The sequence below is a fragment of the Ranitomeya variabilis genome, chromosome 1 (assembly GCF_051348905.1).
Source record: "Ranitomeya variabilis isolate aRanVar5 chromosome 1, aRanVar5.hap1, whole genome shotgun sequence".
Taxonomy (NCBI): domain Eukaryota; kingdom Metazoa; phylum Chordata; class Amphibia; order Anura; family Dendrobatidae; genus Ranitomeya; species Ranitomeya variabilis.
In genome coordinates, this window is record NC_135232.1 from 966,327,494 (window position 1) to 966,399,582 (window position 72,089).

Genomic DNA, 72,089 nt, shown 5'->3' on the forward strand with positions numbered 1-72,089 from the left:
AGCAGTCACAAATCATGCAGGTGCAGTGTTAGAAAACAAAATCTCCGAGCACGCCAAAATACTCGGAGACCATCCGAGCATGCTTGGGGAAACCCGATTAACCAGTATACTCGCTCAGCACTACTTCTAAGGTCTCTGAAAATGTAACATGTGGTCCAGAAGCCAAGTACAAGGGTGATTATAAAAGATTCATCAGTTTTGCATTTATGTTACTGCAAAGATATCAATTTCACCTGTTTGTAATATTAACATATCGAAAGATCACAGTTTGTAACTTTTGCATGCAAACTCGCTTGTGACTCACCAGGTGGCAGGGTGGCATCAGATCCCAAAATGGCGACTGTGCAAGAGAAAGCATTTTGCATTTAGAGTATGAGAAGTGTATACCAATTGTTATCGTGCAGCGAGCGTTCTGAAGACAGTATGAAACTTACCCATCTGGTCACCAGAATATTCTGCGATGGTATCGACAATTTAAGGACACAGGATGCTTGTGTAAACCTAAAATCCCCAGACAACCGAGTGTTACAGGTTCTAATGACCATCGACAGGGACATGCTGCAGCGTGTTTAGGTCGAACTGGATTACCGCATAAAGTAGTGGAAAGCTAGCACTCAATCAATGAAGTTCACGGTGCCAGTGAACGGGATATTGAATCCCACACGTCATCAAGTTCCAAAAAATCACTGCACTCGTATGGTTTTCAAATGCATAATTCCAAAAGTTTATTAAATTTATATCAGAGGAAAAAAGGTACTTGGCGAATTGACGTTTCGGCTAACCCGTAGCCTTGTTCACAAAATCGCTGTAACAAGTAGAAAATAAAACAATGTCACTCACAAGTAAGTATATACATATTTACAATTGTACATAAAAGAAAGAAATCCATATCACGGTAATTCAATAGCCGATAGTTTGACACAGTCTGTAAAGATTAACGACTAGGAATCATATATTTCAAAGAGCAAAATATAACAAGAATTACTAGATACTTGAGAGAGGGAGTTGAGGGAAGGAGTTCATGTTGGATCTGGAGCACACAATTATGGAGGAAGAACATACCCTATTGGAACTGTATTGTGCACAAAGAAAGGACCCTTTACGTTTGGTGAGTCAAATAGAACGATGAAGAAGCATAACCTGAAAAGAACAATATAGCATAAGGAGGCAGCAGTGACACTAGGCCCACGGCAGAAGGGGGCCTGCACCCGATACATATAAATATAGTATACAGTATAGTATTGACAATAATACCCTCTTCGTGGCCTGGTTGTTATTGTCTCCACCCCAAATAAAGTAGTACGTCATAGCGATACTGACCTAGCAAGAGTGCTAGCGAAAATAAGCCCATGCACAAAAACCGTATCAGCGGCTGGACCGAGACTTGTGGCTGCAATATATAGATATAAGAACAATGAGGCTCAATGGTGTGGACTGGCTGAAATAAGGGGTATACGGAACCATAGGAATACCTGTCCTGAGGGTGCAGTCAATACTGGATGTCAGCCTGTATCCGTTCTGTATGTTTTGCAGTGCCCCAGACGTAATTAGAGGGTATAGCGCTATGACGAGGAAAGAAGAGGGGGGAGCAATTATAAGTGGGACCATGTCTCATATGGGAAATGGTATGAAGGCCCCCTTAATCTATCCAAGGTATTACTAAGTACCTGTGTCACTATTTAATGCAGGGGACCACAGAAATTCTGGCCACTGGTGGTAAAGGTGTCTCCTCTGTATATTGGGAAATGCTGCCTATAGATTCAGGATTAATACACCTGTGTAAAAGGGATGATGGTGTAAGTTAAATGATTCATAAGGATGATGGTATACTTATCAGATAAATGTGCTGTAGTCTCACGTCCTAGTCCTGTGTGCAGGTGAGGGGCAAGCGTTGGTGGCGTAGTGGAGGAAGCCGACACAGTCCTGTGTCACGGCGGTGAGGCAGCTCAGTGTGCTGAATGGCGCCCGGCATTTTATCTGTATCCCCAGCCGGTCACATGACCAGAAGAGCAGGGGGACGCCGGCGCCTGCGCAAGAGGGTTCCCTTACTATGTGTGGGCAGGCAGGGCGGCGCCTGCGTATATCGTACATGTCAGAGTGCTGGTATACCGCGCCTGCGTCCTTCCCAGAGCCGGCGCCTGCGCACGAGCGATCTCTCCCTGTGTGTGGCCAGGCAAAACGGCGCCTGCGCATCACACCCGGCTGGGCGCTGGTTTACAGTGCCTGCGTTTGTAAGCTGATCGGGTTATGTATGTGTACAGGCCAGGCATCTGCGCACAGAATAGTGTGTGGAATGCTTGTGTCTGAATGTGGATGTATGATATTCGTGCATTATACCGTGTGGCACCTTTGTTCTGTGCTAACATGCATTATAAGGGCACATCAGCGCCTATTGTCCAGATGATTGGAAAAGGTGTCTAGGAAGAGTATGCTAAATGCAAATGGACCTTATATAGGGGTTCAGAGTAATGCCAACCTTAGAGGGCCCAAGGCTGCATGAGTGAACACATCACAGTCATAAACATACAGCAGATCATATGAGATACAGTACAATGACATGACGGTAGGAGTCCAAACCTTAATGAAGAAAATAAGAAAAGTCAAAGCAAAGAAATTAAATAAAAGTAATGAAATAAAAGTAATGAAATAAAGGAAATGAAATGAACTCATGAACTGAAAAAATGAATAAAATAAAAATAATAAAAATAAAAGATGAAAAATCCAAAATAAATGACCAAAGGCTGACAAGGAGGGACACACTTATCGTGCTTGAGGATGAAAAAATACTATGTAGTAAATTGGTAACAAAATGCAAACCAAAGAATATAAATGAAAAAAATGAAAAAAAGAAAAAAATGAAAACAATGAAAACAATAAATGAAAATTAAATGAAAAAAATGAAAAAAAATTATAAAATATGAAAAAATGAAAAGAAAAAAATGTAAGGAAGCTTATAAAAGGACTATTAGGGTATGCATCTTACCAGCCACAACGCGTTTGTAATTGAAGACGGTTGTGCAAGTGGTCAGTTGGCCTATATAGGAGAAAAATCAGATTAGCCAGTCCATCTCGCGGTTTAGGCCTCGTGGGTGCAAGGTGTCGAGCGTGTATATCCAAAAGGTTTCTCGCTGCTTTAATAATTTTATGTGATTCCCTCCTCGCCTAGGACGGGGAACTCGCTCCAAGACTTGAAACCTTAATTGTGCTACATTGTGGTTAGCTTCCTTGAAATGAAGAGGGAGGGGGAGCCATATTTTCCCACAGCGGATAGTTGATTTATGGTTAGAGATACGATCTCTAACCGCTTGGGTGGTCTCCCCCACATAAAGTAACCCGCAAGGGCACTTTATGATATATACCACAAAATTTGTTTCACAGGTGTAATAATCCTTAATTCTATACGATTTGCCTGTTCTTGGGTGTACTACTTCGCTGCCCTTAATTACGTTTGAGCAGCTCATGCAGCCCAAACACGGAAAAGTCCCCGTACGTTTTTGGCCGGAAAGTGTTCTATGTGTTACTGCTTTCTGTGTGCCCAAGTCTGCTCTGACGACCCTGTCCTTTATGTTCTTCGGCCTTCTAGTGCACATCAGGGGAGGTTCCTTAAACGTGGAAATGGTGGGATAAGCTCTATTTAAGAGTGGCCAATGTGCCCTGATCAGATTATGCACTCTACCCATTGTAGGGTGATGGCTATGCACGAATGGGAGTCTTGGGTTCTTTTTAGTTTTTATCCCATCCTCTATTTCATTAAGAACCCTGGTGGATTCGGTGTTAAGGAGGTCGGCTGGGTAGTTGCGTGCTCTGAACTTGTTGGACATTTCCTGTAATCTGGTGGCCTTCAGGTCAGGATCGGAGACAATCCTAGACACCCTCTTGAATTGAGATCTTGGGAGACTATTTTTCGTGGATTTGGGGTGACAGCTGTTGTAGAGCAACAGGCTATTACAATCAGTTGGTTTAGAATATAGATCCGTATTTAGATTGCCCTGGGCGTTCTTAAGGACTTTGGTATCCAAAAACGTGACTTCACTCTCATGGTATGTGAGTGTGAACGTCAGTTCCGGTCGGGTGGTATTGATAGTGTCATAGAATTCCTGAAGGCTGGTGCGGGTCCCCTGCCAGATACAGAATATATCATCGATATATCTGTACCAGATTAAAGCATTTTGTTGAAAAATAGGGTTAGCGTATACATGCTCCCTCTCAAAGTGGTCCATGTACAGATTAGCGTATGCAGGGGCCACATTGGACCCCATCGCAGTGCCGCATGTCTGCACATAGAAATCGTCTTCAAAGAGGAAGAAGTTTTCTCTGAGCACCAAGTTCAGAAGATCTATGCAGAGATCGTGTTAGTTCCTGTCTAGGCCCGCTTCCTGCAAAGTAAGTGAAACAGCTGTAATACCTCTATCGTGTACGATCGTTTGTTCATGACGACAATGGCTCCTTCCTTGTCTGCCGGTTTGATTATGATGTTCCTATTCTCACTCAATGTATCAAGTGCTTGTTTTTCTGAGGAGTTAAGATTATGTCTTACTGGGAGGAGACCAAGGCGTTGATCATGTATAGTTTCCCTGATGTCCCTGTCAAGGAGGTCTATGAAAGTTTCCACCGCATGATTGCATAATCTGATCAGGGCACATTGGCCACTCTTAAATAGAGCTTATCCCACCATTTCCATGTTTAAGGAACCTCCCCTGATGTGCACTAGAAGGCCGAAGAACATAAAGGACAGGGTCGTCAGAGCAGACTTGGGCACACAGAAAGCAGTAACACATAGAACACTTTCCGGCCAAAAACGTACGGGGACTTTTCCGTGTTTGGGCTGCATGAGCTGCTCAAACGTAATTAAGGGCAGCGAAGTAGTACACCCAAGAACAGGCAAATCGTATAGAATTAAGGATTATTACACCTGTGAAACAAATTTTGTGGTATATATCATAAAGTGCCCTTGCGGGTTACTTTATGTGGGGGAGACCACCCAAGTGGTTAGAGATCGTATCTCTAACCATAAATCAACTATCCGCTGTGGGAAAATATGGCTCCCCCTCCCTCTTCATTTCAAGGAAGCTAACCACAATGTAGCACAATTAAGGTTTCAAGTCTTGGAGCGAGTTCCCCGTCCTAGGCGAGGAGGGAATCACATAAAATTATTAAAGCAGCGAGAAACCTTTTGGATATACACGCTCGACACCTTGCACCCACGAGGCCTAAACCGCGAGATGGACTGGCTAATCTGATTTTTCTCCTATATAGGCCAACTGACCACTTGCACAACCGTCTTCAATTACAAACGCGTTGTGGCTGGTAAGATGCATACCCTAATAGTCCTTTTATAAGCTTCCTTACATTTTTTTCTTTTCATTTTTTCATATTTTATAATATTTTTTTCATTTTTTTCATTTATTGTTTTCATTGTTTTCATTTTTTTCTTTTTTTCATTTTTTTCATTTATATTCTTTGGTTTGCATTTTGTTACCAATTTACTACATAGTATTTTTTCATCCTCAAGCACGATAAGTGTGTCCCTCCTTGTCAGCCTTTGGTCATTTATTTTGGATTTTTCATCTTTTATTTTTATTATTTTTATTTTTATTTTATTCATTTTTTCATTTTTTCAGTTCATGAGTTCATTTCATTTCCTTTATTTCATTACTTTTATTTCATTACTTTTATTTCATTTCTTTGCTTTGACTTTTCTTATTTTCTTCATTAAGGTTTGGACTCCTACCGTCATGTCATTGTACTGTATCTCATATGATCTGCTGTATGTTTATGACTGTGATGTGTTCACTCATGCAGCCTTGGGCCCTCTAAGGTTGGCATTACTCTGAACCCCTATATAAGGTCCATTTGCATTTAGCATACTCTTCCTAGACACCTTTTCCAATCATCTGGACAATAGGCGCTGATGTGCCCTTATAATGCATGTTAGCACAGAACAAAGGTGCCACACGGTATAATGCACGAATATCATACATCCACATTCAGACACAAGCATTCCACACACTATTCTGTGCGCAGATGCCTGGCCTGTACACATACATAACCCGATCAGCTTACAAACGCAGGCACTGTAAACCAGCGCCCAGCCGGGTGTGATGCGCAGGCGCCGTTTTGCCTGGCCACACACAGGGAGAGATCGCTCGTGCGCAGGCGCCGGCTCTGGGAAGGACGCAGGCGCGGTATACCAGCACTCTGACATGTACGATATACGCAGGCGCCGCCCTGCCTGCCCACACATAGTAAGGGAACCCTCTTGCGCAGGCGCCGGCGTCCCCCTGCTCTTCTGGTCATGTGACCGGCTGGGGATACAGATAAAATGCCAGGCGCCATTCAGCACACTGAGCTGCCTCACCGCCGTGACACAGGACTGTGTCGGCTTCCTCCACTACGCCACCAACGCTTGCCCCTCACCTGCACACAGGACTAGGACGTGAGACTACAGCACATTTATCTGATAAGTATACCATCATCCTTATGAATCATTTAACTTACACCATCATCCCTTTTACACAGGTGTATTAATCCTGTATCTATAGGCAGCATTTCCCAATATACAGAGGAGACACCTTTACCACCAGTGGCCAGAATTTCTGTGGTCCCCTGCATTAAATAGTGACACAGGTACTTAGTAATACCTTGGATAGATTAAGGGGGCCTTCATACCATTTCCCATATGAGACATGGTCCCACTTATAATTGCTCCCCCCTCTTCTTTCCTCGTCATAGCGCTATACCCTCTAATTACGTCTGGGGCACTGCAAAACATACAGAACGGATACAGGCTGACATCCAGTATTGACTGCACCCTCAGGACAGGTATTCCTATGGTTCCGTATACCCCTTATTTCAGCCAGTCCACACCATTGAGCCTCATTGTTCTTATATCTATATATTGCAGCCACAAGTCTCGGTCCAGCCGCTGATACGGTTTTTGTGCATGGGCTTATTTTCGCTAGCACTCTTGCTAGGTCAGTATCGCTATGACGTACTACTTTATTTGGGGTGGAGACAATAACAACCAGGCCACGAAGAGGGTATTATTGTCAATACTATACTGTATACTATATTTATATGTATCGGGTGCAGGCCCCCTTCTGCCGTGGGCCTAGTGTCACTGCTGCCTCCTTATGCTATATTGTTCTTTTCAGGTTATGCTTCTTCATCGTTCTATTTGACTCACCAAACGTAAAGGGTCCTTTCTTTGTGCACAATACAGTTCCAATAGGGTATGTTCTTCCTCCATAATTGTGTGCTCCAGATCCAACATGAACTCCTTCCCTCAACTCCCTCTCTCAAGTATCTAGTAATTCTTGTTATATTTTGCTCTTTGAAATATATGATTCCTAGTCGTTAATCTTTACAGACTGTGTCAAACTATCGGCTATTGAATTACCGTGATATGGATTTCTTTCTTTTATGTACAATTGTAAATATGTATATACTTACTTGTGAGTGACATTGTTTTATTTTCTACTTGTTACAGCGATTTTGTGAACAAGGCTACGGGTTAGCCGAAACGTCAATTCGCCAAGTACCTTTTTTCCTCTGATATAAATTTAATAAACTTTTGGAATTATGCATTTGAAAACCATACGAGTGCAGTGATTTTTTGGAACTGGATTACCGCATAGATGTGTGTCGTGTGACAAAAGGAGTACACATAGAACATTTGGAAACATCATATGCTAAGCTTGAAGAGTTCTTGTTTGTTATCATTTACCATTCACTCTTGTGCTTGTAATACTTTTTGAAATATACCTCTTTGAAACCCAATGCATCTTTTATAATCACCCTGTATTGCTCTTTGATTTCCAAAACCTGCAATGTCCCCATGCTGCATTTAGTTATTTTCTATTATTACCTCTTGTGAAAATTATAAGCTTGGAGCTAAAAAGACAAATTTACTGGAAAAAAATAATTCTGAAGCACCTGTGAGAAAATGCTCAACACACTCTTAATTACCTACTTGAGGGGGTTAGTTTCTAAAATGGGGTCACGTGTGGGGTGTTTTGCTGTTTTGCCCAAACATTGGCTTTTAACTTCAGATGAGATTTCGCCACATTCAGAAGAACTTGTGTAACAAATTATGGAATCCATTTTTTACTTTAGCCCTTGTGAAAATTATAAGTTTTAGGCTAAAACAACATTTCACTAGAAAAAAACCCCATAATTTTTAACTTCCACGTTCAAATGTTATATAGCGTTGTGAAGCACACATGGATAAAGGTTCACACACACACCTACATGAATTCCTTGAGGGATCTTGTTTATAAACTGGGGTAAGCTTCTGGGGGTTTCTGTTATTTTGATACTGCAGAGTCTCTGCTAATACAGTATGGTTTCTGCAATTTATTCTAGCTAAATTTAGGCTACAAAATACAAATATAACTACTTCCTTTCCAAGCCCAGCCATGTTCCCATACTGCAATTTTTGACCACATATGAGAAATTGCCACATTCAGAAGAAATTGACTAATGCATTTTAGGTCCACTTTTTTCTATTATCCCTTGTGAAAATGACAAATTTGGGGCTTAATCAATATTTTTGTGGAAAATAAATGTTATATTTAATTTTTTCATTGCATTTTGCTTTAAATCCTGTGTAGCACCGGAAGAGTGAACACTTTTCTTGACAGCAGTTTATAATAATTTGAGGTGTGCAGTTATTGCTATTAAGATTATTCCAATATTTAGGGCTCTCAAAGTCACTTCAAAGTTCAATAGGTCTGTAAATAATAGGATTTGTAAATTTAATTGGAAAAGAGTTAAATATTAGTGCAAAAATTTAACTCTTCTAATATCCTAACAAAATAAAAGGACATTTAAAAAATTCAGAGACATGACAGGAAATGTTGTTTATTAATTGTTTAGTGTAGTATGACTATCTGTTTTAAGGATGTAAGCATTCAGTGTTTGAAAATTGTAATTTTTTTCAAAATTTATCAAATTTCAGATATTTTCATAAAAATGCAAAACATGTCAAGCTAGATAAGTGCAATATGTCACGAAAAAAGCAGTATCAGAATTCCTGAGATATAGAGAAGCATTTCAGACTATTACTAGGGATGAGCAGACACATGGATGTTCATGTTTGTTGTATTCGAGTGTCCTTTAGGCCAAAGTTTGGTTCAGGTACCAGAACCGTAACCCAAACTTGAACTAGAACTTCACAGAAGTCAATGGGGACCCTAACTTTGGTGCTGTAAAATGATCGTAGTGGGAGCTAGGGTACTGCAAAAGTCTCTCTTTTCCTCTTCCGAACTCCGCACACTAAAATGGACTACCAGAAGTCCATGCTCGAAGTTCAGCACCAGACTAAGGGTACTGTCACACTATACGATTTACCAACGATCACGACCTGCGATACGACCTGGCCGTGATCGTTGGTAAGTGATTGGTTGCTGGGGAGCTGTCACACAGACAGCTCTCCAGCGACCAACGATGCCGAAGTCCCCTGGTAACCATGGTAAACATCGGGTTACTAAGCGCAGGGCCGCGCTTAGTAACCCGATGTTTACCCTGGTTACCAGCGTAAAAGTAAAAAAAAACAAACAGCACATACTTACATTCCGGTGTCTGTCCCCCAGCGTTCTGCTTCTCTGCACTCTCAGCCCCAGCCGGAAAGCACAGCGGTGACGTCACCGCTGTGCTCGCTTTCTGGCCGGCAGGCGCTCACAGTGCAGGGAAGCACAGCGCCGGGGGACAGACACCGGAATGTAAGTATGTGCTGTTTGTTTTTTTTTACTTTTACGCTGGTAACCAGGGTAAACATCGGGTTACTAAGCGTGGCCCTGCACTTAGTAATCCGATGTTTACCCTGGTTACAAGCGAACACATCGCTGGATCGCTGTCACACACAACGATCCAGCGATGTCAGCGGGAGATCCAGCGACGAAAGAAAGTTCCAAACGATCTGCTACGACGTACGATTCTCAGCAGGGTCCCTGATCGCTGCTGCGTGTCAGACACAGCGATATCGTATGGATATCGCTGGAACGTCACGAATCGTACCGTCGTAGCGATCAAAGTGCCACTGTGTGACAGTACCCTTAAGTGACACATGTCACTAGAGGGGGATGATGGACGGCTGGGAGGCGGCTGAAACAGAGGGAGATGCCAAACCTCTGGGACTCAATACAGGTATGGGGCGCAATTTATAAAAGTCAATATTTCAGTGTTACTGGGGATCAGAAACATAAGAGCCACCTTCATAGAATGTAGCCTTAGAGCTGCTGAAGGTGGCTCTTTTACTTAAAAACGCGCTGGGGGTGACAAGTTCCCTTTAAGGGCTTTAAAAAATAAACTAAAATTAAACATGGTAGAAAAGTCTCAGCACAACTATATCCTCTTCTGTAGAAAGCCAGATTTCTATATTGTCCTTCTAAAAAATTATAGACTGGTAGAGCACAAAACAGGTAGCAGCCACGTGTGAAATGCTTCAGTGGAATTTTCTTAACATGTTCTGTTGGAAATCTTAATACCTGGCTCATTCTGAGGCAAGTCTTGTGAGAGATTAATCCTGAATTTCTCTTAGCATTGTGGAAGTGTAAATCTCAGCACTCTAGGAATGAGGTTGTTTACAGTGCTTGTCACAGGCAGTGATAAATAGATGTGATAGGCTAATTAGAAATCTATTACCGCTGTCTTGCTGGTAGTCATGCTCTGAGCACCACTGGAGGTGAAAAAGATAACTAGGTTTTTATCCATATACAAAGTATATTCCCTCCAGTCTAGAACATTGTAATTTATTTAGCACACAGTGCACAGAAAATAGCATATAACTAAACTACTGCAATGTTACTTTTCCCAGGAGGTCTTCCGTTTCAAAATATTCACAACTTTTAAAGAAAAGTCATATCACATGTGGTATTGGAATAGCTGATGAGACTGTTCTCTTCACAGTTTTTCCATTTGTTTTCAAAGAATAAAACATAAAGCTGCCGCACTGTGATGAAACAATTTTAATAGGGCAAATTTATGGAGAGTATTTAAAGAGCAGACAGAATGTTTTTCTAATAACATGATGTCAACACTCAATTGTCATGTTGTTACCGATTAAATATTTTCAACATGGTTAAGGGACTTTTCGGGTATGTGCAGAGGCTCAGGAGCTGGCAGCGCATGTTTGCTGCGTCCAAAGCCCTGCCGTCTATTGAACGCAGGTAAATCCTCACGTGTTCACTGAATCATGTGGATTTACAGCGTCCAATACATTGTATGAGTGAAATTTCTCACGTCTCCGCAAGATAAATATGCATACTGCGGTGTGGAGAGACGCGCCACATGTCCGTCTCCGCGAGTGAACATTGTATCAGCAGGAGAGCAGCTCACATGATGTCGGATTTGGCAAATTACATTTTCTAGCACAACCGATTGAGAGGCATTTTTACAGCCACTATTAAAGTGAACCTATCACCAGTAAAAAGACTCTATTAACCTGTATGAAATGGGTTTAATCTGCAGGTGATAGCATTATTAATCTGCCCAGCTCTTGTACTTTGCTAAATGCTGCTGGGAGAAAAAGAACTTTACTCCTGCGTGCAGCGCTCAGCTTACAGTCATGGAAGCAAAGCCATCCCTGGTTCAGTCAGCGCTCTAAGCACTGTGACCGGCTGTCAGTCAGAGCGCTGACTGAACCAGCATCGGTGCCACCCCTGTGACTGAAAGGAAATGCTGCCAGGGAGAATAAAGTTCACTTTCTCCCCCCAGTGTTCGGCTAAGTAAGGGCCCGAGCAGGTTAATAATGCTATTGTATGGATAATCTGCAGGTTAATAGCATTTTTTTCTGATGACAGGTTCACTTTAAAGATGACGCAAAGAAATCAGTAGCCAGTTTAATGTTTTACAACCTTAGGATTGGAAGTCAGAGGGCACAGCTCATCATTACAGATAGGAATTGAAAGGCCTAAATCAAAGTAGTGTACTGCTGCAATGCTGAAGAACACAGACAATGAGAGAGGCAGTCTGTGCAATAATACACAGGTTAAATTGACAGGGAGGTGCAGGATTTGTGGAGTCTGTATGACTGTGAATTGATTGATCCATGATGTGCTGCACTTCAGCAACTTAGTAAGGCCGGGTTCACATTAGAGTTCAGGGCCTTAGTGGATGGCTGGGTATGTCCTCCATTAAGCCCCGCCTACTTCCACATACTTCTGCATGCGTCCTGTGTACCTCTCTTTAACATTCGGTATGCAGGTCATGCGGATGTATGCAGATGCGTTGTTTTGACGCACCCGCCGTTAGCACAAAACGCAACTTGTTGCGTTCCGGTGCAGTTGGCGTGCGCATCAAAACAACGCATCCGCATGACCTGCATACCGAATGTTAAAGAGAGGTACACAGGACGCATGCAGAAGTATGTGGAAGTAGGCGGGGCTTAATGGAGGACTATGCAGCCCTCCGCAAAGCCGTGAACGCTAATGTGAACTTAGCCTAACATCAGTTTTTCCAGTTATGATGTTGTAGGGGGATGAAGAAAGTCTTAGTTACTCACCGGTTAACGGTGTTTTTCGGAGTCCATGACAGCACTACGGAGAGAGGGGATCCGCCCTTCAGGAACAGGAAACCTACAGATACATAAGGGCGGCACCTCTCCCACGCATCAGTTGGTTTACAGAGCACAAGAGGACCACCAAGGTTAATAGCATACATAATAAACAATGATACAAATAACTAACTATTCACTACCCGTGAATTATATAAATAAAGGAAGAGGTGTACACCCAGAACTTAAGAAGACGGGAGGGTATGTACAGGTGCTGTCATGGACTCCGAAAAACACCGTTAACCGGTGAGTAACTAAGACTTTATCGGTCGTCCATGACAGCACTACGGATAGAATTACAGAGAGTAACTAACTAGGGAGGGACTACAGCTTGCAGCACCCTTACACCAAACGAAAGGTCAGAAGAGGCACCCAAGTTCAATCTATAATGGTTATAGAATGTGTGTGGAGAAGACCAAGTAGCAGCCTTACAAATTTGGTCGATCGACACCTCCAATCTTTCCGCCCACGAAGCCGCCATAGCTCTAGTGGAATGCGCTTTCAGACCTTCAGGCGCCGGCTTGCCCTTTGAGATGTATGCCAGCGAGATAGCCTCCCTGATCCATCTAGCTAAAGTAGATTTTGATGCCCTGTGACCCTTCCTACTACCCTGATAGGACACGAATAGGGCGTTATCTATCTTCCAGGGATCAGTTACTGCCAGATATTCCAGGATACATCTTTTTACATCTAAAGTGTGTAGCTTCCTTTCCTTATCGTTAGTAGGATTGGGGAGGAAGGATGGAAGAACTATTTCCTGTGTTCTGTGGAACCTGGACACTACTTTAGGAAGATATGCTGGATCAGGGGATAGTATCACTCTATCATCCCTAAGCTGCATGTAAGGGGGAACCCTGGATAATGCTTGGATGTCGCCTATCCTACGCGCCGATGTTAGGGCCACCAGGAAGGCTACTTTAAGTGATACATTTTTAATAGAGGCTGATGCAATTGGCTCAAATGGGGCCTCTGTCATGGCTGAGAGGACTAGGTTCAGGTCCCATGGCATGACCCTATTCTTCACCATTGGCCTGGACCGTTTTGTCGCTCTGATGAATCTGCTGACCCAGTGATTCTCAGCAATGTTGCAGCCAAAGAGGGCCCCTAAGGCTGATACCTGCACTTTAAGTGTATTTGGGGATAACCCCATATCTAACCCTTTCTGTAAGAATTCTAAAATCTGGTCTATTGGTATTGACTGACCAGCTATTACCCCCGAGTTTTGAAGGAACCTCTTCCAGATCCTAACATAAATCTTTGTGGTGATTATTTTTCTGCTCTTCAGTAGAGTGTTAATGAGGCCCGGAGAGAACCCCCTATCCTTTAACAGCACCCGCTCAAAATCCACGCCGTCAGATGAAGGCCAACCGCCCGAGGATGGTAGACTGGGCCCTGGGACAGGAGATCCGGGATGTCTGGCAAGACCCATGGGTCGGATATCGACATAGCCCTCAGGCATGGAAACCACGTCCTTCTGGGCCAGAAGGGGGCAATTATTATCACTGTGGCTTTGTCCTTCCTGATTTTCCTCACCACCAGAGGAAGTAGAGACAGGGGAGGAAAGGCGTAGGCTAGCCTGAAGTTCCAGTCTATGAGGAGGGCGTCTACTGACAGAGGATTTTCTCTGGGGTTGAGAGAGCAGAATTGTGCCACTTTCCTGTTTTCTTTTGTGGCAAACAGGTCTATTTCTGGTTGACCCCATCTTTCCACGATGAGGTTGAAGATGGAGTCGTTCAGGGACCACTCCCCCTGCCTCAATGTGTTGCGGCTTAAGAAATCCGCTGTAGTGTTTTCTGCCCCTCTTATGTGAAGAGCCGTCAATGAGAGAAGATGTTGCTCTGCTAGATGGAATAGACGATCTGCTACGCACATTAGGGATTTGGAACGAGTCCCGCCTTGGTGATTTATGTATGCCACGGCGACCCGATTGTCCGAGAATACCCGCACGTGGTGGCCCTGTAGATAGACAAGGAGTGATTTAACTGCCTGTTCCACAGCCGTTAACTCCTTTAGGTTGGAAGACATTTCTATCTGATCCTGATCCCAAAGCCCCTGGATCAATGTATCCCCCATGTGAGCCCCCCATCCAGAAGGGCTAGCGTCCGAGGTGACTATACGAGTTACATTATATTCCCAGGGGACCCCTGTGGACAGGTTCTCTTGGACTAGCCACCATCCGAGGGATATAATAGCGTCTTGGGATAGGGTCATCAGGCTCTCCAGACATCCCCCCAACCTTTTTTGTTGTAACAGCACCTCGCCCTGAAGTATCCTCGTATGATACTGGGCCCATCGGACCGCTGGAATACAGGACGAGAGAGAGCCCAACAGAGACATGGCTCTTCTAAGGGACATGGTGGGGTTTTTAGAGGCATTCAGCACCTGAAGGTGCAGGCGATCAATTTTCTCTTGAGGCAAACGGCATTCCTGAACCTGGGAATCCAGGGTCAGGCCTAAAAATCGCTGCACCGTCATGGGCTGTAAGCGTGATTTTTTGACATTTAGCATCCACCCCAGACGCTCCAGAGCAGACATCACTTTATGTAACTGTTCCAGACAGTGATCCACCGTTTTACCTACGATAAGGAGATCGTCCAGGTAGGGGATTATTAGAATGTCGGACTCATGCAAGTGAGCCATAACCTCCGCCATAACTTTGGTAAACACTCGAGGGGTGACCGATATACCAAAGGGGAGGGCCCTATACTGGAAGTGTCTGATTACCCCATCCAACCTTACCGCCACCCTCAGGTATCGTTGGTGACCTGCATAAATGGGGATATGGTAATAGGCGTCCTTCAAATCCAATACTACCATAAAGCAGTTTTTAAACAGCAGCTTTATTGCGGTGTTAATAGTTTCCATCTTAAATGATTGGACGGTCAGGAAATTATTAAGAGCCCTAAGGTTAATAATTGTTCTGAAGGAGCCATCAGGTTTACTTATTAGAAATAGAGGAGAGTAGAATCCTCTACCCTGTTCTCCTTCCGGAACCTCTGACAGGACATTCTTACTGAGCAGGTCGTGAACTTCTGCTTCCAGGGCCGCCTGTTCTGCTGGAGAGGACCTGAGTGGGGTAACTCTGAAGAAGTTCTGAGGGATGGAGGAGAACTCTAGCCGCAGACCCGTAGCTATTAACCCCAAAATCCAATCACTACTGGAGATTTTGGACCAGGCCGGGTAGAAGGCAGATAGTCTACCTCCCACCGGGGCGACTAGTCATTGGGGTGGTTTTTTGACCTCACGGGATGGCTCCTGACGTCCTCCACCTCCAAACATAAATCCAGTACCTTTCTTCTTTTTCTCATCCCATCTGCTCTGGTCTCTGGCTGGTCTCCTCCGAAAGAATCTTTTCCCTGTGAAGGGACGCCTGTAAGAGGTAGCTGGTAGATTGGGAAACTTTTTCTTCCCGTCTCCAGCTTTCTCCAGCAGTTCGTCTAGGACTGGACCAAACAGGTATTCCCCTTCGCATGGGATAGAGCACAGACGGGATCTGGATTGAAGGTCACCTGGCCAACATTTCAGCCATAGGGCCCTGCGTGCTGCGTTTGATAGTCCGGCCGCCCTAGCCGCCATTCTTGCCGAATCCGCAGATGCGTCCGCGAGAAAGGCAGCGGCATTCTGAATTGTTGGCAGGAATTTCAACATAGAGTCTCTGGAAACACCGCCTTCCAACTTAGACCCTAGCTGATCCAGCCAGACCATCATCGATCTGGCTGCACATGTCGCCGCTACAGCAGGTCTCAGGGCACCCGCCGACATCTCCCATGTCCCTTTAAGGAATGAGTCAGCCTTCTTATCGAGAGGGTCCTTTAGGGAAGCCATGTCGTCGAAGGGGATAGATGATTTTTTAGACGCCTTAGACACCGCTGCGACCAATTTCGGCGCCTTATCCCATATATTCACCATGGGGTCCTCAAAGGGATATCTGCGTTTAAAGGCAGGTGGAAAAGAGCCTTTCTTCTCCGGTTTTTTCCATTCCCTTTTGATGAGGTTCTGGACCTTGTCATTGAGCGGAAAAGACCTACGTTTTTTAGGGTCTAGACCGCCAAACATTAGGTCCTGTGTAGAGAGTTCTGGCCTTTCATCAGCCACCCCCATGGTGGATCTAACTGACTTAATAAGTTTGTCCATTTGGTCCAATGGGAAACAGAACCGGTTAGACTCCTCTTCCGAAGAGGACGCTGAGGAGACAGAGGCGTCTGACTCATTCTCCCTACTAGGGCCAGCGGACAACTCCGACTCTGAGGCGCTAGGCTCCCTTCTTCTTTTTGAAGACTCCCCCCGGGACAGGGATTTCAGGGAATCTTTCACCTCCTTCCTGATAATCTCCCTAAGGCTTGATGTGAAATCAGGAGACTCTTCCGCCACCTATGGGAGCGGAGAAAAAGGCTATGTAATTTATCTGGCGCTACCGCTATCAGTGTTCCCATCAATTTATTTCCTACCGTCTGCCGTACACACGACTGACAAAGTCTCTTAGGGTAGGCGTCTGGCAAAGGGCAAGCGCATAGCGCGCACTCCTTGTTTTTTGATTTACCAGCGCTTTTTTTCCCCTACGGAAATAAACATAGGAAAAGACTGCATCAGGGTACATTCACGAAGATCTCTTACCCAGGCAGTAGCGGTAGGTACCGGATTACTGGGGGGTCGGTCCAGATCCTTCTGCTTAGATCTGCGACTGGTCTGGTTACTGCGTCCGCGGGTCTTCAGCTGGGGGTTCGCATGGGACTTCTCCGAGGATCCATCCTGCTCCTGCTCCAGCAGACCGACGGCAGCTTCCGGCTCATCCATAGCTGCAGATGGGCTCACAAGCAGTGCTGCAGCATTCTGTATTGGTGTCTGTGATACCTGGTTAGACGAACTCCTTCAGTGCCATCAGACGTACCATAGCTCCCCATAGCGGCGGAGCCACAGTACTGCAATGACCAGGACTCTGGGGCGCTGCCCTAGCAATATCGTTTAGTGTGACGGTACCTTAAGGCTATCACCAATGAAATGAAAAGCCATTTAACTGAAATCTTGCAAATAAGATAAGGGCAGTGGTGGACATACCATTGGTGCATCCTGTGCAGCCACACATGGGCCTAATAGTTAGAGTCCCACTTTCATCTTTAAGGCCATGTGCACACGTTCAGTATTTTTCGCGTTTTTTCACTATAAAAACGTGATAAAAACACGAAAAAAACGTGAAAAAAATGCTTACATATGCCTCCCATTATTTTCAGTGTATTCCGCATATCTTGTGCAAATGTTGCATTTTTTTCAGCGAAAAAAAATCGCATTGCGGAAAAAAAGCAACATGTTCATTAAATTTGCGGAATTGCGGGGATTCCACACACCTAGGAAAGCATTGATGTGCTTACTTTCTGCATGTGGCTATGCCCACCATGCGGGAAGTAAGCAGATCATGTGCGGTTGGTACCCAGGGTGGAGGAGAGGAGACTCTCCTCCACGGACTGGGCACCGTATAATTGGTAAAAAAAAAAAGAATTAAAATAAAAAATAGTCATATACTCACCTTCGATGGCCCCCGCAGTCTTCCCGCCTCTCAGCGGTGCACGCGGCCGCTTCCTTTCCTATAGCTGGTGTGTGTGAAGGACCTGCGATGACGTCGCGGTCACATGACCGCGATGACGTCACGGTCACGTGACCGTGACGTCATCGAAGGTCCTGCACACACCATCTATAGGAATGGAAGCCGCTGAGGAGATCGGCTGTCTGCAGAAGGTGAGTATAACCATTTTTTTTATTTTTTTTATTATTTTTAACATTCTATCTTTTACTATTGATGCTGCATAGGCTGCATCTATAGTAAAAAGTTGGTCACACTTGTCAAACACTATGTTTTACAAGTGTGACCAACCTGTCAATCAGTTTCCAAGCGATGCTACAGATCACTAGGAAAACTTTAGCATTCTGCAAGCTAATTACGCTTGCAAAATGCTAAAAAAAACGCCAAAAAAAACGCAAAAAGAAACATGCGGATTTCTTGCAGAAAATTTCCGGTTTTCTTCAGGAAATTTCTGCAAGAAATCCTGACGTGTGCACATACCCTAAATCAACAGATAACTTCTGTCACAGACACTTAAAGAGGCCCATGTACTGTTCTAGTACAGGTGTCCTCTTCAGCATGTGTCTGCCACTGGAAAAGAACTAGACTGTAGGTATAGGCTCAGGGTTAGACTGAAGGAGTGGGATAAAGGTTAGACTGAAAGCTGTGACGGCTCTCTAAATATGGTGGAAGAGGTTGTTCTGGATATGGAATAAATTCACCTTTTAATCATGGAGCATTCAGGATGTGCTTTAATTTCAAATGCTTGTGGCCCTCAGTGCATTCCTGTCAGTTTTGGTGACTTTTCATATTAAGGTTTAATGTGTGTACATTAGGCATAACACTATTTATTTCCATTTTATGACTTTTATGTGGTATATTGCTCTAGATTTCAACTCAGCTGGGCACCATCTCTAATTGTCAGTTTTCCCAAAGCTAGTGGGTAGAAACTAACTGTTATGAAGTCTCTCATACACTCTACAGAGATGGAAAAGAAGATCCTGCTCCTATATACTTCCATAGCATGGTCAGAAGCAGATATTATCTAGCAGTACTGGACAGTGCTGCTGTGCATCTAGCCCTGGAATGAGATAAACACTAGATAACAGAAACACCATCTCTGTGTGTCCCTGTGTCTTGGGAGCTTCTTCCTCCTACCCATTTTTTCCACTTTTCTTTGTCCAGATATTTATGGGCAGCATGGAACCTCAACCTCAGTGAATCAAGGATGGGTTCATTTTTGTAAAGTAACAAACATTGAAGTAGACTTATGTACGGCGAACAGCCCATGACACAAATAATGCATGGCCATCAACAATTATAGCACTAATCCTTGTACATGAAAGTTCTAGCATTAAAAGTACTTTTACATATTCAATCTGTATGGTTACATTTTGTAGAGACAATTTTTCTTAGAATTATTGTAGAAAAGGTGTACAAGATATATTTAAATACAAATTTTATAATGACTACGGTACATTAAAAAGGAAAAAAAATCATTACTTTGTGATTGTTCATTATAAGGTATAGAGTTGTCTTTTGTTCCTGGTGCTAATATTGCTAATATTCCTTCAAGTAACATGATTGATGGGTTCTATTTCTTTTTACTTATAGCAGTAATGACAAAGTAAAATGATATTTCAATTATCATACTTTCTTCGTCTACAGCTAGAAGTGATTCCAGTGAAATTGGCCAGTATAGTGCGCAGTTTCGTTCTGAAGCAACCATTTAATGCTAAAAATCTCTACAGCATAGGCGCTTTACAAGTGGGACTTCCAGTGTTCCACAGTTACCTAGGCAAACAGTTCATTTTCCAAAATCCTAAATACCGAACACTATAAGTATATTGCAAACAATTATAGGGTTTCTCTGGCATATTCTTAATCTTAATAGGGGAAAGCTCACATGGAGAATGAAAAGGAAGATACGAAGCTCCCAAATCTACTCCATGCTGCTGTGTTGCCAACTTGCCACTCCAAGAGTCACCTGACCTTTCAGGCCAGCAGTTGCCGCAGGGGTCAGGTCACTGGTGGTCATTACATCAGTCCTTCCAGTGTAGCAGAAACTTTTGAATCGAGAGCAATGGAATAGGTGTAGGAAGGGAAGCCAGGGAGGTAGTCATAGCTGACCGCAATCCCTGTATCACTTCCTGGACCCCCTCCTGCATACAGACATGTATTCCATTCTGAGTACCTCGGTGCTGCTTCTCTATGCCCTCGGGGCCTTTCCGGTATGGGTCAGTTACATCTTTACTCAGCAACTTGTCATCCATGGCACACATTGCTACAGCTTCGGGCATCGGTGTCTCTGACCCTTGCCTGTAGCTTGGCCTGTGTTCGGGGCGGTCCATACTCTATGATTCTGCAGTGTCCTTAATGTCCTCCCAAATGGCTCAGCCTTGTTCTTTTCAGTAGCTGCAGTCCCACTAATGCTGCTCTACTGATTCTGCCATTGCTGTACTCTTCTTCTCTCTAGTTCTGGCCCCCTGGATATCTTTGCCGGGCCTTATCCTTCCTAAGGAATGTTACGGGGCACGAAGTGCCCTGGGCTAGCCAACCCCATCCAAGCTATGCGGGCACCCAAGCCCCAACTGACTAAAACAGGAAGCTACTCTATACTTATCCCCATCGTGCCCCTCCTATTTTAACTACACCTATCACTAAGTCTGTGTACTATGATGCCCCCATCTAGTGGCCAACTTGGGGTACTGCTCCCCTTAACACTATACGGGCCGCAGGACTGCGGAGGGCTGCGGACTTCCTCTTTTAAGCCCCGCCCACTTCTGCGCCTCTTCATTCAGCTCCGCCTATGACTGCATGCATTCTGTGTACCCTATCTTGAACATTGGGTACGCAGGCCATGAGGATGCAAGCAGATGCCTCCGCATGCTTCGTTTTGAAGAAGCTGTGCTGCTGATTGCAACAAAATCCTAATATTTGCGTTTGATGCTGGTCAGCGCAGCGTCAAGACGACGCATGCGGAGGCATCCGCATACATCCATATGGCCTGCGTACCCAATGTTAAAGATAGGGTACGCAGGACGCATGCAGCCATAGGCGGAGCTGAATGAAGAGGCATGGCAGGGGCGTGGCTTCATGAAGGAAGTCCACAGCCCTCTGCAGCCCTGCCGAATACTTGTGTGAAACTAGCCTAAAGGGGTGGGGAGAAGGAACAACAACAAAGCATTTACATACCCTCTACATAGGAATAAGCACGTCTTCCTTTTTATTCCTTCTCCATGCTGGATTCCTCCTTGTCAAGTTTAAAAATATATTGGCGATCCCCTTTACAGTGAACCCGTCAGGCGATTCATGCTGGCCAAAACAGTGGCCTGCACAAATTGTAGCCTGAGTGCACAATTACAAACATTTATATTATTTTCTGAAACGTTGCGTCATTTTAGGGTAGATATACTTTGAGGATCCAGCCAGGTACTATAGCTAGAGAATAGATTAGTCTGTCTCCTCCCAGGCTGGCTTCTACCAGTGCCCCAGCATGTGGTTGACAGGACTCTTCCTCATGAGTTCACAGGGAGGGACGTGTCATTCACCTGTGCGGCGATGGGAAAAGTGGTACCGGACTAGTCTAGTCTCCGTCTGTAGTCCCCAGCTAGCTCTTTTAAAAACAAAAATATGTATATATTTCAAAACAAAAGAGAAAAGAACGGTACTATGGAACATGTGGTTATATCCGCTAAATGTTAAACTGGTCATACATCAGCTAATAGCAAAATGAAGAAAATTGTGGCACCCACCAGTTCAGTATAAAAGTCCAAAATTTATTCAAATCGCTAAAATGTCTGGCATGGGAGGGAGAGCGTGGCACATGTAGCAGACAACAGCCATTTCACACTTGTCTGCTCTTCAAAGAGTCCACCATAGAAATATACTGCATATATGTATTGTGACAAGGCTACTCACTAGGGAGCGAGATGAGGTGTTAAGGTACCTTCACACTAAGCGACGCTGCAGTGATATCGACAACGATGCCGATCGCTGCAGCGTCGCTGTGTGGTCGCTGGAGAGCTGTCACACAGACAGCTTTCCAGCGACCAACTATGCCGAAGTCCCCGGGTAACCAGGGTAAACATCGGGTTACTAAGCGCAGGGCCGTGCTTAGTAACCCGATGTTTACCCTGGTTACCAGTGTAAATGTAAAAAAAAAAAACAGTACATACTTACATTCCGGTGTCCGTAACGTCCTCCGGTGTCTGCTTCCTGCACTGACTGTGAGTGCCGGCCGTAAGGCACAGCACAGCGGTGACGTCACCGCTGTGCTCTGCTTTTACTTTACGGCCGGCACTCACAGTCAGTGCGGGAAGCGGACGGCGGGGGACGTGTGACAGACAGCAGAAGGTGAGTATGTAGTGTTTGTTTTTTTTACTTTTACAATGGTAACCAGGGTAAATATCGGGTTGCTAAGCGCGGCCCTGCGCTTAGTAACCCGATATTTACCCTGGTTACCTTTGTAAAACATTGCTGGCATCGTTGCTTTTGGTGTCAGACACGTCGATAAACGCCGATCTGACGACCAAATAAAGTTCTGAACTTTCAGCAACGACCAGTGATATCACAGCAGGATCCAGATCGCTGCTGCGTGTCAAACACAACGATATCGCTATCCAGGACGCTGCAACGTCACGGATCGCTATCGTTGCAAAGTCGCTTAGTGTGAAGGTACCTTTACAGTATATGTGATGGTGTGATATGCTATGTGGGTATAATTTTGTGTATATTTCTATTTTACTTATTTTCATGGTGTTGAGTTGTTATTTGCCATCTGATATTCTCCCCACAGTTCTGTATTGTTATCTCTCCACAGGGTCAGTGAATAATGTTGTTTGTTAATATGCTAATGCCATGTTGACCTAGCTTGTTGACACAATGAGCCCTGAGACCTTCCCCCTCCTGGCCTGTGAATGAGGGGGGAGATTTGTAAATATCAGGGAGGTGAGACACAGAGGTCAGTCTGATGTGGAACCATGATGTGAAGAGCATATCAGAGAGAAAGAAGGAAATATGGACTGTTATCCTCTGTGCTGGATTGTTGGACTTTTATCCTGTTACTGAAATGCAATCGTGTTCTGGAATATTTTATCCTTTGTGTGATGGATCGTATATATGGACCTTTCGTGTTTTGCCTAAATAAAGGTCTTGGAATTGTTCTCTATTCTCTTGCTCTGTTGATTGTGTGATAGCGGAGAAGGAACCCGTGACAGTATACATTTCTATTTAATGTCTGGCTAGTTTATTTCTCTCCTCAAACCACATCACAGAAAAACTTAAATACAGCCCTTGTCTGGCACAAAGTGAAACATAAAATAAAAAGGCCATACAATAGTGCGGGATTGCCTACTTGGGATAGAGTCCAGTTTCTTAGGGTACCATCTCACAGTGGCACTTTGGTCGCTACGACGGCACGATCCGTGATGTTTCAGCGATATACTAACGATCTCGCTGTGTCTGACACGCTACTGCGATCAGGGACCCCGCTGAGAATCGTACGTCGTAGCAGATCGTTTGAAACTTTCTTTCGTCGCTGGATCACCCTCTGTCATCGCTGGATCGGTGTGTGTGACATCGATCCAGCGATGTGTTCGCTTGTAACCAGGGTAAACATCGGGTTACTAAGCGCAGGGCCGCCTTGAGAAAGGCTCAGTTGGAGCCGAAACGTCGGAAAGACGTGGGTGTAATTAAACACTGCACAATTGATTGAGAAACAATGGAGTGCTGCCTGGTTTTTGTTTGAATCTATGGGCTGTGGATAGCCGGTGGACGGGCTTCCTGGAGGCTTTGCACCCAGAAGATAAGTTAAAGTGTTGTGCTGTTCCATTTTTTACTTATATATATATATATATATATATATATATATATATATACACACATATATCACCCGATCATTTCCTCTCAAAGAATAATATACCCGGATGAGATTCTCCTGGCTGGGATTTGAACAACATGAATCGCCTGAAAGATTTCTAATAATCATGACTGAATTCTAACCTTAAAAGTAATATAAGAATAAGCTATTTTTCAAATCTGTTTTATAATATTTCTGATTTTGGAATCTCGTTGAAGAACTGTCTGCATTATTTGCCACTACTACACTTTGAACACTTACATTCGGATAACTGGTTAGGCTACGTTCACATTTGCGTCTTTGTCTGAGTCGTCGACGGATACCGATGCATGTGTCATGCACCCCTATCTTTAACATGGGGAGCGCATGGACATACGCCGGTATGCGTTGTCAAGCGTTGTACGATGCATGCGTCATTTGGGCGCACCAGACAGGGCGCGGCCGACGCTACATGTTGCATTTTTCCTGCGCCAAATTTCCGGTAAACAATGCATGCAACGCACTTGCATCGTAAATGCGCCAAAAAAACACATTACTGTCTATGTACAACGCATAGAGCGCAGGTGCCTGCATTGACCCACGTTGTTCGACGCATGCGCCTTTTGAGTAAAAAACAAGTGATGAAGTGTCTAGACAGTGACAAGACCACCCCATAGATATAAAAAAGGGTGATTGCATTGTATTTCACTTGCCTGCACATCTGGAAACAGAGAGTACACGAGACACAGCTCTGCCTTCAAGAGATGTAAGTATATAATTTCTCTGCCCATTTTTTTTTTTATTCCTTGCAATGTTTTTTGTTTGTTTTTTTTTTATGTGTGTGACATTTTTTTTTCTTGCAATTTATGGTGGTTTATTTAATTTTTATTGGGTTGTTCTGCGTTGACCGCATGCGTCAAAAACGCTGCGTTGTGTATTGCGTTTTGGGTTGCATCGACGACGCTGCGCCCAAAGACGCAAATGTGAACGTAGCCTAAGTTGATAAATGATATACTTTCAGCTTAGATTCATTGTTTATGAATCTCTGCTTGCATTAATGTGATCTCTGCTCCACAAATAGCTAATTGTTTTTTTAATATTAATCTGCATCAGCTAATTGCAGTAAATTAACATTAGCTAAAAATATGCAACTGCAAATACTTGAGTATTCTTCTCACATTCATATGGAGCTTCAAGACTGAATTAAATTAATCCAGAAGAAATTGTTCTAGAACTTTTTTTAATAATGTTTTATTTATAAGCTATAGATCTGCTAAAGGCAGAAGGAGACAAAATAATGTAGTATTCATGATCCTGCATCTAATACCTGCTGGACGGTAAGAACAGGTGCACAGAAGAATGTGAGAATAATGACAAAAGATATTGTAAAGGGAACCTATCACATAATTTTGCCCTAGTAAACTGACCACAGTGCCCTGGGTCACATAACATGCATCACTAACTGGTGCATCAAAATATGTAAGCAAAAAGGACTTAAATCTTTAGTTACCTTTTTTATAAATTCCTTGCATAAAGTCATGTTAATGGTACTGGATATATATCACTTCAGTCATGCTCCACTGGAGTCACACCTACCCTAGTTTGAACGGTAGGCTGAACTGCACCTATGTCACAGCCCTCTCGAAGAAAATCTCACACCTGCGTGCTGACAGCCAGCTCTCTGGGCATGCGCATTCAGGCTGGGTGCAGGTCCCTAACTTCTTTTTTTATCTACGCATGCTCCAGAAGTCACTGGTAGGGCATATAACTTATGCAAGGATCCCATTGCAATCCTCCTACTATCTGATGTCCTGACCTGAGCGTGACAGCTACATAGAAATACATCACACTGTCATGCTCAGGTCAGGAGAGGTGGCGGTCCAGTTCATTCAGTGTGATGTGATGATCACACGAGTTATACGACCATCTGTCTATACACGTACTCAAAGTCTTAGTGCATTCCACTAGTGCATGTGTAAATCGAAAATGAAATTGAAATGTGCAGCCAGCCACAATGTGCATGCCTATGTGGCTGTCACGGTTTATGTGTGGGATTTCCTCAGTGACGACGGTGGCATCTGGGCAGTTTGGCATATCATTCAAAATTGAGTGGCGCATGACTACTGGTCGAGGCAGTGTGACTGAAGCAATGTCCAGTGCCATCCACTTGACTAGAAGTCAGGAATTTAAATAGTAGATACCTAAAGATTAAAAGTCTTTTTTTTACAGTATCTATGTGCTGAGCATTTAGTATTGGGGCAGTTCAGTAGGGCAAAATGAGACAAAAAGTTTCCTTTAAAAAGAATCTGTCATTACATTCAAGCTACCCAAACCGCGTGTAAAATGAATCAGAGCCTGGTTGCGATGCCAGTCAGTACTCAGAAACTAGCCGTGAGACAGAGTGGTCAAGAAGTTCAAGGTTAAAATAATTCCCATAATTTCCCTCAGGATCAATAAAGTGTATCGTATCATATCGTAAAAGCCAGGAAGGTACGTCAAAGACAGAGGGATAATACAAATAATCAGGGGCAAAGTCCGGGGTCTAGTAATTAATGTCAGAATACGTCAAAGGCACAAGAGGTTATACAAACTGGTAATCGAAAGTCCGGCAACAATAGATCATAATATCAAGATGCAGAGCCCAGAGTAAGTACACATTTGAGCTAAAGCTACAATTGGCAATGTTCTGACATTGCCAGCCAGCAAAATAGCCTGGCAATTATCTGGAAAGGAAAGCACCTGGAGGAAACTCAAACACAACACTTTTAGGCTGACATGCCACTGCCTTCCATAGGGCGGCTGAGCTGTCACTCACAGCTTCCCTAGGACATAGCAAGTGGCAGAATGCCATTCTCTAAAATTCTGCAGAGTTTCTGAAAGAACATAGTTTGAATACCTGGCCGAGTCCTCGAGGGAAACAACTGGCTGGACTAGTGCAGCTAAAAAAACACCATTGGAGGAAAACCTCCACTAAACACAAAAAAAACACCAGAACACAGGCATGCTTACCTGTTCAAGGCCTCCAACAATTGCACTACCCAGGGTGCACCAGGCCCAAGTAAAGATAGCAAACAACACAGGTGCAAATAATACCGATGCAGCCAACCTACAATCAGGAATTGGCTGCTTGGAGCACCCATGCAAAAAAAGAGTCTGTATGTGGCATGTTCACACAGGACTGCAAAGTATATGGTGAAAAGCCTATTAATGACGCCATAAATATAGCGGGCTAACCATGATGCATCCTGTGTGAACAGAGGCCACAGTGTACAGAGCCATCTAGGGCCCAGGCGCACCCTGGAAAAGTATACAGTGCACCAAAAACATAACAATGTATGCAAGGTATTGGTTGATATTATGGCCACAATATTGAAGCTGCCAACCCACGTCAAGGGTCCTTGTATCTTGGCAGTCCTAATCTAAAAAAACACCATTGGAGGAAAACCTCCACTAAACTCAACTTGCTATCTTTACTTGGGCCTGGTGCACCCTGGGTAGTGCAATTGTTGGAGGCCTTGAACAGGTAAGCATGCCTGTGTTCTGGTGTTTTTTTTGAGTTTAGTGGAGGTTTTCCTCCAATGGTGTTTTTTTAGATTAGGACTGCCAAGATACAAGGACCCTTGACGTGGGTTGGCAGCTTCAATATTGTGGCCATAATATCAACCAATACCTTGCATACATTGTTATGTTTTTGGTGCACTGTACATTTTTCCAGGGTGCGCCTGGGCCCTAGATGGCTCTGTACACTGTGGCCTCTGTTCACACAGGATGCATCATGGTTAGCCCGCTATATTTATGGCGTCATTAATAGGCTTTTCACCATATACTTTGCAGTCCTGTGTGAACATGCCACATACAGACTATTTTTTTGCATGGGTGCTCCAAGCAGCCAATTCCTGATTGTAGGTTGGCTGCATCGGTATTATTTGCACCTGTGTTGTTTGCTATCATTACTTGGGCCTGGTGCACCCTGGGTAGTGCAATTGTTGGAGGCCTTGAACAGGTAAGCATGCCTGTGTTCTGGTGTTTTTTTTGAGTTTAGTGGAGGTTTTCCTCCAATGGTGTTTTTTTAGATTAGGACTGCCAAGATACAAGGACCCTTGACGTGGGTTGGCAGCTTCAATATTGTGGCCATAATATCAACCAATACCTTGCATACATTGTTATGTTTTTGGTGCACTGTACATTTTTCCAGGGTGCGCCTGGGCCCTAGATGGCTCTGTACACTGTGGCCTCTGTTCACACAGGATGCATCATGGTTAGCCCGCTATATTTATGGCGTCATTAATAGGCTTTTCACCATATACTTTGCAGTCCTGTGTGAACATGCCACTTACAGACTATTTTTTTGCATGGGTGCTCCAAGCAGCCAATTCCTGATTGTAGGTTGGCTGCATCGGTATTATTTGCACCTGTGTTGTTTGCTATCTTTACTTGGGCCTGGTGCACCCTGGGTAGTGCAATTGTTGGAGGCCTTGAACAGGTAAGCATGCCTGTGTTCTGGTGTTTTTTTTGAGTTTAGTGGAGGTTTTCCTCCAATGGTGTTTTTTTAGATTAGGACTGCCAAGATACAAGGACCCTTGACGTGGGTTGGCAGCTTCAATATTGTGGCCATAATATCAACCAATACCTTGCATACATTGTTATGTTTTTGGTGCACTGTACATTTTTCCAGGGTGCGCCTGGGCCCTAGATGGCTCTGTACACTGTGGCCTCTGTTCACACAGGATGCATCATGGTTAGCCCGCTATATTTATGGCATCATTAATAGGCTTTTCACCATATACTTTGCAGTCCTGTGTGAACATGCCACTTACAGACTATTTTTTTGCATGGGTGCTCCAAGCAGCCAATTCCTGATTGTAGGTTGGCTGCATCGGTATTATTTGCACCTGTGTTGTTTGCTATCTTTACTTGGGCCTGGTGCACCCTGGGTAGTGCAATTGTTGGAGGCCTTGAACAGGTAAGCATGCCTGTGTTCTGGTGTTTTTTTTGGACTAGTGCAGCCCATGGCAGCATCTACCCACCCATCTATAGTTGATTGACAGTTCTCTCCCATCTTTGTAGATAGATAGAGACCTGTCAATCGACTGGAGCAGCCAGGGGAAAAGCCTTCTGGGGAAATCACTGGACTAATCATATCTCTCCCTATAATCCACAGCTGGATATGTAAACTACCCTGGGCAGCATTAATCAGAACCTGGCTTCACGATTGCAGGTCAGGCATGCCATTCTCTGAAGTGTAGTGTTTCAGAATAAAGCAAACATTGCTGCAATTGCACAGCCAGGTTCTGATTCATGCTGCCTGTGCTTCAGGTAGACTGAATCTAATGACAGATTCACATTAAAAAACCTTTGGCTGTTTATTACGTGTCATGAATGTAAATGCCCAATATTACATGACCAATAAGATTGCCCAAGTATATTGGGATAAATTTGGTCAGTAATCAAATGTTGATAGCTGAAACATTTCCTTTCATACTCGTAGAAGGGAACTAATTGCTTGTTCAACACAATGTATTACCTGATATGACTCCAAGAAAGTTTGGAATCTAATTATATAGCATGGTTATATTTAATCAAGCTTATTCTAGAGATATGAGCAAAGATAGATTTTGTGTAGCAACATAACTATGTGTAATTTTGTTACAGTATGTGGTCACCACTAGAGATGTGTGACTATTTCACTATTCGGTTCGGATCACAATCGCCGAATTTGCAATATTCGCTGATTTAATCGCCAAATATAGCCTAGGGCTTGGTGTCAATGACAGCTGCAGACACCAAGCCCTATTCCCATTATCCTGATGCTACTGCATCAGGAAAAGAAAATGAAAAAGAAGGTGTTAAACCAAGAAATTACATCACAAAACTTTTTTTAAAAAATATCTATATTTAGCTGAAGAAAGCCTTCATTGCTGTACGAAAACAAATTAAAAAACAGCGTCAAAAAGCAAAAAAAGTACGTCTTTGCAGCAGCGTTATTGCTGCCAAGCGATGCAAAAACCTTTTGAGAGGTTTTCAAAGGAAATATTCTTCAAAACACACACACACACACACACACACACACACACACACACACACACACACACACACACACACACACACACACACACACACACACACACACACCTCAAAAAAATAAAGGGAACACTTAAACAACAGAATATAACTCCAAGTAAATCAGACTTCTGTGAACACAAACTGTCCACTTAGGAAGCAACACTGTTTGACAATCAATTTCACATGCTGTTGTGCAAATGGAATAGATAACAGATGGAAATTATTGGCAATTATCAAGACACACTCAATAAAGGATTGGTTCTGCAGGTGGGGACCACAGACCACATCTCAGTACCAATGCTTTCTGGTTGATGTTTTGGTCACTTGAATGTTGGTTCTGCATTCACACTCGTGGTAGCATGAGACGGAGTCTACAACCAACACAAGTGGCTCAGGTAGTGCAGCTCATCCAGGAAGGCACATCATTGCGACCTGTGGCAAGAAGGTTTGCTGTGTCTGTCAGCGTAGTATCCAGAGGCTGGAGGCGCTACCAGGAGACAGGCCAGTACACCAGGAGACATGGAGGGGGCCGTAGGAGGGCAATAACCCAGCAGCAGAATCGCTACCTCACCCTTTGTGCAAGGAGGAAGAGCACTGCTAGAGCCCTGCAAAATGACCTCCAGCAGTCCACAAATGTGCATGTGTCTGCACAAACGGGTAGAAACCGACTACATGAGGATGGTCTGAGCGCCCGACATCCACAGATGGGGGTTGTGCTCACAGCCCAACATCGTGCAGGATGCTTGGCATTTGCCACAGAAAACTAGGATTGGCAAATTCGCCACTGGCGCCCTGTGCTCTTCACAGATGAAAGCATGTTCACACTGAGCACATGTGACAGACGTGACAGATTCTGGAGATGCCGTGGAGAGCGAACTGCTGCCTGCAACATCGTTCAGCGTGACCGGTTTGGCAGTGGGTCAATAATGGTGTGAGGTGGCATTTCTTTGGAGGGCCGCACAGCCCTCGATGTGCTCGCCACAGGTAGCCTGACTGCCATTAGGTACCGAGAGGAGATCCTCAGACCCCTTGTGACACCATATGCTGGTGCGGTTGGCCCTGGGTTCCTTCTAACTCAGGACAATGCCAGACCTCATGTGGCTGGAGTGTGTCAGCAGTTCCTGTAAGATGAAGGCATTGAAGCTATGGACTGGCCTGCCCATTCCCCAGACATGAATCCGATTGAACACACGTGGGACATCATCTCTCACACCATCTACCAACGTCACATTGCACCACAGACTGTCCAGGAGTTGGCAGATGCTTTAGTCCAGGTCTGGGAGGAGATCCCTCAGGAGACCATCCGCCGCCTCATCAGGAGCGTGCCCAGGCATTGTAGGGAAATCATTCAGGCACGTGGAGACAACATACACACAACAGAACATAATTTCCTTGTCTTGAGGCATTTCCACTGCAGTTGGACCAGCCGGTAATTTGTTTTTCCACTTTCATTTTGAGTATCATTCCAAATCCAGACCTCCATGGGATATTAATTTTAACTTACATTGATCATTTTTGTGTTTTATTGTTCTCAACACATTCCACTATCTACCTCTACCTCTTGAAGCTCATTAAGAGAATGCCAAGAGTGTGCAAAGCAGTCATCAAAGCAAAACATGGCTACTTTGAAGAATCTAGAATATAAGACATAATTTCAGTTGTTTCACCCTTTTTTGTTAAGTATATAATTCCACATGTGTTAATTCATAGTTTTGATGCCTTCAGTGTGAATGTACAATTTTCCTAGTCATGAAAATACAGAAAAATCTTTAAATGAGAAGGTGTGTCCAAACTTTTGGTCTGTACTGTATATGCACATAGAATAGATAGTTATACAGATGTCAGTGACATATATACTTAGCACAGTGTGTGCAGCTTACTGTACATGTATTTAATTATTAAAAAATTATTTTTCTGAAAAAATGGCGTGGGCTCTCACGTAATTTTCTTAACCTGCATAGGGAAAGCCAATGGCTGGGGGCAGATGTTTATAGCCTTGGAGAGGGGGTAATATTCATGGAACTTCATAGGCTATTAATATCAACTCACAGCTGTATACTTAGCCTTTAATGACTATTAAAATGGGGAATCCCCCAAAAAATGACATAGAGTCCCTCTATAATTAATGACCAGCATAGCCTAAGCAGACCACTGCGGGCTAATATTAATAACCTAGGAAGGAGCCATGGATATTGTCCCTCACCAGGCTATAAACATCAAGCCCACAGGTTAGTAATGGAGAGAAGCAACATCCATAGCTCCTTCCTAGGCTATTAATATCAGCCTGCAGCTGTCTGCCTAGCCTTTGCTGGTTATTAATTATAGGAGTCAGTAAAGGCTAAGAATATAGATTTGAGCTGATATGATTAGCCTTGGAAGCTCCATGGGTATTATCTCCTTCCCAGGCTATAAACGTCTGGCTCCAGCCGTCGGCTTTCCCTCTTCAGATTAAGAAAATTATGCAGAAGCCCATGCTACTTTTTTCAGAAAAATAATCTTTTAATTATTAAATACATGTACAGTAAGCTGCACACGCACTGTACTAATTGTATATGTCACTGACATCTATCTATTCTATGTGTATATACTGTGTGTAATCCATCTATTCTATCCTGTTGGACCCTGCTGTGATTTTAATATACGTGGCTGCTGAATTGCCAGCTTTTTATCTCTCTCTCTATCTGTCTATCTCAGTCACCCGCCAGCGCAGTGGGGTACCCGGTATCGGGTCCGGTGTTCACAGGGGGATGTCACGGTGGCAACCCGGTCCGTGGCCCTGGGCACTTATGTAAACGGGAAATTGAATAAAGTTTATGTTCGTGATGCCACCTGTGATATTCGGTCAGTGGGGACCGATGCTGCTTAGAGGGCTCCACTGGGGTGATGTTATGGCAGCTAGATAGTATGACTTCCCACAGGTGAAGTATGTCCCCAAGGCTCCCAGTGTGTAGATGGAAGATGATGAATGGTGCAGTAAAGAATGAGGATGCAGGTTTGCAGTCTCTAACTAGTTTACTGAAGACTTCAGGCAGCCACAGTCCAGGGAACCAGATCACAGAGCAGGCAGAGTCTGGCCGGCTTGGAAGCGAATCCAGAGTTACCCTTTACCAGGTGGAGTTAAAAGCCTTCCTCTAGCACTGTGGTGTTGTAGTCCCTTACTGCCTATGGCTTCAGATAAGGTCCTCACAGTTTTTCTCTCTGTCCCCCATATAGGATAGGGCAATACCTGTATGACAGGTAACTTGAGCCTTTTTACAGGGACTCTATCACAGCCCAGGCTCTATGTGTTACTGTGTCTTCAGGTGTGTGTGGCGGACAGGTAACTTGCGGTTGAGCTGTCCTGCCGGTCTCTGCTGTAAGTCTTAGAGTCCCTTACAACCTCGGTGTTCTGGCTACCGGTTATCTGCGCTTCAGAGAGAGGCAGCTGGTTCGCAGCTGGTCTTCCCTGATATCACTCTCCTGTACTTTGCTCTCCTGCATGCTTTCCACAAGCTGTCCTTTCCTTCTTAATCCTCTTTCTTTAGGAGCTGTAGCGACTCTGGCTACACGGCTCCTTCAGTCCTTCCAACACTCTGTCTGACTGCTTCCTCCTCTGTCCTCTGACAGAATCTTATTAACTTCCCTCCAAACCACAATATATATGCATATGCAGGGGAGTCACCTAGAAATAGGATCACAAGGACACCCCATTGTGGCTTGGAGTGTGAACATGTTGTGTGTATTGTGATTACCTGATAAAAGATATCCTTCATCGCTTCCAAATGTAACATCACTCTCCCCATGAGGAAAGCAATACCACTCTGATGACCAGGACTCTGGGGTGTCACACTCCCCTTCCGTTAAATCCAGTACTCCCGGACTGGGAAAAGAAGAACAATACATATTAGCAAAAAGACGTACATGTTTACAGCATTTAAAAATTTGTATAACTGGTTAATGTAAACTGGAGCTTCCCGTTATGGGAGGAATTGATGCTTGAACGTTACTGGAACATATATACATGGTATGCATACTTATCACAACTGACTATGAAATGCAATTACCCTCTAAGGGTATACTATCTTTAAAGGCTGAGTCACACATAACGATATCGTTAATGATATCGTTGCAACGTCACGCTTTTGGTGACGTAAGCAACGATCCCGCTAACGATCTCGTTATGTGTGACAGCGACCAACGATCAGGCCCCTGCTGGGAGATCGTTGGTCGATGGGAATGATCAGGACCTTTTTTTGGTCGCTGATCACCCGCTGTCATCGCTGGATCGGCGTGTGTGACGCCGATCCAGCGATGTGTTCACTTGTAACCAGGGTAAATATCGGGTTACTAAGTGCAGGGCCGTGCTTAGTAACCCGATATTTACCCTGGTTACCAGTGTAAAAGTTAAAAAAAAACAGTACATACTCACATTCTGATGTCTGTCACGTCCCCCGGCGTCCACAGGGTTGACTGTGTCAGCGCCGGCCGTAAAGCAGAGCACAGCGGTGACATCACCGCTGTGCTCTGCTTTACGGCCGGCGCTGACACATTCAGTGCAGGGAAGCTCTCGGCAGCAGCGCGTGCATTACCAGTGCTCCTGCTGAAAGCAGTTTTAACCCTGTGGACGCCGGGGGATGTGACAGACATCAGAATGTGAGTATGTAGTGTTTTTATTTTTTTACTTTTACAATGGTAACCAGGGTAAATATCGGGTTACTAAGCGTGGCCCTGCCCTTAGTAACCCGATGTTTACCCTGGTTACCCGGGTGCTGCAGGGGGACTTCGGCATCGATGAAGACAGTTTCAACGATGCTGAAGTCGTTCCCCTGATCGTTGGTCGCTGGAGAGAGCTGTCTGTGTGACAGCTCCCCAGCGACCACACAACGACTTATCAACGATCACGGCCAGGTCATATCGCTGGTCGTGATCGTTGTTAAGTCGTTTAGTGTAACGGTACCTTTAGACTTCTAAGTGCAAAACAAACGTTATCTTTATTTTCTCCAAAGTGCAGAACTTTTCTTACAAATGGCGACTACCCTTACAGGTATACTACCTAAGATTCTCTTTATTCAAAAGTGCAACATTAGACATCAGCTTTAAATTCTTTCTTACTTTCACTATGTTCTCTAATACTATCTGCACATAACCCTATCTGGATAAAAGTGCAAAGTTCCAGTTTTATTCTTATTCGCTACACTAACCCACTAATCAATTCTACATATATAAACTATCTGGCATATAAAACACTATCAAACTTCACTTTAGTAAAGTGCAGCAAATCAACATTCCCTTTAAGGGTGCAAACGTTTTTCAAGTCTTTCAATACGGAGGTAGTGCAATTAATACTCAAGTCAATTAAAAACTTTATACAGCAGCAACGATGCGAGGGACCCTTCATGAATCCCCAATGTAGGCTTTGGTGGGCTACAAGGTGTGTATCCAGACCCGGAATCCTGCAATTTTAGAAACGGTCTCTTTAAAGCTTCTTTGTAAAACCAGTAGGAAGCACCTAAAGAGGTGCAAACTATTTACAAGAAAGTTTTTTAACCCCTTTCTGCCAGCTGACGGAATAGTACGTCAGCTGGCAGATCCCCTGCTTTAAGGTGGGCTCCGGCGGTGAGCCCACCTTAAAGCCGCGACATGTCAGCTGTTTTGTACAGCTGACATGTGCGCGCAATGCGCGCGAGCGGAATCGCGATCCGCCCGCGCCCATTAACTAGTTAAATGCCGCCGTCAAGCGCTGACAGCGCCATTTAACTAGTGCTCCCGGCCACGCGGCCGGAGCTGCTTACACCGCTGACCCCCGTCACATGATCGGGGGTCAGCGGTGCACTGCCATAACAACCAGAGGTCTCCTTCAGACCTCTATGGTTGTTGATGGCCGATTGCTTTGAGCGCCACCCTGTGGTCGGCGCTCAAAGTACACCTGCCTTTCTGCTACATAGAGGTGATCTGTATTTCACCTCTATGTAGCAGAGCCGATCGAGTTGTGCATGATTCTAGCCTCCTATGGAGGCTATTAAAGCATGCCAAAATTAAGAAAAAAAGTGTTTAAAAATATAAAAAAAATAAAAAATATATAACAGTTAAAATCACCCCCCTTTCGCCCCAATCAAAATAAAACCATAAAAAAAAAATTAAACATACACATTTGGTATCACCGCGTTCAGAATCGCCCGATCTATCAATAAAAACAAAGGATTAACCTGACTGCTAAATGGCGTAGCGAGAAAAAAAATCAAAATTCCAAAATTACGTTTTTTTGGTCGCTGCGACATTGCATTAAAATGCAATAACGGGCGATCAAAAGAATGTATCTACACCAAAATGGTATCATTAAAAACGCCAGCTTGGCATGCAAAAAATAAGCCCTCACTCAACCCCAGATCATGAAAATTGGAGACGCTACGGGTATCGGAAAATCGCGCAATTTTTTTTTTTTTTTTTTTTTAGCAAACTTTGGATTTTTTTTTCACCACTTAGATAAAAAATAACCTAGACATGTTAGGTGTCTATGAACTCATAATGACCTGGAGAATCATATTGGCAGGTTAGTTTTAGCATTTGGTGAACCTAGCAAAAAAGCCAAACAAAAAACAAGTGTGAGATTGCACTTTTTTTGCAATTTCATCACACTTGGAATTTTTTTCCCAATATCTGTTACATGGCATGGTAAAACCAATGGTATCGTTCAAAAGTACATCTCGTCCTGCAAAAAATAAGCCCTCACATGGCCATATTGACGGAAAAATAAAAAAGTTATGGCTCTGGGAAGGAGGGGAGCAAAAAACGAAAAAACGGAAAAAGCTCCGGGGGTGAAGGGTTAAATCATTCACTGTTCATGATCCTACAGTTCTTTGAAACAAATAGCTGAATGGTTAACGGTAACCTGGCCATGTTAAGGAGAATGTTCCAAGTTAAATAACAAAGATATAATCCAATCCAACAGGGTTAATTTAACTTTCAACAGTCATATTCAAATTTGTTCAGTTTCAATTCTTTTTCCAAGGTAGCACCTGTCGCTGGCTATCCTGGGTTAAGGCTGCACCTGCTGCCAAGTAAACATCATGTGTTTGATCCTCATGTACAGTCAAATCATGTCCTGCAATAAGGGTTTGCGTAGCCTGGGTGCACGTAATAATTGGTGAGGTTGCCACAGCTGTTTCAGTGGTGGTTATTGTGCACACTGTTGATTTAGTGATGGCTTTAGAGGCTGGTGTCACAGTAGGAGTAGTTGTGGTGGTGGCTACTTTGGCACTAGGTGGTGCTGTTGATGTTTTTGGTCTGATTTCCTTTATTTTTGGAGCAGTGTCTCTGAGTTTCTTGACATTTAAGGCGTACCACCCTTTGTCACCAAAATGCCTGGTGTAAGTCACTGTGTCGCCAGGATACAGATCCCTGTCTGGGTGTTCTTCTCTGAGATGGGATTCTACATCTCTCCTATTGACGAATACCTCAGCGTACAGGCCTGGCTCCTTAAGAAACCCCCAGCCTCTTTTTAGGTTGAAGGCCACTACAGTGCCCTGCCTCAGCAGGGCCTGGTATATTTGTTTGTCTTTGCGGGCCTGAGCCTTAACGCATAGATCCCTTTCATCAAAGGCTTTGCGCCCAGCCTGGTACTCCTTGTCCCTTTCCTGTCACTGCTGTTGGTACTCCTCCCAGCTAAGGACTTCCATAACCTCTCCTTCTTTCCTTTTCGTCCCAGGGAACCCCATAAGATCTGTCCCAGGGTTCACCCAGCGGTATACAGTCTTTTCGGCGTATATTTCACCGGGCATCCTGGTGGGCTGGATCGGGGCTCTCATGTGGCTCTCTATCCCTGTGGCCTGGTCCCATTCCCCCAGGATCTGAATCCGTCTGGATCCATAGCATGGTGGTGCAGCTAGCGGGCCCACTAGCAGTTCCTCAGCTATCGGGGCAGGGTCAATCTCCTTACTTGCCACTGCGGAGTCTCCGGTGCCTGTCTCCTCTGCTGGAATCAGGGGCCTTCGAATGGGACGCTGCTCCTACAGTTTCATTCCCAACGCTGCCTTCCACCTGGTCTCAGCACTCAGCTGCATCCGCAGGAGTTGGTCACTGAGCTCTTCCACCTCTGCTTGCAGGAACTCCGGGACTTCTGGTGACGGCTCGCCGCGGCTTCCATCCTGGTGGCTGAGGGAGTCCTCAGCTTCCACCCCATGCTCCGGGTTCAGGCTGCTCGCCATGGCGTCCTCCACGTTCCTTGCTATGTCCTCGTCCCTTTCCCACTCTCTCCTGCAGGGGTGGTGCTTCTTTTTCCTCTTTCTCCCACCATTCAGGATCAGGAGGCAGATCTCAGTTGCTGATGGGCATGTCCGCATGGTGCTAAAGTATTTGGAGTGGGCGGCCATTATTTTCGCACCACACTGTTAGTTCCCACCCACGATGGCACAACTTTCTTTTACAGCGCTCCTCGTGGTGCTATAATGGCTGCAGTTTTGGCGGCAATTCACAATGCAGTCTCTCAGCACAACACAGTCTTTTTGGCGCACATGACCCAATTTGCTGGGTAAGTACATCCTGTTCGTGACGCCAACATGAGTCGCCCACCAGGGCCATGGGGTACCCGGTAACGGGTCTGGTGTTCACCGTGGGATGTCACGGTGGCGACTCGGTCTGTGACCCTGGGCGCCCATGTAAAAGGGAAATTGCATAAAGTTTATGTTCGTGACGCCACCTGTGGTATTCGGTCAGTGGGGACTGATGCTGCTTAGACGGGTCCACTGGGGAATGTAATGGCAGCTAGATGGTATAACTTTCCACAGGTGAAGTGTATCCCCAGGGCTCCTGGTGTGTAGATGAAAGATGGTGAATGGCGCAGTAAATAACGAGGACACAGGTTTGCTATCTCTTTACCTGGTTTACTGAAGACTTCAGGCAGCCACAGTCCAGGGTACCAGATCACAGAGCAGGCAGAGTCCGGCTGGCTTGGAAGCGAATCCAGAGTTACCCTTTACCAGGTGGAGTTAAAAGCCTTCCTCTAGCACACTGGTGTTGTAGTCCCTTACTGCCTATGGCTTCAGATAAGGTCCTCACTGTTCTTCTCTCTGTCCCCCATATAGGATAGGACAATACCTTTATGACAGGTAACTCGAGCCTTTTTACAGGGACTCTATCACGCCTCGGGATCTATGTGTTACTCTTTCTTCAGGTGTGTGTGGCGGACAGGTAACTTGCAGTTGAACTGTCCAACCAGTTTCTGCTGTAAGTCTTAGGCTGGAGTCTGTTGTGAACTGTGATTCTGGGCTCCCTCTGGTGGTCACTAACGGTATTGTGTTAGGTATGTCTTGTTGCAGGCCTGAGCTCCAGCTGTGTCGTTAAGCAGCGGGTGTTTCCTATTTGAGTCTCCTCTGGACTCAGTCTCTTGCCTGGCATCATTGTATCCAGACCTATTTGGTCTCCTCCGGATTCCTTTCAGTCTGCCTCATGCAAGAAAAGCTAAGTCTGTTTTGTACAATTTGGATTGTTTGCATTATTCAGTGTTTTTGTCCAGCTTGCTTTACATTTGATTTTTGACTCGCTGGAAGCTCTAGGGGGCTGATATTCTCCCTCCACACCGTCAGTCGGTGTGGGGGTTCTTGAATGTTCAGCGTGGATGTTTTGTAGGGTTTTCTGCTAACCGCATAGTCCACTATCTATTTTCTGCTATCTAGACTATTGGGCCTCACTTTGCTGAATCTAGTTCATCTCTACGTTTGTGTTTTCCTCTTGCCTCACCATTATTATTTGTTGGGGGCTTTCTATATCTTTGGGGTTCAATTTCTCTGGAGGCAAGCGAGGTCTTATTTTTTCCCTCTAGGGGTAGTCAGTTCTCCGGCTGGCTCGAGACGTCTAGAACCAACGTAGGCACGTTCACCGGCTACTTTTAGTTGTTTGTGTCAGGATCAGGTATGCGGTTAGCCCAGTTTCCACCTCCCTAGAGCAGTATTTATATTTTTGCTACCTTGCCAGAATATCAGAGATCCTCTGCCATTGGGATCATAACAGAATGCCAGGCCAAAAGAAAATGTTTAATGCATCGCAGAAGCGGGATTAAAAAGAAGTTCTGAGTTTTTGTTTTTTTTTGGTTCAGTTTGCCTAGCTTCTTCCATCCCCTTTTTCTCTGAGTGGCTGAAACTCTGCTGCAGATATGAATGTCCAGACTCTGACTTCTAGTGTGGATCAGCTTGCTGCTAGGGTGCAAAGCATTCAGGATTTTGTTATCCATAGCCCTATGTCTGAACCAAAAATACCTATTCCTGAGCCGTTTTTTGGAGATAGATCTAAATTCCTGAATTTTAGGAATAATTGTAAATTGTTTCTGTCTCTGAAACCTCGTTCCTCTGGTGATTCCGCTCAGCAAGTTAAGATTGTTATTTCCTTCTTGCGCGGCGACCCTCAGGATTGGGCCTTCTCTCTGGCGCCAGGAGATCCTGCATTGGTGAATGTTGATGCGTTTTTTCTGGCACTTGGTTTGCTTTATGAAAATCAGGCTGAAAAAATGTTGCTGGTTATCTCTCAGGGTCAGGACGAAGCTGAGGTATATTGCCAAAAATTTCGGAGATGGTCCGTGCTTACTCAATGGAATGAGTGTGCACTGGCCGCAAATTTCAGAAATGGTCTTTCTGAAGCCATTAAAGATGTGATGGTGGGGTTTCCTATCCCTACAGGTCTAAATGATTCAATGGCTCTAGCCATTCAAATTGATCGACGTTTGCGGGAGCGCAAATCTGATAATCCTTTGGCGGTGCTGTCTGAACGGTCACCTGATTCTATGCAATGTGACAGAATTCTGACCAGAGCCGAGCGACAAAATCATAGACGTCAAAATGGGTTGTGTTTCTACTGTGGTGATTCAACACATGTTATCTCAGCATGCTCTAAACGTTTAAAGAAAAAGGTTAATCCTGTCGCCATTGGTACTTTTCAGCCTAAGTTTATTTTGTCTGTGACTTTAATTTGTTCATTGTCTTCTTACTCAGTTATGGCTTTTGTGGATTCTGGTGCTGCTTTAAGTCTGATGGATTTTTCGTTTGCCAAGCGCTTTTTGTCCTGGAGCCTTTGGAAAATCCTATTCCTCTTAGAGGAATTGATTCTACGCCATTGGCAGAGAATAAACCTCAGTATTGGACGCAGGTGACCATGTGCATGACTCCTGTACATCAGGAGGTGATTCGTTTTTTGGTACTGCATAAAATGCATGATGTTGTCGTTTTGGGTCTGCCATGGTTACAGGCCCATAATCCAGTTTTAGATTGGAAAGCTATGACTGTGTCTAGTTGGGGGTGTCAGGGGATTCATGGCGATTCTCCATTGGTGTCTATTGCTTCTTCTACTCCTTCTGAGATCCCTGAGTTTTTGTCAGACTTTCAGGATGTATTTAATGAGGCCAGGTCCAGTGCCCTTCCTCCTCATAGGGACTGTGATTGTGCTATAGATTTGATTCCTGGTAGTAAGTTTCCAAAGGGACGACTCTTTAATTTATCTGTGCCAGAGCATGCCGCGATGCGGAGTTATATAAAGGAGTCTTTGGAGAAGGGACATATTCGCCCATCCTCTTCTCCTCTTGGTGCAGGATTCTTTTTTGTGGGCAAGAAAGACGGGTCTCTGAGACCTTGTATTGATTATCGTCTTCTGAATAAGATCACTGTTAAATTTCAGTATCCTTTGCCATTGTTGTCTGATTTGTTTGCTCGGATTAAGGGATCCAGTTGGTTCACCAAGATAGATCTTCGTGTTGCGTATAACCTTGTGCGCATAAAGCAGGGAGATGAATGGAAAACGGCATTTAATACGCCTGAGGGTCATTTTGAGTACCTGGTGATGCCTTTCGGATTATCTAATGCTCCTGTGTTTCAGTCCTTCATGCATGACATCTTCCGGAAATATCTGGATAAATTTATGATTATTTATCTGGATGATATTTTGTTTTTTTCTGATGATTGGGAGTCCCATGTGAACCAGGTCAGGATGGTGTTTCAGGTTTTGCGGGAGAATGCTCTATTTGTGAAGGGCTCAAAATGTATCTTTGGGGTACAGAAGGTTTCTTTTTTGGGTTTTATTTTTTCCCCTTCTACTGTGGAGATGGACCCAGTTAAGGTCCGTGCCATTCTTGACTGGACTCAGCCCACGTCTGTTAAGAGCCTGCAGAAGTTCTTGGGCTTTGCTAATTTTTACCGTCGTTTTATCGCTAATTTCTCCAGCGTGGTTAAACCTTTGACGGATATGACCAAGAAGGGTTCTGATGTTGCGAATTGGTCTCCTGCGGCCGTGGAGGCCTTTCGGGAGCTGAAGCATCGGTTTACTTCAGCGCCAGTCTTGTGCCAGCCGGATGTCTCTCTTCCTTTCCAGGTTGAAGTTGATGCTTCTGAAATTGGTGCAGGGGCTGTTTTGTCGCAAAAAAGTTCTGATGGCTCCGTGATGAAGCCATGCGCCTTCTTTTCAAGGAAATTTTCGCCTGCTGAGCGGAACTACAATGTTGGTAATCGGGAGTTGTTGGCCATGAAGTGGGCATTTGAGGAGTGGAGACATTGGCTCGAGGGAGCTAGACATCGTGTGGTGGTCTTGACTGATCATAAAAATCTGATTTACCTCGAGTCTGCCAAGCGCCTGAATCCTAGACAGGCCCGTTGGTCGTTGTTTTTCTCCCGTTTTGACTTTGTGGTCTCGTACCTGCCTGGTTTGAAGAATGTGAAGGCTGATGCACTTTCTAGGAGTTTTGTGCCTGATTCTCCGGGAGTCTCTGAGCCGGCTGGTATTCTCAGAGAGGGAGTAATTTTGTCTGCCATTTCCCCAGATTTGCGACGAGGGCTGCAAAAATTTCAGGCTGATAGGCCTGATCGTTGTCCACCAGAGAGATTGTTTGTCCCTGATGGTTGGACCAACAGAGTTATTTCTGAGGTTCATTCTTCGGTGTTGGCGGGACATCCTGGGATTTTTGGTACCAGAGATTTGGTGGCCAGGTCCTTTTGGTGGCCTTCCTTGTCGCGGGATGTGCGTTCTTTTGTGCAGTCCTGTGGGATTTGTGCTCGGGCTAAGCCTTGCTGTTCTCGTGCCAGCGGGTTGCTTTTGCCCTTGCCTATACCAAAGAGGCCTTGGACGCACATTTCCATGGATTTCATTTCGGATCTTCCGGTGTCTCGGAAGATATCTGTCATCTGGGTGGTGTGCGATCGTTTTTCTAAAATGGTCCATTTGGTGCCCTTGCCTAAGTTGCCTTCCTCCTCTGATTTGGTTCCTTTGTTCTTTCAGAATGTGGTTCGTTTGCATGGCATCCCTGAGAATATTGTATCTGACAGAGGATCCCAGTTTGTGTCCAGATTCTGGCGATCCTTTTGTGCTAAGATGGGTATTGATTTGTCTTTTTCGTCGGCTTTTCATCCTCAGACTAATGGCCAGACTGAGCGAACTAATCAGACGTTAGAGACTTATTTGAGATGTTTTGTTTCTGCTGATCAGGAAGACTGGGTTACCTTTTTGCCACTGGCCGAGTTTGCCCTTAATAATCGGGCTAGTTCTGCCACCTTGGTTTCACCCTTTTTCTGCAACTCTGGTTTTCATCCTCGTTTCTCCTCGGGTCAGGTTGAACCTTCTGACTGTCCTGGGGTTGATTCTGTGGTGGATAGGTTGCAGCGGATTTGGAACCATGTGGTGGACAATTTGAAATTGTCACAAGACAAGGCCCAGCGGTTTGCCAACCGCCGCCGCGGTGTGGGTCCCCGACTTCGTGTTGGGGATTTGGTTTGGTTGTCTTCTCGGCATGTTCCTTTGAAAGTCTCCTCTCCTAAGTTCAAGCCTCGCTTTATCGGTCCTTATAAGATTTTGGAAATCCTTAACCCGGTGTCTTTTCGCTTGGACCTTCCAGCGTCTTTTGCTATTCATAATGTGTTCCATAGGTCCTTGTTGCAGCGGTACGTGGTGCCTATGGTTCCTGCTGTTGAGCCTCCTGCCCCGGTTTTGGTTGAGGGCGAGTTGGAGTACGTGGTGGAGAAGATTCTGGATTCTCGTATCTCTAGACGGAAACTCCAGTATTTAGTTAAGTGGAAAGGCTATGGTCAGGAGGATAATTCCTGGGTTGTCGTCTCTGATGTTCATGCGGCTGATTTGGTTCATGCCTTTCACGCTGCTCATCCTGATCACCCTGGGGGTCTTGGTGAGGGTTCGGTGACCCCTCGTCAAGGGGGGGGTACTGTTGTGAACTGTGTTTCTGGGCTCCCTCTGGTGGTCACTAACGGTATTGTGTTAGGTATGTCTTGTTGCAGGCCTGAGCTCCAGCTGTGTCGTTAAGCAGCGGGTGTTTCCTATTTGAGTCTCCTTTGGACTCAGTCTCTTGCCTGGCATCGTTGTATCCAGACCTATTTGGTCTCCTCCGGATTCCTTTCAGTCTGCCTCATGCAAGAAAAGCTAAGTCTGTTTTGTACAATTTGGATTGTTTGCATTATTCAGTGTTTTTGTCCAGCTTGCTTTACATTTGATTTTTGACTCGCTGGAAGCTCTAGGGGGCTGATATTCTCCCTCCACACCGTCAGTCGGTGTGGGGGTTCTTGAATGTTCAGCGTGGATGTTTTGTAGGGTTTTCTGCTAACCGCATAGTCCACTATCTATTTTCTGCTATCTAGACTATTGGGCCTCACTTTGCTGAATCTAGTTCATCTCTACGTTTGTGTTTTCCTCTTGCCTCACCATTATTATTTGTTGGGGGCTTTCTATATCTTTGGGGTTCAATTTCTCTGGAGGCAAGCGAGGTCTTATTTTTTCCCTCTAGGGGTAGTCAGTTCTCCGGCTGGCTCGAGACGTCTAGAACCAACGTAGGCACGTTCACCGGCTATTTTTAGTTGTTTGTGTCAGGATCAGGTATGCGGTTAGCCCAGTTTCCACCTCCCTAGAGCAGTATTTATATTTTTGCTACCTTGCCGGAATATCAGAGATCCTCTGCCATTGGGATCATAACAGGAGTCACACTTGGCGTAAGACAATACGCCACGTATTATACGTCCGTACTACGGCCGTAATACGGAGAAATGTTCCCAAAATATTGATCCGTAGTCAGGGTGTTTCAGCGTATTTTGCGCATGGCATCCTCCATATGTAATCCGTATGGCATCCGTACTGCGAGATTTTCGCGCAGGCTTGCAAAACCGACATCTAATGGATTTATGTGCTCAAATATTAGGGAAAACATATATACAGCATATATATATATATACTAGATTGTGGCCCGATTCTAACGCATCGGGTATTCTAGAATATGCATGTCCCCGTAGTAAATGGATAATGATGATTCCAGAATTCGTGGCAGACTGTGCCCGTCGCTGATTGGTCGAGGCAACCTTTATGACATCATCGTCGCCATGGCATCCATTATGACATCTACGTCGATACTGTACCCATCGCTGATTGGTCGAGGCCTGGCGGCCTCGACCAATCAGACGCGGGATTTCCAGGACAGACACAGAAAGACAGACAGACAGACAGACAGACAGACGGAAAAACCCTTAGACAATTATATATATAGATATCTATATATATAATTGTCTAAGGGTTTTTCCGTCTCTGTCTGTCTGTCTGTCTGTCTGTCTGTCTGTCTGTCTGTCTGTCTTGGAAATCCCACGTCTCTGATTGGTCGAGGCCGTCAGGCCTCGACCAATCAGCGACGGGCACAGTATCGACGTAGATGTCATAATGGTTGCCATGGCGACGATGATGTCATAAAGGTTGCCTCGACCAATCAGCGACGGGCACAGTCTGCCGCGAATTCTGGAATCATCATTGTCCATATACTACGGGGACATGCATATTCTAGAATACCCTATGCGTTAGAATCGGGCCACAATCTAATATATATATATATATATATATATATATATATATATATATATATATATATATATATATATATATATTTTCTGTATTTAGATTTCATTCAGCGCGATATCTGTGAAAAGCCGGTAATTCAATTGCCGGCTTTTCATTTCTCCTGCACAAACCCGACATGATATGAGACATGGTTTACATACAGTAAACCATAGTAACATAGAATAACCAGAAAAAACGTACTATCCTTTAAAACGATATTTTATTACTATTAACTTATCTAAAATTCCAATAAATAAAACTCAATTGTATGCAATCAACATCAGCCAACTGGGTTGGGTAAGCTAGAAAAATAGGGAGAAATTAGCAAATATGCCTGACACAGTCCCTGTAGGTGGCCCTAAAGTGTCTTAAACCTACCTACCAGCGGAGGTTGGCACCCTAGAATTCGATATGGCGCCCCCGCTCACCGTCGACTGTCCCTTCTCACCCTAGTAGGGTCCTACTTGCTACCCACACCCAGGTACCCACAGACATACACACACAAATTGACCAATAGGTCACACTAACCAAAAAACGTGAAAAAGTGAAAAAAGAAAAAAGTGAACGAAAAATTCTAAAAACACTGCAGACATTGCTGCATAATTACACTAAATAGCATGTACCCCACAGTTACCTCAAAAAAGTTTTTTGAGAAAAAAAGAAAAAAAATTTTTTGGATAGTGCAGAGTTATGGGGTACAGCGGGGCACAGTTGGAGTGTGCTTAGTTAAATATTCAGAGGTCATGAGTAGTGAAGCCTCTAATAGATGTAACAGTAGGTCACTGTCTTAGTTAGTGGTTGATGACCTGAAAATCATAGACAGACCAATACGACTAATGTACAGAGTGGATCCCTAGGCAAGATAGCACCCCTCCGAAAAGGTTAGCAGATATATGAGTACACTCAATGGATGTAAGTATTTTTTCCTTTTTTCTGATTTTGTTGAATATTTTGTTAATTTTTTCTTTGCTATAAGATGCGGAACTCGTATGGCATCTAGAGTGCAGACTAATGTGTCACTGACAGCAATAAAAGAGTATCAGATTATCCATTATAGAGAGGGTAATGAGAGATGGTTCTCAGTTGTTTCTGTACTCTGATGTGCATTAGCCCCTAAACCAAATGAGAAATACTATATGCGATATCCTATAAGGGATTGGTCTCAGACATTTTGGGCTTATAGATGCACTAATCTAACGCAATTGAGAGACACTATATGTGATACCAATTTGTGTTGTGTTTCTTTCTTTCTTTTGATTTTGTTTAATGTTTTGCTGATTTTTTCTATGTTATAAGATGCGGAACTCGTATGGCATCTAGAGTGCAGACAAATATGCTACTTATAGCAATATGAGCTTATCAGATCATCTAATATAGAGCGAGTAATGAGGGACGGTTCTCAGTCATCTCTGTATTCTGGTGTGCATTAGCCCTTAAACTAAATGAGAAATACTATATGTGATACCCTATAAGGCAGATAATTTTTTCATTTGGGTCTATTTTTTATTTTTTATTTTTTTTTTTTTTGTTTTTGTTGAATATTTTGTTTTATTTTTTGGACAATTTAGGGTGTAATATCTATATCACCCAACAAAATACTTACATCCATTGAGTGTACTCATATATCTGCTAACCTTTTCGGAGGGGTGCTATCTTGCCTAGGGATCCACTCTGTACATTAGTCGTATTGGTCTGTCTATGATTTTCAGGTCATCAACCACTAACTAAGACAGTGACCTACTGTTACATCTATTAGAGGCTTCACTACTCATGACCTCTGAATATTTAACTAAGCACACTCCAACTGTGCCCCGCTGTACCCCATAACTCTGCACTATCCAAAAAATTTTTTTTCTTTTTTTCTCAAAAAACTTTTTTGAGGTAACTGTGGGGTACATGCTATTTAGTGTAATTATGCAGCAATGTCTGCAGTGTTTTTAGAATTTTTCGTTCACTTTTTTCTTTTTTCACTTTTTCACGTTTTTTGGTTAGTGTGACCTATTGGTCAATTTGTGTGTGTATGTCTGTGGGTACCTGGGTGTGGGTAGCAAGTAGGACCCTACTAGGGTGAGAAGGGACAGTCGACGGTGAGCGGGGGCGCCATATCGAATTCTAGGGTGCCAACCTCCGCTGGTAGGTAGGTTTAAGACACTTTAGGGCCACCTACAGGGACTGTGTCAGGCATATTTGCTAATTTCTCCCTATTTTTCTAGCTTACCCAACCCAGTTGGCTGATGTTGATTGCATACAATTGAGTTTTATTTATTGGAATTTTAGATAAGTTAATAGTAATAAAATATCGTTTTAAAGGATAGTACGTTTTTTCTGGTTATTCAATTTAATATATCCTTTCAATATTCTAGCTGGTTTTCTAACATAGTAACATAGTTAGTAAGGCCGAAAAAAGACATTTGTCCATCCAGTTCAGCCTATATTCCACCATAATAAATCCCCAGATGTACGTCCTTCTACAGAACCTAATAATTGTATGATACAATATTGTTCTGCTCCAGGAAGACATCCAGGCCTCTCTTGAACCCCTCGACTGAGTTCGCCATCACCACCTCCTCAGGCAAGCAATTCCAGATTCTCACTGCCCTAACAGTAAAGAATCCTCTTCTATGTTGGTGGAAAAACGTTCTCTCCTCCAGACGCAAAGAATGCCCCCTTGTGCCCGTCACCTTCCTTGGTATAAATAGATCCTCAGCGAGATATTTGTATTGTCCCCTTATATACTTATACATGGTTATTAGATCGCCCCTCAGTCGTCTTTTTTCTAGACTAAATAATCCTAATTTCGCTAATCTATCTGGGTATTGTAGTTCTCCCATCCCCTTTATTAACTTTGTTGCCCTCCTTTGTACTCTCTCTAGTTCCATTATATCCTTCCTGAACACCGGTGCCCAAAACTGGACACAGTACTCCATGTGCGGTCTAACTAGGGATTTGTACAGAGGCAGTATAATGCTCTCATCATGTGTATCCAGACCTCTTTTAATGCACCCCATGATCCTGTTTGCCTTGGCAGCTGCTGCCTGGCACTGGCTGCTCCAGGTAAGTTTATCATTAACTAGGATCCCCAAGTCCTTCTCCCTGTCAGATTTACCCAGTGGTTTCCCGTTCAGTGTGTAATGGTGATATTGATTCCTTCTTCCCATGTGTATAACCTTACATTTATCATTGTTAAACCTCATCTGCCACCTTTCAGCCCAAGTTTCCAACTTATCCAGATCCATCTGTAGCAGAATACTATCTTCTCTTGTATTAACTGCTTTACATAGTTTTGCATCATCTGCAAATATCAATATTTTACTGTGTAAACCTTCTACCAGATCATTAATGAATATGTTGAAGAGAACAGGTCCCAATACCGACCCCTGCGGTACCCCACTGGTCACAGCGACCCAGTTAGAGACTATACCATTTATAACCACCCTCTGCTTTCTATCACTAAGCCAGTTACTAACCCATTTACACACATTTTCCCCCAGACCAAGCATTCTCATTTTGTGTACCAACCTCTTGTGCGGCACGGTATCAAACCATCTCATATCCCCTTTTTTTTTTGCATATTCCACACTACTAATGTTAGTAGTGTGTATGTGCAAAATTTCAGCGCTGTAGCTGCTGAAATAAAGGGTTAAATGGCGGAAAAAATTGGCGTGGGCTCCCGCGCAATTTTCTCCGCCAGAGCGGTAAAGCCAGTGACAGAGGGCAGATATTAATAGCCTAGAGAGGGTCCATGGTTATTGGCCCCCCCGTGGCTACAAACATCTGCCCCCAGCTACCCCAGAAAAGGCACATCTGGAAGATGCGCCTATTCTGGCACTTGGCCACTCTCTTCCCACTCCCTGTAGCGGTGGGATATGGGGTAATGAAGGGTTAATGCCACCTTGCTATTGTAAGGTGACATTAAGCCAGATTAATAATGGAGAGGCGTCAATTATGACACCTATCCATTATTAATCCAATTGTTTGAAAGGGTTAAAACACACACACACACACACACACACACACACACACACACACACACACACACACACACACACACACACACACACACACACACACACACACACACACACACACACGATTTAAAAGTATTTTAATGAAATAAACACAGCGGTTGTTGTAATAATTTATTGTTCTCTCAATCCATTTCCAGGCCCTCGCTTGGAAAAATAATAAACGCACAAGATACATACCTTCTGCTGAAACGTCACGTCCCACGAAGTAATCCATCTGAAGGGGTTAATTAATATTACAGGCACGAGCTGCGATAAACCACTCGCTCGTGCCTGTAATCCCCCGGGTGCTGAAAGGAAAGCTGGATCTGTACTTACATTGAGTCGCGGTGAGGCGCCCTCTGGTGGATGTTCTCATGAACTGCAGCCTGGGAACTTTTTCCCACGCTCCAGGTCATATGAGGACATCCACCAGGGGGCGCATCACCGCGACTGAAGGAAATGTAGGTCAATGACCTACATTTCATTCATTCGCCGGGGGATTACAGACACGAGCGAGTGGTTTATCGCAGCTCGTGCCTGTAATATTAGTTAACCCCTTCAGATGGATTACATCGTGGGAAGTGATCGGACATCAGAAGGTATGTATCTTGTGCGTTTATTATTTTGCCAAGCGAGGGCCTGGAAATGGATTGAGAGAACAATAAATTATTACAACAACCACTGTGTTTATTTCATTAAAATACTTTTAAATCATGTGTGTGTGTTTTTTTAACCCTTTCAAACAATTGGATTAATAATGGATAGGTGTCATAATTGACGCCTCTCCATTATTAATCTGGCTTAATGTCACCTTACAATAGCAAGGTGGCATTAACCCTTCATTACCCCATATCCCACCGCTACAGGGAGTGGGAAGAGAGTGGCCAAGTGCCAGAATAGGCGCATCTTCCAGATGTGCCTTTTCTGGGGTGGCTGGGGGCAGATGTTTTTAGCCACGGGGGGGCCAATAACCATGGACCCTCTCCTGGCTATTAATATCTGCCCTCAGTCACTGGCTTTACCATTCTGGCGGAGAAAATTGCGCGGGAGCCCACGCCAATTTTTTCCGTCATTTAACCCTTTATTTCAGCAGCTACAGCGCTGAAATTTTGCACATACACACTACTAACATTAGTAGTGTGGAATATGCAAAAAAAAAAAGGGGATATGAGATGGTTTACTGTATGAAAACCATGTCTCATATCATGTCGGGTTTGTGCAGGAGAAATGAAAAGCCGGCAATTGAATTACCGGCTTTTCACTAACACCGCTGCGTATTTCTCGCAAGTCACACTGCTGGTCCATGTGGAATCCATATTTTTCTCGCCCCCATAGACTTTCATTGGTGATTTTTTTGCGCAATACGCTGACAAACGCAGCATGCTGCGATTTTGTACGGCCGTAGAAAGCCGTATAATACTGAACCGTAATGTACGGCTAATAGGAGCAGCCCCATTGAGAATAATTGTGCCGTATGTTATGCGAGTTTTACGGACGTAGTTTCTGCGCTCTTACGTCCGTAAAACTCGCATGTGTGACCCCGGCCTTAGAGTCTCTTACAACCTCAGTGTTCCGGCTACCGGTTGTCTGAGCTTCTGAGAGAGGTAGCTTGTTCGCATCTGGTCTCCCCTGATATCACTCTCCTATGCTTCGCTCTCCTGCACATTTCGTACAAGCTGTCCTTTCCTTCTTAATCCTCTTTCTTTAGGAGCTGTAGCAATTCTGGCTACACCGGTCCTTCAGTCCTTCCGACTCTCCATGTCTGACTGCTTCCTCCTCTGTCCTCTGACAGAATCTTATTAACTTCCCTCCAAACCACAATATATATGCGTATGCAGGGGAGTCACCTAGGAATAGGATCAAAAGCTCCCCCTTGTGGCTTGGAGTGTGAACATGTTGTGTGTATTGTGATTACCTGATAAGATATCCTTCATCGCTTCCAAACGTAACATCACTTTCCCCGTGAGGAAAGCAATGCCACTGTGACGACCAGGACCCTGGGGCGCCACATATCTATCTATTATCTACTTTAAAATACTTTAGTGGCAACGCAATTATTTTCCTGCAGTTTTACTGAATTTTACCGACTTTTTACAAATTAAAAAAAAAATGCTTGTGTTTCCGATCACAAATCCGAATGTACCATATTCGCGCCGAATTTATATTTGGCGATCGTTTTCCAAACATATTGGCTCATCTCTAGTCACCACATGGCTTCTTCTTCAGAGTCTTGGGAGCATGGCATTCACTATACAGGTCCTTCTCAAAAAATTAGCATATAGTGTTACATTTCATTATTTACCATAATGTAATGATTACAATTAAACTTTCATATATTATAGATTCATTATCCACCAACTGAAATTTGTCAGGTCTTTTATTGTTTTAATACTGATGATTTTGGCATACAACTCCTGATAACCCCAAAAACCTGTCTCAATAAATTAGCATATCAAGAAAAGGTTCTCTAAACGACCTATTACCCTAATCTTCTGAATCAACTAATTAACTCTAAACACATGCAAAAGATACCTGAGGCTTTTAAAAACTCCCTGCCTGGTTCATTACTCAAAACCCCCATCATGGGTAAGACTAGCGACCTGACAAATGTCAAGAAGGCCATCATTGACACCCTCAAGCAAGAGGGTAAGACCCAGAAAGAAATTTCTCAACAAATAGGCTGTTCCCAGAGTGCTGTATCAAGGCACCTCAATGGTAAGTCTGTTGGAAGGAAACAATGTGGCAGAAAACGCTGTACAACGAGAAGAGGTGACCGGACCCTGAGGAAGATTGTGGAGAATGACCGATTCCAGACCTTGGGGAACCTGAGGAAGCAGTGGACTGAGTCTGGTGTGGAAACATCCAGAGCCACCGTGCACAGGCGTGTGCAGGAAATGGGCTACAGGTGCCGCATTCCCCAGGTAAAGCCACTTTTGAACCATAAACAGCGGCAGAAGCGCCTGACCTGGGCTACAGAGAAGCAGCACTGGACTGTTGCTAAGTGGTCCCAAGTACTTTTTTCTGATGAAAGCAAATTTTGCATGTCATTCGGAAATCAAGGTGCCAGAGTCTGGAGGAAGACTGGGGAGAAGGAAATGCCAAAATGCCTGAAGTCCAGTGTCAAGTACCCACAGTCAGTGATGGTGTGGGGTGCCATGTCAGCTGCTGGTGTTGTTCAGGAGATTTTGGAGCACTTCATGCTTCCATCGGCTGAAATGCTTTATGGAGATGAAGATTTCATTTTTCAGCACGACCTGGCACCTGCTCACAGTGCCAAAACCACTGGTAAATGGTTTACTGACCATGGTATTACTGTGCTCAATTGGCCTGCCAACTCTCCTGACCTGAACCCCATAGAGAATCTGTGGGATATTGTGAAGAGAAAGTTGAGAGACGCAAGACCCAACACTCTGGATGAGCTTAAGGCCGCTATTGAAGCATCCTGGGCCTCCATAACATCTCAGCAGTGTCACAGGCTGATTGCCTCCATGCCACGCCGCATTGAAGCAGTCATTTCTGCCAAAGGATTCCCGACCAAGTATTGAGTGCATAACTGAACATTATTATTTGATGGTTTTTTTGTTTGTTATTAAAAAACACTTTTATTTGATTGGATGGTTGAAATATGCTAATTTATTGAGACAGGTTTTTTGGGTTATCAGGAGTTGTAGGCCAAAATCGTCAGTATTAAAACAATAAAAGACCTGACAAATTTCAGTTGGTGGATAATGAATCTATAATATATGAAAGTTTAATTGTAATCATTACATTATGGTAAATAATGAAATTTAACACTATATGCTAATTTTTTGAGAAGGACCTGTATGTGACCCTACCCTGAGACAAACACTTTCATTGGTTTCTTGTTACTTAGTAGGGCATTAGAAATTGAGGCTGCACATACTCAATATGTAAGATTTATTTTGTTAAACACTCCAGAATTCTGCTGCAATTTGTACCAAAAGTTATTGAATTATAGACACTCACAGATTCCAACTCAACGGTGCCGTGACTTCTCAGGAATGATGGTCTATTATACCATGCTGTATGCTAAAAACATTTGACATTTTTGTTGCAAAGTAGCTCAATGAATAGGTGTCATATTAGTCTAAAGAGGCAAGATATCAAGCTGCATGAGCCACTGTGGTAAATTTAGCCAATTTTAACGCTGTCTGGTCTAATGTCTACTGTAAGAAAATTAGGCAGTTTTAGTAAATTAAGGAAATCACAAATGTATGCTTGTCAAAGACTCTAATTTTAATTAAACATTAGCTGTTATGTGTTAGAGGTGTTAATAAATAGGTTTTCGCCCATATCAGGTTCTTCTGCAGCCAAAGCATTATTTCATATCCACAGTTGGACATTTTTTCTACAGAATTTGTGGAATTACACAGGCATCATTATAAAAAATGATAAAATGATTTTTTTTTCCCGTCTGTCAAAATTCAGGTAATCGACTGTGTTACTTGTCATCACTGGCAGATTGCAATAAAGTGAAGGTACACACAAAGAACTGAACTAGGGAAATATTCTGTCTTTATCTGCCTTAACTCATAACTATCTGAAAACATTATATGCAATTTGGCACAATAAACATGTCTGATACAAGCGGATCATGGTATCAGACATGGGACAAATACAGACAAGATGGCTGTATATAAATAATATATATATTTTTTAAACACTGGAAAGTTTCAGAGAAAAATATATCTGGTTGCAACTTTACAGCTAGTATCTTATTAATTCTGCCTGTGGTTTGGGCAGCATAAACCAAGTGACAGGTTTGTTTTAACATCTTTGTGAGCATTATAAGGTAATATGAGACAATTGCATTCAATCTCATTTATGAGTAGTGTGGCGCCCCTGAAGGTCCAGTCACCACAGAGGTACTGCACCTCAGCCAGAGGTGTGATACTCCACTCTCGGGTAAGGCGGGGGCACTACCCAAGATCCACACTAGCATCCAACACTACACCCACCAGGCCAGGGGATCTGGGTGGCCCCATTGAAGGAGGGCCCCATCTCAGGCTGGAAAGGGAACTAGGTAGAGGGTATGGGTGGAGAGCGTGTCAGTTGTGAGGAGTTGTCAAGAGGGAGGAGTTAGTAGGAGAGAGGAGTGAGAGCAAGTGTCTGAGAGAAGCTCTTGAGAGAAGGAAGGAACGGGTCCTAGGGGCCAGGGAAGTGAGGATTCCACCCTGGGCACCCAAATCCATGCCAACCGACATCGGGTGGAAGGGTCAGGTCGCAGTGGGGGTACCGGTCCCCAGATTAGTGGAGAACGAAAAGGCTCAGCTAGCAAGCTGTAGGTTGTGGTAACTGTACGTGCCACAGCCAAAGTCACGCACATACGCCTAAAAGGCAGCCACATGGGAACAAGGGGACCAGGAGGACGTCACCAGACAAGATCCAAGGCTGCTGGCTTGGGACACTGTGTGTGAGGGTCAGGGCAGGAGGGCGAAGCCAGCGCAGAGAGACAGCCAGGGAAGGCACATAAGGAAGGGGGTCTTGGGAAAGTGAACCCCAATTTGCCTGAGAGCTGGCTGGACCACAGACCCAGAGGAAACAGCACCCGGCTGGGGACAGCATATAAGAACTGTGAGTAAAGTGTGAAAACTGCACCCTGCTGTGTCCTCTGAATTATTACTGTGTCACCTGCCCTGCACTTCAACATTCACCATCATTAACTTTAACTCTTTTACTGCCTTGGGGCCTAGCTCCACCCGTGGAGAGCTGTAACATCTCTGCTGCGTCACCAACTGCCCCAGTGGACTTGAACCACAGCATCAGCCATTTTCCTTATTGCCGAACACCACAGGTGGCGTCACAAACTAATCCCCTATAAAATTTATTCCCCCTTTAATTTGACTTTTATTGGACGCCCAGGGCCACGGACCGGGTCGCTGCTACCGTGACAACCCCCTGAAGAACCGTCGGGCCCGGCCCGAGTATACCACAGCACTAACAGGCGCTCCAGTAGTTTTGTGGAAAAATCCAAGCCTGCTAAAAATTCAGGGAGCACAGACCTCTTTAAATGCACATTTTTTTTCAAAAGTTTTCATTGAAAATATCATAAATTCAATGCACGAAATAAGAAAGCATTGGAGAGTTAAGATATATCTGTTGAAAACATAAAATCAATGTAGCAAGCTGTACTGTACAAGATTTTAGTACAAATGTATTTTCTTAAATGTACAAAGTATTAAAAATTGATGACAGATACTTGAAATGCGACCATCAAAGGTTCCCACTAATAACGCATCAAGCCAATACTGTGCAATACATTTTAGAGTTCTGTGTCCTAAGATAAACTCAGCGAAACCGCTATAATATTACTATTTGGAAAAGTCGAGGAGTTATAGCATCTTTAAAGGGGTTATTATCCGGTAACCTCAATGCAAGCAAAATCGTAGAGGGAGTGTATATCTCACACAGATTCTTAAAGGGTTTGTCCATTTTCACTTTTTAACACATCATATTTTATGTAAATGATAAATTTAGGTTGATATATTTTGCATTGATTTATAAAAATATCAGAAATTTGACAATTTTTTTTAAAAAAACTTGCAATTTTCAAACTTTGAATGATTATCCCTTTAATCCAGATAGTCATCCAGATAGTCATAGACAAAAACATTAATAAATAAAATTTCTCTCATGCCTGGCTTACATCAGCACCATTTGTAAAATGTTGTTTTATTTTCCTAGAATTTTTGAAGGTTTAAAAATGTAGCAGTAATTTTTCATTGCTTGAAGGAAATCTACAAAACTTAATTTTTTTAGGGACCTGTTCAGTTTTGAAGTGAATTTGGGGATCCTATATATTGAAAGAAACAAACAAAAGTGATACCATTTTAAAATCTGTACCCCTCAACGTATTAAAAATTGCTTTCATGCAGTTCATTAACCATCATTCGGATGCTTTTCAGGAATTAATGCACAGTGGCATGACAGGAATGAAAAAGTTTTATTTTACCATCTAAATATGATCATTTTTTAACAGGCCGCTATAGCCAGCAGGCTCTAAGGCCATTATTTGGCCATGAACTGCCATGCCAAACATCAAAGCCACACCATCAAGATCTCTGGGTGCCAACCAATGGGATTAAAGAGGAAGCCCCCACAATCTGTTAACTTACTAGATGCCATAGTCACTATTGACAGCAGCATTTAAGGGGTTAAACGATCATAGCCAACACTGATTGTGGATAACGCAGCAAGTTGTCAGCTATAGCGTACAGCTGACAGATACAGGATTGTCACCCATCGGGCTTATATCGCAGGTCAGTAAAAAGACATATTAGTGGTCACTAAGGGGTTATTATCATCCTTGCCACTCCATTGGGTCCATGTCTTTTATTGACATGACTGCAGTAATGAAGTCTTGACATTAGCATGTGACTGCTGCACTGAGTAACTGGGCTCAGAGATGAGGCTGAGGTACAGCACACATGTGAAGTAAAAAAATTAACAACCTCTTTAAAGTGAACCTGTCATGTGAAAAACCGCTATTAATCTGCATATATAAGGTTGTTCTGCAGCTTAATAGCAGATTGAACCTGCCCGGTGTCTGCAATTAGATCCCCGCTAATGGGAGGAAATTAACTTTACTCATCCCTGTAGAGTTTTAACTTTAGGACTGGCTGTCAGTCAGTACCAGAGGAGCTGCTACAGCCACCGCTTTCTATACTCAGAATGGTGACTAAACTCACGCAGCAGCCACCCCCGTGACTGAAACCTGAACCCTACTGTAAGGAATAAAGTTAACTTTCTCCCAATAGTGGAGGTCTAACTGTGGGCACTGGGCCAGTTCAGAACCCTATTCCATATCTGCAGGTTGACAGAGTTTTTTCACATGACAAGTTCACTTTAAGCCTAGGAAAGCTTGGCTTCCTAACGAAACCTAGGCCTTGATTTATCAAACACTTTGCCACAGAAATCGTTTTAAAAACTGGGCAGGACATAGTGTGGAGCAGGAAGCGTAGCTGATTGGGGCCCACAATTTCTTCATTATTTGTACTACAAAAGTTGTGTAAATTGCAACAGAAATGTAATCCACTCCTTGACTGTAGTACATTTCTTAGGCTGGTGCACAACAACTGAAACGTGATCCAAGTTCATTAAGATGCCTTCTTACTCCCTTTATTAAATTTGTCACGCAAAAATGATAGAGTTGGTGAGCTGGGGCCATAGTTTGTTAGAACGTTAGAAGGGATGATTTGGGCAAAATTATAATTTTTTTTTACTAAGGTCTAAGGGGTAAGGTAAAAGAAATTAATGAATTGCTGTTTTTTGTTCATTCTGCCTCCCAAAAATTGTAATAAAAAGCTATCAAAAAATGTCATGTGCCCGAAAATGGTACCAATAAAAATGCCAACTCGTCCTGCAAAAAACAAGATGTCAATGACTCTGTGGGTCAAAATATGGAAAAATTATAGCTCTCAAAATGTGGTGAAGCAAAAACTATTTTTGCAATGAAAAGCGTCTTTTCGCATGTGACAGCTGCCAAACATAAAAACCTGCTGTAAAAGCCCACTATAAATAGTAAATCAAACCCCACTTGTTTAGGTACATCAGGGGCTCTGCAAACGCAATGTGACCCCCGCAGACCATTCTATCAAAGTCTGCATTCCAAAATGGTGCTCCTTCCCTTCCGAGCTCTGCCATACGCCGAAATGGTGGTTGCCCCCACATATCGGGTATCAGCGTACTCAGGAAAAATTGCACAACAGCTTTTTGGGTACAATTTCTCCGGATACCCTTGGGAAAATAAAAAAATGTGGACTAAAATATAATTTTTGTGGAAAAAAAATGATATTTTTATTTTCATGGCTCTACATTATATACTTCTGTGAAGCACTTGGGGATTCAAAGTCCTCACCACACATCTAGTTCCTTAGGGGGTCTACTTTCCAAAATGGTGTCAATTGTAGGGGATTTCCACTGTTTAGGCACATCAGGGGCTCTCTGTTGTGATCTGGTGACCTTGGAGCTGCATGAAACTTTCTCTGGAGTCGGTGGAACCTGTACTGACCGCAATCCTGAACTAACACCGCAACTAGAAGTAGCCGTGGGGTGTGCCTAACACTCCCTAGACACCTCGACACAGCCGGAGGACTAAATACCCCTATAGATGGAAAAGGGAATGCTATCTTGCCTCAGAGCAGACCCCCAAATTATAGGCAGCCCCCCACGAATAATGACTGTGAGTAGGAGAAGAATAGACACACGCAGGTAGAAAACAGGATTTAGCAAAAGAGGCCACTCTAGCTAAATAGGAAAGGATAGGACAGATAACTAGGCGGTCAGTATTAAAACCCTTCCGAAAATATCCACAGCAGATAATACAAAAAGTTCCACAATCTAACTAAAGACATGGAATGTATATCTGCCACTCCAGAGAATCCAGCAAGACTGAGAAAATACTGACACAATCTAAGCTGGACAAGAAAACACAAAGAATAGCAATGAATTGTGAAGCACACAACATGTGTGCCACAGGGAAAAAGAACCAGACACTTATCTTTGCTGATTTGGCAGAAAGGCAGGAGGAACCAGGCAGAGGTCCTACACCTCCCAACAACAATTGACAACTGGCAAGGACTAATGAATCCTGCAAGCCTAAATACCCCAGTCAGATCTGCAATCAGCAGATACACCTGACCAAGACTGCAACTCAGGGGCAACTGCATTACCACCTACAACCACCGGAGGGAGCCCAAAAGCAGAATTCACAACAGCTCTCCAAACACGACATGGCGTCCGATCTCAATTACAGCCAATTTTGCATTGAAAAGTCAAACGATGTTCCTTCCCTTCCGAGCTCTGCCATGCGCCCAAACAGTGGTTTACCCCCACATATGAGGTATCAGCACACTCAGAACAAATTGCACAACAATGATGAGGTCCAAATTCTCTTGTTACCCTTGGTAAAATAAAACAAATTGAATCTGAAGTAAATTTTTTGTGAAAAAAAATTCCTGTAAAGCACCTGAAGGGTTAATAAACTTCTTAAATGTAGTTTTGAGCACCTTGAGGGGTTCAGTTTTTAGAATGGTGTCACTTTTTGGTATTTCCTATCATATAGACTCCTCAAAGTGACTTCAAATGTGATGTGGTCCCTAAAAGAAAATGATGTTGTAAAAATTTAACCCTTATAACTCCCTAACAAAAAATTTTAGTTCCAAAATTGTGCTGATGTAAAGTAGACATGTGGGAAATGTTACTTATTAAGTATTTTGTGTGAAATATCTGTGTGATTTAATGGTATGAAAATTAAAAATTGGAAAATGGCAAAATGTTCTAAATTTTCAATAAATTTCCATTTTTTTCACAAATAAACGCAAGTCATATCAAATAAATTTTACCACTATCATGAAGTACAATATGTCACGAGAAAACAGCGTCAGAATCGTCAGGATCTGTCAGGATTCTGAACATTTTTTACCTTTTATGCATTACTGCCCTTTTCCAAGATGGCATCTTTGGTCTCATGTGCACTGTGCCTTCCTGCTATAAAACTCCACCCCAGCCTTCAGTCTGCGCTAGAGTATTCTGCCTTGCATCCAGCTCCTGACCTCTGATTACTCCCTGGCTATATACCTGCTCCTGTGAACCTGTGTGGTGGTCCTGCTACTCTGCTCTGAGTTCCTGCTGCATACACCAGATCCACTAATCCTTCTTCATCTGCTGCTCGTATTTACTTCCATCTGCATTTGCTGGACATGTAAGCATTTGCTGCTCTCCAAAAACCTGAGACTATTAACCAGGCCTCCCTGGTTGAGCTAAGATATTATTTGAACTGCCTTATAAGCTTATCTATCTATGTTTGGACTAAGACAAGGATTTATTCGTGTCAAGTATCCTCAAGAATAACTGTGCATCATAGACTTTTTGCTTGATTGCATTTTCCTCTGAAGTTTCCTATAGACTGCTGAGCTGCATTTGATATTTGCACAAAGTGTTGTGGACTTGAGTTTCTCTCTGCACCTGTTTGAATCACCGTGTGATAATTCAGACTTTACCACTTATAAAACTGTGTCCTGTAGTTGTCTTGTTCCACGCAAAGAGTCTCCTGAGTTATCCCCTATAATTATTACAGGATACTCTAGCCATAAAAAAAGGAGACTGCTGGAACAATGACTGCAGAAAGCAGACTAGAGCAGGTGTTTTCCATAATTAGATCACTGCAGAAAGATGTGGAAGGTCTGCAAAAGAAGTTTGTAAGCTTTGAACACAATCAACAAGTGTTTGGACAAACTTTGCAGGACTTAAGCAACCGCATGGCAGCCCAGGAAAACAAACTTGCTGGCATAGAGTCCCAGTATGGACGGGCTTTTCAGGACATAAGCACGCAAATAGCTGCACAAGTGACTTTACCCTCTGGGCAACCGCCACCAGCTAGCCCACCTAAGTTGCCCCCATTCAGATTTAATGGTGATCGCGACAAATTTTGTGGCTTTGTGAATCAATGTATGCTATATTTTGATGTGCATGCTGACCATTTTCCTACTGATAGATCCAAAGTATTGTGTGCAATAATGCTACTGACCTCACGAGCGCTCGCCTGGGCGAATCCGATGATTGAGTCTCGTGACCCACGGTTAAATAACTTGGATGATTTCTTGGCCGCTATGGCATTAATGTTTGATGACCCTAATCGCCGTGCAACCTGTTATGACCCCAATGGCGAGGGTCTCAGAGATATCAGCAAGTCTGCGAAGCACAAAAATCGAGCTCATAGGGCAGTGGTAACTGGGTTGACCATATAACTACTCCTAACGCCAACACTAGAAGTAGCCGGGGAACATGCCTACGTTGGTCGCTAGATGTCTCGCGCCAGCCGGAGAGCTAACTACCCCTAGAAGAGGAAAACAAAGACCTCTCTTGCCTCCAGAGAAAGGACCCCAAAAGTAGGATACAAGCCCCCCACAAATAATAACGGTGAGGTAAGAGGAAATGACAAACACAGAGATGAACTAGATTTTAGCAAAGAGAGGCCCACTTACTAATAGCAGAATGTAGTAAGATAACTTATATGGTCAACAAAAACCCTATCAAAATCCACGCTGGAGATTCAAGAACCCCCGAACCGTCTAACGGCCCGGGGGGAGAACTCCAGCCACCCTAGAGCTTCCAGCAAGGTCAGAAAACAGATTATATACAAGCTGGACAAAAAATGCAAACAAAAACAAATAGCAAAAAGCAAGAAAGCAGACTTAGCTTAATCAAGCAGGAACCAGGATCAGTAGACAAGAGCACTACAGATTAGCTCTGATATCAACGTTGCCAGGCATTGAACTGAAGGTCCAGGGAGCTTATATAGCAACACCCCTGACCTAACGACCCAGGTGAGCATATAAGGGATGAATGACATACCCAGAGTCAAATCACTAGTAGCCACTAGAGGGAGCCAAAAGGTAAATTCACAACAGTACCCCCCCCCTTAGTGAGGGGTCACCGAACCCTCACCAAGACCACCAGGGCGATCAGGATGAGCGGCGTGAAAGGCACGAACTAAATCGGCCGCATGCACATCAGAGGCGACCACCCAGGAATTATCCTCCTGACCATAGCCCTTCCACTTGACCAGGTACTGAAGCCTCCGCCTGGAGAGACGAGAATCTAAGATCTTCTCCACCACGTACTCCAACTCGCCCTCAACCAACACCGGAGCAGGAGGCTCAGCAGAAGGAACCACAGGCACAACGTACTGCCGCAACAAGGACCTATGAAATACGTTGTGAATGGCGAACGACACCGGAAGATCCAGGCGAAAGGATACAGGATTAATGATTTCCAATATCTTGTAAGGACCAATGAAGCGAGGCTTAAATTTGGGAGAGGAGACCTTCATAGGAACAAATCGAGAAGACAGCCATACCAAATCCCCAACGCGAAGTCGGGGACCCACACCGCGGCGGCGGTTGGCAAAACGCTGAGCCTTCTCCTGTGACAACTTCAAGTTGTCCACCACATGACTCCAGATCCGCTGCAACCTATCCACCACGGAATCCACCCCAGGACAGTCAGAAGGCTCCACATGTCCCGAGGAAAAACGAGGATGGAAACCAGAGTTGCAGAAAAATGGCGAAACCAAGGTGGCGGAACTAGCCCGATTATTAAGGGCAAATTCAGCCAACGGCAAGAAGGTCACCCAATCATCCTGATCAGAAGAGACAAAACACCTCAAATAAGCCTCCAGAGTCTGATTAGTTCGCTCCGTTTGTCCGTTAGTCTGGGGATGGAAAGCGGACGAAAACGACAAATCAATGCCCATCCTACCACAAAAGGATCGCCAGAACCTGGAAACAAACTGGGATCCTCTGTCCGACACAATATTCTCAGGAATGCCGTGCAAACGAACCACGTTCTGGAAGAACACAGGAACCAGATCAGAAGAGGAAGGCAGCTTAGGCAAAGGAACCAGATGGACCATCTTGGAGAAACGATCACATATCACCCAGATGACAGACATGCCCTGAGACACCGGAAGATCCGAAATGAAATCCATAGAGATGTGTGTCCAAGGTCTCTTCGGGACAGGCAAGGGCAAGAGCAACCCGCTGGCACGAGAACAGCAAGGCTTAGCTCGAGCACAAGTACCACAGGACTGCACAAATGACCGCACGTCCCTTGACAAGGAAGGCCACCAAAAGGACCTGGCCACCAGATCTCTGGTGCCAAAAATTCCCGGGTGCCCTGCCAACACTGAGGAATGAACCTCGGAAATGACTCTGCTGGTCCATCTAGCAGGCACAAACAATCTGTCAGGTGGACAAGAGTCAGGCCTACCAGCCTGAAATCTCTGTAACACACGTCGCAGATCTGGAGAAATAGCTGACACGATAACTCCTTCCTTAAGAATACCCACAGGTTCAGCGACTCCAGGAGCATCAGGCACAAAGCTCCTAGACAGAGCATCGGCCTTCACATTCTTAGAACCTGGTAAATACGAGACCACAAAGTCAAAACGGGAGAAAAACAATGACCAGCGGGCCTGTCTAGGATTCAGGCGCTTAGCAGACTCGAGATACATCAGATTTTTGTGATCAGTCAAGACCACCACACGATGCTTAGCACCCTCGAGCCAATGACGCCACTCCTCAAATGCCCACTTCATGGCCAACAACTCCCGATTGCCCACATCATAATTTCGCTCTGCCGGCGAAAACTTCCTAGAGAAAAAGGCACAAGGTCTCATAGTAGAGCAACCAGGGCCTCTCTGTGACAAAACGGCCCCTGCCCCAATCTCCGAAGCATTCACCTCAACCTGAAAGGGAAGTGAGACGTCAGGCTGGCACAAAACAGGCGCCGAAGTAAACCGGCGTTTCAACTCCTGGAAAGCCTCCACGGCAGCAGGAGCCCAGTTAGCTACATCAGAGCCTTTCTTGGTCATATCCGTCAGCGGTTTAACAACGCTAGAGAAATTTGCGATAAAACGACGGTAGAAGTTAGCAAAACCCAAGAACTTCTGAAGACTCTTAACTGACGAGGGTTGAGTCCAATCATGAATAGCTCGGACCTTGACTGGATCCATCTCCACAGCAGAAGGGGAAAAAAATGAACCCCAAAAAGGGAACCTTCTGTACACCAAAGAGACACTTTGAGCCTTTTACAAACAAAGAATTTTCACGCAAAATCTCAAAAACCATCCTGACCTGCTCCACATGCGAGTCCCAATCATCAGAAAAAACCAGAATATCATCCAGATAAACAATCAAAAATTTATCTAGATACTTCCGGAAAATGTCATGCATGAAGGACTGAAAAACTGAAGGTGCATTAGAGAGCCCAAATGGCATCACCAGGTACTCAAAATGACCTTCAGGCGTATTGAATGCGGTTTTCCATTCATCGCCCTGCCTAATGCGCACAAGGTTGTACGCACCACGAAGGTCTATCTTGGTGAACCACTTGGCACCTTTAATCCGGGCAAACAAATCTGACAGCAGCGGCAAAGGATACTGAAATTTGACAGTGATCTTATTTAAAAGCCGATAGTCAATACAAGGCCTCAAAGATCCGTCCTTTTTGGCCACAAAAAAGAATCCCGCACCAAGAGGGGAAGAAGAAGGACGGATATGCCCCTTCTCAAGAGACTCCTTGATATATGAACGCATCGCGGTATGTTCAGGTACCGACAGATTAAACAGTCTCCCCTTAGGAAACTTACTGCCAGGAATCAAATCTATTGCACAGTCACATTCCCTATGAGGAGGCAGTGCACTGGACTTAGACTCACTGAAGACATCCTGATAATCAGACAAATACGCCGGAACTTCCGAAGGCGTAGAAGAAGCAATAGACAAGGGCAGGGAATCTCCATGAATTCCATGGCAGACCCAACTTGACACTGACATAGCCTTCCAGTCCAAGACTGGATTATGGGTCTGTAACCATGGCAAACCCAAAACAACCAAATCATGCATTTTATGCAGAACAAGAAAACGTATTACCTCCCGATGTTCGGGAGTCATGCACATGGTAACCTGTGTCCAAAACTGCGGTTTATTTTTTGCCAATGGCGTAGAATCAATACCCCTAAGAGGGATAGGATTTTCCAATGGCTCAAGAACAAATCCGCAGCGCTTGGCAAATGACAGATCCATAAGGCTCAGGGCAGCACCTGAGTCCACAAACGCCATGACAGGATACGATGACAGTGAGCAAATCAAAGTTACAGATAGAATAAATTTAGGTTGCAAATTACCAATGGCGACCGGACTAACAATCTTAGTAAGACGTTTAGAGCATGCTGAGATAACATGTGTAGAATCACCACAGTAGTAACACAAGCCATTCTGGCGTCTATGAATTTTCCGCTCATTTCTAGTCAGGATTCTATCACATTGCATTAAATCAGGTGCCTGTTCAGACAACACCATGAGGGAATTTGCGGTTTTGCGCTCCCGCAACCGCCGGTCGATTTGAATAGCCAGGGCCATAGAATCATTCAGACCTGTGGGAATGGGAAAACCCACCATCACATTCTTAATGGCTTCAGAAAGGCCATTTCTAAAATTTGCAGCCAATGCACACTCGTTCCACTGGGTCAGCACGGACCATTTCCGAAATTTTTGGCAATACACTTCAGCCTCGTCCTGGCCCTGAGACATAGCCAGCAAGGCTTTTTCTGCCTGAATCTCAAGATTGGGTTCCTCATAAAGCAAACCAAGCGCCAGAAAAAACGCATCAATGTCAGCCAATGCCGGATCTCCTGGCGCCAGCGAGAAGGCCCAATCCTGAGGGTCGCCCCGTAAAAAAGAAATAACAATTTTTACTTGCTGAGCGGAGTCTCCAGATGAACAGGGTCTCAGAGACAAAAACAATTTACAATTATTCCTGAAATTTCTAAATTTAAATCGGTCTCCGGAAAACAGTTCAGGAATCGGAATCTTAGGTTCTGACTTAGGATTTCTGGTAACATAATCTTGTATGCCCTGCACACGAGCAGCAAGCTGGTCCACACTTGTAATCAAGGTCTGGACATTCATGTCTGCAGCAAACACAAGCCACTCAGAGGTAAAGGGGAAAAGAAAAAAAAATGAGAGAGAGAAAAAAAAACTCAGAACTTTCTTTCTTATAATCCCGCTTCTGCAATGCATTTAACATTTAATACTGGCCTGGCAAACTGTTATGACCCCAATGGCGAGGGTCTTAGAGATATCAGCAAGTCTGCGAAGCACAAAAATCGAGCTCATAGGGCAGTGGTAACTGGGTTGACCATATAACTACTCCTAACGCCAACACTAGAAGTAGCCGGGGAACATGCCTACGTTGGTCGCTAGATGTCTCGCGCCAGCCGGAGAGCTAACTACCCCTAGAAGAGGAAAACAAAGACCTCTCTTGCCTCCAGAGAAAGGACCCCAAAAGTAGGATACAAGCCCCCCACAAATAATAACGGTGAGGTAAGAGGAAATGACAAACACAGAGATGAACTAGATTTTAGCAAAGAGAGGCCCACTTACTAATAGCAGAATGTAGTAAGATAACTTATATGGTCAACAAAAACCCTATCAAAATCCACGCTGGAGATTCAAGAACCCCCGAACCGTCTAACGGCCCGGGGGGAGAACTCCAGCCACCCTAGAGCTTCCAGCAAGGTCAGAAAACAGATTATATACAAGCTGTACAAAAAATGCAAACAAAAACAAATAGCAAAAAGCAAGAAAGCAGACTTAGCTTAATCAAGCAGGAACCAGGATCAGTAGACAAGAGCACTACAGATTAGCTCTGATATCAACGTTGCCAGGCATTGAACTGAAGGTCCAGGGAGCTTATATAGCAACACCCCTGACCTAACGACCCAGGTGAGCATATAAGGGATGAATGACATACCCAGAGTCAAATCACTAGTAGCCACTAGAGGGAGCCAAAAGGTAAATTCACAACAGCAACCGCTGAATCTGCTTTGTTGTCTTTACGCCAGGCTAAATGTTCTGTTATTGAGTATGCCACTGAATTCAGGAGATTAGCGGTAGATACCAATTGGGACAGTTATACACAATTGCCTATTTTTAAAAGGGGTCTGTCTAGTATTATAAAAGATGAACTAGCTCACTCTGAGTCACCACAACAGCTAGAGACATTTATACAGCATTGGGTGCGCATAGACATTCGCCTTACTGAGCGTAGGCAGGAGAAATTTGCTGCTTATAACCGTATTTCTAACTTTTCCCTTCCTTCCAAAGAGCCTGCAGGTAAAACCTCTCGGGAGGTGGAGGAGGTGCCCATGCAAATTGATTCTGTTCAGAGGCACGAGATCAATGAGCGCCAGGAGCATTGCCTTCGTGAAAGTCTATGTTACTACTGCGGCCAGTCTGACCACTTCTTGATCAATTGTCCTAAGTGTCCTAGACGGCCTAACAAGGTGCTAGCAGCAGTAGGGGAGTATGACAACTATGATGATGAATCTGACATCTCTGAATGTAGCCTGCCTTTAAACGCTATATTCCATTCACTTTCTATGACTTCACCCCCCAAGGAGCTGAAGGAAAAGAACTCTCACTGTTCACTCCCTATTAAGATCCTGTGTTCAGGACAGTGGATTTCCAGTGCAGCTATGATTGACTCTGGTGCAGGTGGCAATTTCATGGATATCGCATTTGCCAAGGAACATGGTATTGAAATTCAGCAAAGAGCCTCTCCAATTACCATGGAAACAGTGAATGGGTCACCTTTAATCTCTGGGCCTGTGGATCAGGAGACCGTACCCCTTGAAATTGTGTTGGAGCCTAATCATCAGGAGCAACTTTCTTTCTTGCTAATTTCTTCTCCTCATTTTCCTGTGATTTTAGGCATTCCTTGGTTGCGTTCTCAGAACCCAATTATAAACTGGGAGACCAAGGAGATTACCTTTCCAACAAGGAGCAACTCAGCTTTAACAGAAGCTGTCCCGGAGTCCACGGCTACGGAACCACATGTACAGGTATTTTCTTTACCTCCAGCATATAAAGAGTTCTCTGACATCTGTGACAAGAAGAATGCAGATCAGCTTCCTCCACACAGGCATTATGACTGTCCCATTGAGCTGCTTCCTGGGGCAGCTATTCCTTTTGGTAACGTATACCCTTTGGCGGCACCTGAGCTTCAAGCCTTAAAGGAGTATATTGATGAAAATCTGTCCAAAGGCTTAATACGTCCTTCTTCCTCACCAGCATGGGCACCTATATTTTTTATAAAAAGAAGGATGGGACCCTGAGAAAAAAAAAAGAGAAGCCAGCACTGCTAATGGTCAGAACGCAATACAAATGGTGCACATGCACCTACTGAATTCTAAATGTAGTTCAAATATGAGACATTTAGCAAATAATTGATCAATTTTTTGAGCTACCCCGCCACTTCACGGCAATCTCATAATGGGGCAGTCCTACGCTACGTTTTTTATTAACGTTGTGCCATTACGGCCTCCTAGATGTATAAAAAGAGCATAAAAAGAAAGACACCATTACTATACTATGACATGCAAGCTGTACCTGGAGACATTTTCAGAATCACCCCCTTGGTGCCAGGAAGGACAAGCGTAGGTGAAGGCCGATCAGGTCCAGTGCGGACATGTCAGATCTGGCCTCCACGCCTCCAAGCCAGCACCAAGGTTAAAGAGTGAGACAGGTTCAGACACAGCTGCAAAATTAACTAGAGCCTGAGGCAGGGCTGCTGTGTGTGTGAACAGCAGCCTATCAATCACAGAGAACACAGAAAGAATGGCGTACGTAAACCAGCATGCGCAGCAACAGTGGTGGTCAGCCACTTACCAATGTAAAAGAAAAAAAAAAAAGAGAAGCCAGCACTGCTAATGGTCAGAACGCAATACAAATGGTGCACATGCACCTACTGAATTCTTACTGTAGTTCAAATATGAGACATTTAGCAAATAATTGATCAATTTTTTGAGCTACCCCGCCACTTCACGGCAATCTCATAATGGGGCAGTCCTACGCTACGTTTTTTATTAACGTTGTGCCATTACGGCCTCCTAGATGTATAAAAAGAGCATAAAAAGAAAGACACCATTACTATACTATGACATGCAAGCTGTACCTGGAGACATTTTCAGAATCACCCCCTTGGTGCCAGGAAGGACAAGCGTAGGTGAAGGCCGATCAGGTCCAGTGCGGACATGTCAGATCTGGCCTCCACGTCTCCAAGCCAGCACAAAGGTTAAAGAGTGAGACAGGTTCAGACACAGCTGCAAAATTAACTAGAGCCTGAGGCAGGGCAGGGCTGCTGTGTGTGTGAACAGCAGCCTATCAATCACAGAGAACACAGAAAGAATGGCGTACGTAAACCAGCGTTTTTTTTTCTCTTACATGGGACCCTGAGACCCTGTGTTGACTATTGGGAATTCAATAAGGTAACTGTACGAAACCGTTACCCTTTGCCTCTGATTCCCGAATTACTGGAAAGAGTCCGCCATGCTAAGGTGTTCTCTAAACTGGATCTTCGTGGGGCTTATAATTTGGTGCGTATTCGTCCAGGGGATGAGTGGAAGGCAGAATTCAGATGCCGGTATGGACACTTTGAATCTCTTGTGATGCCCTTCGGGCTTTGTAACGCCCCTGCAACGTTTCAACACCTTGCTAATGACATTTTCAGAGATTTGTTGGACCAGTTTGTGGTGATCTATTTGGACGATATACTAATCTTTTCTGACTCTCTACAGGAACATGAAGAACATGTCAAAACTGTTTTAAGACGTCTGAAAGAGAACCATCTGTATATTAAGCCAGAGAAATGCGAGTTCCATCATTCTGAGATACAGTTCTTAGGTTATATCATCTCTCCCCAGGGGCTGAACATGGAATCTGGTAAGATTCAGGCTATCCTTGACTGGCCGGTACCCAAGAACGTTAAGGAGGTCCAACGTTTTATTGGTTTTGCAAATTTCTACAGACGCTTCATTCGAAATTTTTCTGATATTGTCCGTCCCATTACTTCCTTGTCAAAGAAGGAAAAGCCCTTTAAGTGGTCATCAGAGGCTCAAGAAGCTTTCGATCGGCTTAAAATCTGTTTCACATCAGCACCGCTGTTGATACACCCAGATCCAACACTTTCATTCATTGTGGAGGTGGATGCTTCTGATAATGCTTTGGGGGCTATTCTCTCCCAAAGAACTGGAGAGAAGGGTCTGCTACATCCTTGTGCTTTCTTTTCCCATAGACTAACCTCAGCAGAGAAGAATTACGACGTGGGAGACAAGGAATTGCTGGCTGTTATTGCGGCTTTCAAAGAATGGAGGCATCATCTGCAAGGAGCTGCACAACAGATCATAGTTCTAACTGACTATCGCAATTTAGAGTTCCTTAAATCCGCTAGATGTCTTTCTCCTCGTCAGGCTCGTTGGAACTTATTTTTAAATCAATTTAACTTTGTTATCTCGTACCGTCCAGGTTCTCGTAATGGGAAGGCTGATGCTTTATCCAGAATCCATGCTGCGGATTCCGTGCCTGGAGCCCCGTCCAAGACCATTCTATCTGATGCCAATTTCATCGGAGTTTATCCACGATCAGGACTTGTGGAAGGAGTGCAGAGAGGCCTATGACGGTGATGTATTTCTGGCCAACCCACCTGTGGATATTAATCTTGTCTTTATGGGTGGCATGTGGTTCAGAGATCGACGTATCTACGTCCCTGAGATCGTCCGTCGGCAGATCCTCAAGTTGGTACATGACTCCAAGTTGGCTGGTCACATGGGGGTACAGAAGACACAAGAGTTCCTGAGCCGATTCTTCTGATGGCCAACTTGCCTGAAGGATACCAAGGACTATGTTCTCTCTTGCGAGGTATGTGCCCATTACAAGACTCGTCATGTGGCACCTATGGGTCTTCTACAACCATTACCTGTTCCACCCTTGGGGGTCTATATCAATGGACTTTATTGTGGAGCTGCCTACATCGGGGGGCATGAATACAATCATGGTGGTAGTTGATCGCCTGACTAAAGCTGCTCATTTTGTTCCATGCACCGGCCTCCCCTCAGCTAAAGATACAGTGAACTTGGTTATACAGAATGTCTTTCGGTTGCATGGGGTTCCGGATGAGATCGTCTCTGACCGTGGAGTACAGTTCACTTCAAGATTCTGGAAGGGGTTTTGCTCTGCACTCAATATTAATGTCTGTCTCTCTTCCACTTACCATCCCCAGACAAATGGTCAGACTGAGCGTACCAACCAGATGCTGGAACAATATCTAAGATGCTATGTCAGCCATCTCCAGGATGATTGGTTGGAGTTGCTGCCGTTAGCCGAATTTTCATAGAATAATTCTCAGAGCCCCTCCACTAAATTTACACCTTTCTTTGCCAATCTGGGTTATCATCCGTGTATTTTACCTAGGTCTCCAATTAATTCTCCGTTTCCGGCAGTGGAGGAAAGGCTGACTGTGATAAGACAAAATCTGGAGGTTCTGAAGGAATCCCTGACCACAGCTCAAGAACGTTTTAAGAGATCGGCTGATAGATTCCGTACACCTGCACCCATGTTCAATGTAGGAGATTCCGTGTGGTTAGCAACTAAGAATCTGAAGTTAAACGTTCCTTCACAAAAATTTGGACAGAAATTCATTGGCCCTTTCAAGATCAACGGTATTGTGAGCTCTGTGGCCTGCCGGCTGAAGCTGCCTAGGACTATGAAGGTACATCCAGTTTTTCATGTATCTTTACTAAAGCCTGTATATCCTAATACCTTCCAGGGACGTGATGTGCCACCTCCGCAGCCTGTGGTGATTGATGGGTAAGAACAATTT